General features: G+C 49.8%; 5 protein-coding genes and 1 long non-coding RNA gene across 7 annotated transcripts in view; 4 read left to right on the forward strand and 2 right to left on the reverse strand.

Moving 5' to 3' along the window:
• Positions 1-598, forward strand: part of LOC119095098 (uncharacterized) — a gene marked incomplete at its 5' end in the record, with an annotated part of 9,737 nt that extends 9,139 nt beyond the window's left edge. Inside the window, one exon of the mRNA XM_037217988.1 lies at positions 1-598. This exon is cut by the window's left edge and continues 491 nt beyond it.
• Positions 599-21,013: 20,415 nt separating this feature from the next.
• Positions 21,014-23,689, forward strand: Spt3 (Transcription initiation protein Spt3). The gene is made up of 2 exons (XM_037217989.1): positions 21,014-21,464; positions 22,910-23,689. Exons 1-2 carry the CDS (start codon positions 21,258-21,260, stop codon positions 23,687-23,689), a joined length of 987 nt encoding a protein of 328 aa, XP_037073884.1. The 5' UTR covers positions 21,014-21,257.
• A 4,526-nt stretch (positions 23,690-28,215) lies between these two features.
• On the reverse strand, positions 28,216-39,713 carry LOC119094889 (uncharacterized). Its single transcript, XM_037217796.1, has 6 exons — positions 39,640-39,713; positions 36,900-37,036; positions 34,989-35,112; positions 32,778-32,931; positions 32,210-32,353; positions 28,216-28,387 (listed from the first exon to the last, which is right to left on the reverse strand). The coding sequence occupies exons 1-6, from the start codon at positions 39,664-39,666 to the stop codon at positions 28,227-28,229; spliced, it is 747 nt and encodes a 248-aa protein (XP_037073691.1). The 5' UTR covers positions 39,667-39,713; the 3' UTR covers positions 28,216-28,226.
• A 5,726-nt stretch (positions 39,714-45,439) lies between these two features.
• On the forward strand, positions 45,440-55,047 carry LOC119095100 (uncharacterized). The gene is made up of 6 exons (XM_037217990.1): positions 45,440-45,515; positions 47,816-47,947; positions 48,196-48,333; positions 50,469-50,546; positions 54,814-54,942; positions 55,035-55,047. The coding sequence occupies exons 2-6, from the start codon at positions 47,823-47,825 to the stop codon at positions 55,045-55,047; spliced, it is 483 nt and encodes a 160-aa protein (XP_037073885.1). The 5' UTR covers positions 45,440-45,515; positions 47,816-47,822.
• A 2,691-nt stretch (positions 55,048-57,738) lies between these two features.
• On the reverse strand, positions 57,739-65,704 carry LOC119095936 (mpv17-like protein). Of its 2 annotated transcripts, none has more exons than XM_037218788.1 (7): positions 65,608-65,704; positions 64,773-64,882; positions 60,566-60,682; positions 60,090-60,190; positions 59,521-59,633; positions 58,988-59,058; positions 57,739-58,241 (listed from the first exon to the last, which is right to left on the reverse strand). In XM_037218788.1, the coding sequence occupies exons 3-7, from the start codon at positions 60,680-60,682 to the stop codon at positions 58,086-58,088; spliced, it is 558 nt and encodes a 185-aa protein (XP_037074683.1). In that variant the 5' UTR covers positions 64,773-64,882; positions 65,608-65,704; the 3' UTR covers positions 57,739-58,085. The 2 variants fall into 2 exon arrangements, with proteins under 2 accessions (XP_037074683.1, XP_037074682.1); XM_037218787.1 differs by having other exon boundaries at positions 64,773-64,885.
• Positions 65,705-69,118: 3,414 nt separating this feature from the next.
• The window catches only part of LOC119095504 (uncharacterized), a 2,024-nt gene continuing 1,012 nt past the window's right edge, over positions 69,119-70,130 (forward strand). Inside the window, exons 1-2 of the long non-coding RNA XR_005093914.1 lie at positions 69,119-69,186; positions 69,897-69,977. This is a non-coding gene — a long non-coding RNA (uncharacterized LOC119095504). The remainder of the gene's footprint in view (positions 69,187-69,896; positions 69,978-70,130) is intronic.

The raw sequence follows: 70,130 nt of genomic DNA on the forward strand, positions 1-70,130 counted from the left end.
CTGCAGGGTATTATTTTCACGTGCGGATGTGTGAGTAATTGTGTGAGTAACGACGTGAGACAAGTCGCGCGTGTTGATATTTATTTGCAAATGGTGAGTGTTTGACGATGTAATTGATCTATGTTGCGGCCGTTGGACCCGCCGGGTCCTGAGACGATATCGTGCTCCACATTTAAATGCGTGACAGCAGTCTCTTGTTCAGTGTTGGCGCAGGAGCATAAAAGCGTGCTACGCAGCTCATTAAGGCTAACAAGAGACCGTGTCTGATTATTAATGATTTGCAAAAGTTGCTGGAATGCTCATAAGCACACGTTTGGCGCCGATGCTAGGTAGAAGTCTGTAGCAGGATCCGGATGGATGCGACTAACCTCATGCTGAAGTTGAAGTGCTCATCGCCCACATTAGGCACTAATGGACGTGAATGTGGCATTCTGTGTGAGCTGTTAACGCGAAAGTTGGACTGTGTGGTGTGTGTTCGACTTTGTTAGTGTTTGAGGCATTACAACGGCTGGGACCTCGGTCGGAGCCGGGTTCATCAAACTTAGCCAGAAATGTCGTGGGAAGAGACGCTTTGAAAATAAACGCTCTGGTACGCAAAGCTAGATTGTCTCACAATCGGTGACCTTCGCTCGAAATTTGACATTGACTAACGGTGGTCCATCACATATAAACTCGAATAGCTCCCATGCTTGGCTTGGCGCCCATTGCTAATTGCTTGCTTGCTTGCAATTGCTTGCTTGCTTCCCATTGCTTGCCAAGCAATCTGTCCCCGGCACCCCAAACTCACCCCCCAAGCTGCCCCGCTCTAGCTCGTAGGGATTTTGGCTTAGGAATTTTCGACGCGCAGGAGTGCTCACGTACAGAACTGTCGTGCAATGCCACACAGTGCTGCAAACAGGGCTTTTGTATCCGCACGATGCAGCCGCACGACCGTCACGAACCACTTTGACCTCTGCGAGGAGCGGTCACGTGACCTTTCTCAATCAGTCGATCCCAAGGATGCGCCCGTTCTGCCATTCATACGTACCGCCGCTGGATTATGACTTTATCATCTTTCCACCACGACGTTCTTTGAATGATATGACCCAGGGAGCGATCGAAAACACATTTGATGAAGACAGGCCGCTGTCTCGCTCCCCCAACTTGTCAAATTTTGTTCTCCTACAAACACTCACGACAAACTTCGAGCGTTTGTCAACAAGCATATGTGGAGGAGCAGTCAGTATTTCACGGTCCATACTTCTGCCCGCAGCCTTTGCTGACAGCGCTCCCAGCCGTGCCTCAGCAGTATTCTGTCACAGAGGCGCCCGTGGAATCGCCGTCAGAAAGCCGTTTCCGCCAGCGATTTCGCCCGCCTCATCCCGAGGTTATCCGGGGCGATATTGCAGAGCGCTCAGTCAAACCCCGGGATCCGATTCACTGCCGCTGGCACGCTTCCTCCCCCGGAGATAGGAGCTCAGCACGCCGCAGGGCCGCGCCACGGGGCGACTGATCGCTTCCTGTCGTGTCGGTCACGCATGGGCGCGCTCAGGAAAATGACTGAGGAGGAACCGACCGGCGACTCGCTGGGGAGGGATGAGAGCTGATACCGCCCCGCAGCACGCTGGCGCTTATAAGAAACAGGGAAGAGATTAAATGTTTCGAGCAAAAGGAAGTCCTATTTTCCAAACAACGTAATCTGATACCAGCGCGGAATAATTTGCCTGGTCGTGACCTTTTTGTACAGAAATATACGGAGCATTCCGTTTTCCCTCACTACATGGCCTGCGCGTAACTCCATCTAGTTACGTGAGTTACCTAATTTTCCATTTAATCTCGTGCCCTCCACATGAAGGCAATGATATTGTGCCCAAGGCTGTGCACATCAATCTGCAATGACCCGTAGGCAAACGGAAGAGCCGCACCTGTGAGCAGCAGAAATGTTGGCCGGGTCACCGCGTTGCTTTGCGGTCGCCATTTGTATGGTGCAGATCAATACCCCACCTAATTTCTTGCTGCACGCTTGCAGCGACGGTGCGCTGTTCACTGAAGTAAGGCCTGCGCCACCTGACAACAACGGTCACGGTAGTAGCCCATGATGATAGCAGTATTCGAGGCGGTGTTAGCGAGTGCTGCCAGGCCCTTGAACGAAATTATGGTCGCCTCTTATCCGGTTCTCTTCTTTCCAAAGCAAAGCTCGTGCGGCGCACTTCCACGAAGGAGCCATCTGGAGAGGCTTTCCATCTCGGATGACAAGTTCCCTTGCGATACTGACGTACCAAGGTTGCCCCATGAGGAAATTCTCAGACAATATGTCCCCGCCACGTACATGAACAGCTTGCTGTATGGTTCCGACTTCCCACATGACGAAAGCTTTCTGCATAAGTCGGCTATGGCGCGAGTGATGCTGAAAGCATACTTCCCTAGAGGCAAAACTTTCCGGTGCTAAGTCTCCCTGAAGTCAACGAACACTGAAGCGAGATACACTTCACGGTATTCTTAGAGGACTTGGCAAGGCAACAGTGAAGATAAAGTTGTTCAAGACAATAACAAGTCATGTTCCAGAGAGGAGCACGCGGATGTGTATTCGGTGCAATTGTAGTTTGCGACAGCACAACACTGGAAACGCCTGGGTGTGTTCATTACATTTATCAAGTAACTCACGCTGCCGGGATTTAGTGTAAAATATCCCATGAAACATGGCTGCCGTCATCTCTTACCAACAACGTGTCTGAGCCGCGCGGTAGAATAAATTACAACATGAAGGATTCGTGTGATGTAATTAAAGATAGTGATGAATGTGGGATGTTACCGACACGGGAAATGGACCATACGTATAGCTGGCTAGGATACTAGACAGTCCAAGGCCGACCTGTGTTTTGCAAGGTCTGTCGATTGAGAACAACGTAGCGGAAGTATTCTCGCGGGATCTTTGACTGCGGCTTTGGTGTGATCTTAGCATGGGTTAGCGAGATGCTGAAAGATAGCGTCAAGTACGTATATGGGTTGATCAAAAAGCTCGGAGACCGAAATATACAGTAAACCACCTCCTTTCACAGCGTGCCTCTTTTCCGCAGATGCGACTTTAAAAACCGGAAAAGGCAAACGCCATGAGGCAAAACCAGGCCGTCAGTCAAGAACTGCAGCTCCTCAAAACCACAGCTGCGAAAGGCAGTTGCCATAGCTCAGGCCAAGTGAAGAGGTGCGCTGTCGTGCAGAAGCTGGACACCCTTTGCCAGCTTTCCTCACTTCTTCTTTTTGATGGTCCCCTCAGGTACACCATGAGACATACTTAGTAATACTCCGTCATTGTTCCCTGGTTTGGTGTACAGTCGACCGTGATGATACCATAGAAATCCCAGAAATTGTCGCCATCACTGCGTGCACAGGCCTGGATGCGAAACTTCTCCGGAGTGGGAGACCCTTAGTGCTTCCCCTACATGCTCGTTCGCTTTGACTCGGAGTCCCAGTGGTAAAGCCATCTCTCGTCCCCTGCCACCGGACGTGAAACGAAATGCACAGGTTTAGCTTCGAAGGCAGCGGAAAGCTCTCACTCAGTGCAGCCTTCTGATGTCAATCGCGTCGGTTCAGGTTTTAGAGCACTCATCGGGAAGAGGCCTTGCTCTGGGGTGATCACGGACAATCGTCCAAGCCGTGCCAAATGATTTGCGGAGCTCAGTTGCAATTTCTGTACTCTTGATCAGCCCACCTTTTAAGATCTACTCTTCTACAGCCTCGAGTAGTTCGGGCGTTGCGGCATCACAGCCTCCCCCTAAACGAGGGGGGGGGGTTAGCTACGTTCACGTCCACGTCCACGTCCACCTGCGAAATGGTCGGATCACTCATCCACCGTTGAGAAACGGGGGTTGGTTCCTGTGTACACATCAACCAAAAGCTGGTGACTTCCCTTGGCACGTTGGCTCTTCGTCAAAAGTTTTACGGTCGCTCCTCATTCAAGTATGCATGCATCGTTCATAGCCGCTATACCATTGCCCTTGAGATGCTGCAGTTCAGCGTGCTTTAGCGGCGGAGAAGCGAAATTTTGTACTCTGCAAGTAAAAGCACGTGCTTTCACTTCGTGATGCAAAGCATACGCCACACTGCCAATACATGCTCGGATCTGCGGACTTTTGATCCACTCTCAATGTGGAATTCAGTCCTCGTACAAGGGGTTAAACACACATTAGACAATATCAGGTTTTAGTGAGCAGGGGAAGACTGGAGGGTCGCTTTGATCGCTGGATGGTCTCAGACATTCGGCGCGCTTTTCACCCCAGGCCCGCTGGTACCGCCAACGTCTTTGAGCGCCTACCTGGAGATCAGCTCTAGTGATCACTGGCCATGAAAACAGCCACAAAACACGATCTTTGGGCTGAATGGGGTCATCAAGCGTAAGTGATAAACATCGCGTCCTAAAACACGATCTCTGATCACGTTGAAGGCCGCAGTGCTTCGCAGAGCTGCGCATTTTCAGATGTTCATATCACATGTTCGCGAAGTCATGTTTCAGACAGAGACGCGTGGATGGCCCGCGAAAGTACCACCTCCGCTATTTAAGGCTCTTCCTGCCGGTGCGTAGGTTGATCGCGTCGGGGGCGAGGGGAGGGGAACCCTTGACAATTCAACGCCGTACTCCCGGACGGTCCTCTCCACTCCAGCCTTAAAGCGCACTTGACGCTGGAGAGCAGCAACTCCATACAATCATCGGCTACCAAGGGAGCCCTTTAAGACTCCTCCAAAGAATCTAGCGGGGTCAAGGGTCACTGAACCAGCGAGCCGACAGGGCTCTTCAAGCTCCCCGGTATAGGCGTGCTCGTTTACTGGAGTGGGACGGCGGAAAGTTGGCTCGAAAGGGTGGCGGCTTAACTTGCGATCAATAGCCAGGCTCGTTACGTAAAATTTATTTCACCTCAGATCTAATCAAGTGCGTTTTTAGATCTTTCCCTAGATTTGAAGTGGAAGTTATGTGATTACTTTCGTGAGTAAAATAAGAGATAATATCACGCTACTGGTTATCTGCCATCGACGAAATAACGCACATCACTTATACCAACAAACGCCGAAGACCCATTTGTGCTACGTCACTTTATATATCCTCTTCTCACACCGACTAGTCCCGCGTGTCCAAAACTGATATTGCTCACATCAGACGTCAATAAGCATTAGGAACACCAGCGCGGATATCTTTCATGACAGCTTTAGTATTTCTAGAGTTCGAGCCGTCAAATATGTATGTTTTAACTCGATAACATCTTTACGCAGCCTTGGGACGTGTCATGCACTTTTTATGTTCGTGCCTCTGTGTATTGTGTATCTATTGCATTTCATTCGCACGACTTCGCCTCTTAGGAAAGCGCTGCTCCGTTGGCGATTAAAAACAAATAAAGAACTTATAGCTAAGCATTGACAATATATGTTCTTCACGTTGTCTTTCAACAGCAAAGGCACTATGGCTCCAATTTTAGCTCGGAAAAGACAAAGTTGATGCATTTTACCCCCTATTCGTGTCGATTGCTCTCCTGAATCCAAATGAAAACCAGTGTTGCTGAGTCCGACCGTGATAAGTGCATTCCCCACGAGTAAACGCTTGGTGTATTTCGGCCTGACCCACACTCTCCACAGCTCCGGTATTTAGACACAATATCCCCTGAACGTCCGGCACCGAACCCCCGCGAGAGAGGCACCTGACACTGTTGACACTTGTGACTCGAAAATTAACTCGCTCCTCCTATGCGCTTCCGACCATGCCAGGCTGGCTTGGTGCTCGCAGACACCGCCGCTCGCGCCTCGCCCACTCACCGGCCGCCCAGTCCGCGCTGTCGGTGTCGACGGTCAGCGCTGTCGGTGTCGATGATGCGCGCAGTCGGTTGTCGACGGTCCCCACGTCGGCCTGCCCGCCGTGCCGCCGGCCGACCATCGACTGCCGCGTCGGCCGCACTTCGACGCGTGACGTCACAGCGTCGGTCAGGCGCGTCGCGAGCCCCCCCCCCCCCCCCCCTGAGAGGTCCCGCTGGTCCAGAACGCACGACGAGTGTGGCAACGAATGGACCACGCGGAGGCCGTACATTCTTTGAAGGCGTAGGATAACGCCATCGCCTTAAAAAATTGCGGATATACTGCGGCCGCGCCAACACCAGCTCCATTTCTGCATAGCGATCTTCCGTCTTAGGAGTGCTGGCGGCGCCGAAGGGGTGGACGTGTCGGACAACGGGGGAGTAGTGTATCGACAGTGACGGACAGCCACGTGCGTCCCCGGGCGGTGCGTCACCAGAGGGAACCGCGGTCGGGGACCGGGGGCCACACGTCTAGAAAGGGGATACACGTTCAGAGCATCATGCGAGTTCGAAATATGCTGTAATGACAGTCTGACATCCTTATGGTCGGCTGTCTGGAAATGTTACACACTCTCATCGCGGGAAGGAGTCAGCTGTACCGTTATTTGATGACGTAGTTAAGCTTGATGCTCGTTAAGGATGGTCCCGACCGTCGCTGAAAGATAGTGCCAAATGACGGGCATAGACAGATCTGTAATGCCCAGGAGCTGAACAAGTTCAAATAAATTTCTGAAGAAACTAAGTTAAAATGGACATTGCTCCCAACATCCGACAAGTGCCCTCTTTTACACATCTTATTTCTATATCAGTTTTTTCGTTTTCACCTGGCCCCCTCCCTCGCCTCACCCCCACTCAGTCCCAGCTGCCTGCCAAGCATCCACCACCTGGGATGCCCTCGACCGAAACTAACATCAAGAGCGGGCATGCGAAATGTTTTCACCGACGGGCTCCGGATAACAAAGGGGGATCCCAACGGCCGGCAATCGTCCCGCCTTTAGTTCCAGTTCCGAAGTGATGTCTGTCTAGTTGGCGGCGACAACTAGGCTGAAGGTGACGCGCGCCAGGTGCGGCCGATCCAAACTAGCCGGCACTGCCACACTCTGTTCTGAGACGCGCGATGTAAAACCGCCCAGCTAGCACGTTCTCACAATTCTACTGGTACACACCAGCAGCGCATCCAGAGCCTTGGTAAGGGGGGGGGGGGGCACAGGGTTGACAAAGGCCCCCGACAGTCAAAGGGCCTCCCCAAAAAATCCGTCGGATATATATATATATATATATATATATATATATATATATATATATATATATATATATATATATTGCACATTTTCGCCCTCAATAACTGGAATACGGGCCAGACGCTACGACGAGACCAATTTTGCCTGAACTTTGTAGTAAATAAACTGTCAGAATCACGTGTTTAATGACAGCATGAAATAAATTGCCGGCGCTTTTCATTTTACAATGGTTTATTGGACTCTTTTTAAACTGATAAACCTCAGAAACTTTCTCAGAATTTTCATCTGGGTTGCATAAAAATAACAAAGATTCCGCGAACGTAGATTGAAGATCAAAGGGATCAACAATTTATATTAACGTGGCAAGGCCATGTTTGTCTCGAATCTTCCACGTTCAGTCAAAATTGACTAGTGGCGCAAATTATGTAGGGTATTTTTAAGCATGCGCGCTCGTGTTTCTTAGAAAAAGCTCGACACCAGGTGTTGCAGTCTCGGGCCGAGCAGCCCCGCGGCTTACACTAGGCCGTGGCCAACCGGTGAAAGAAATAAGTGATACGCCTGAAAGAAGAGCCTTTGAGCGCTTCCGGACACCAGATCGTAAATCTAGAGATACCCCTGGCGTATAAATCACCTGTGCATGTTTTAGATTGATGATCAAACGTGTCGGTCAACAGCATCGAGAAATGGTGCTGGAATCTGGTTGTGCAACTGGAAGAGAGAAGGCAAAATTTATATTTGTCATGTTGCTCTCACTGCTAATATGTTCAAAGAACATCCCCAAGTTGTGCAAAAAAGATTCACCTAGCATAATCATTAGATCTTACGAATAAATTTTGAAAGACAAGCAGAAACATCATTTTACTTAGATGGTCACTGTGCGTTCGGCGCCCGCCCCCTGGCGTTTTTTTTTTGCGGAGACCAACGCCGTTCGGTTAAACGAAAACTGCGAAAACTGCGAAAACTCGGTTAAAAAAACCAAGTCATCGCTATCCTTACTCCCCGAGATAACGGCCGTGTCATTGGGACTTTATGACGCAGTCAGCTGCAGGGCCTATGTAGCTCCACCAACCTCTCACTCTCGCGAGAAGGGCGGGAACCGCGGGGAATCGAGCTCCACACCTTGTGGTTTCTCAGAGTGCGGTAGTTAACGCAGGTGGGTGAACCACTGCGCTATCAGCACTCGGCGCGCAGGCTCAAACCTTTTGATGGTATTTGTTTCGCTACTCCATTCTACAACACTAGGAACGTTCTCAGGGAAACATGGGGTGGCCCTGTGCGTTTTGAACTCATTTCGACCCACGCCATTTAGCGCTAATGAGACCCTTATTTCTTTGCGGTACAGGAACCCCTGAGTGCAACACCACGGGGCACATTGTTGTCCCCAGTCAAGAGCTGAAGGGCAAATTCCGTCGCACCACAGTGTGCTCTCCAGCCGCCATTCTAGCGACACGGGGCGGCATCCCCTGGCCGATGTGGGGGCCCTCAGAGGGAGACATCATATCACATTGGTCCGCTCTCTGACACGGAGGCCTTCTGACCCGCGCAGTTGACGCGGGATCGACGCATGAACCATCACTGACGCAACAACATCCCTGCTCACCACAGGTGGTTAAAGGGCGGAAGGCCCACTGTGGCACAAAACACACGGCACTGCGGGCCCTGACCGGCACGGGACTCTTTTATTACCTCAATGTGAGCACTCATCATTAGTTATTGTTCCTTCAATTGTCCGAGAGCCCGAACAATGCAAGAGACCCTCTGCTATTCGGGCTCCCGTCCACGGCCCTGTTGATAAATCTTCCCCCGACTGATTCGAGGCCCCTTGTTGACACAGAATGCCCTGTTAAGCACTGTGAGATGGGCCCCCAGAGCTCAGACCAGTACGAAGCTGACTGCTCGTTGTTCGTGATCCCTGGCCGAAATAGAAGAACACTGTCCTAGGGTCCCTATCGGTGCAAGAGATCATCTTACTGACATTCAAGATCACGGCCATATGGACGGGGGTCCTTAATGTGATCTACGGCCGGCCCTTCAGACCCTTCAGCCAAACCATCTGGCCCTTGACCTTTGGTCTCAAGAGACTCTTCGGCCCCTCTCCGGGTCCCTTCAAACACCGCTCCGACTCGGGGCCACTTGCCGCCACAGGGCCCTTGTTCGGCACAGTGGTCCCTAATCAATACAGGAGTCTCTCATTGTGTCAGGGGCCCAAAAATGGAAAATCGCGGAGCCCGGCCTCGTTTCTGCTTGAGAAATGGGTCTCAGGGCTCAGACGGACATGGAGCCGACTGTTCGGTGTTCGTGACCTCTGATCTAGCTAGACATGCTCATTGTCTCAGGGGTTCCTAAAACGTTGCAAGAGGACATCTCAATGATACTGCAGGTCACGACCCTACGGGCTGCAATTCTCGATTTGACCTACGGCCAGTCCTTCGGGCCCGTATACCCTCCAACCGGGCCTTTGATAATTATGTCTGGTAGGCCGCCTGGGCCTGTCTTCGGGCCTCATCAAACACTTCCCTTGGTCGGTTCGGGGCCCCTGCGAGCACAGGGCCCTCTGTTAGGCGCTGTGGGCCCTTGACAGATACAGGGCTCCCGACCACATGGCGCTGTGGCCCCTGACAGATACAAGACCTCTGGCCCCGGTTTTATAGCTGATTGAGAAGTGGGTCCTCAGGCCGATACCGACACCAAGCCGACTATGTGGTACGGTGGTACCTGACCGACATATAGGCCCGTATCAACTCAGGCGGTCCCGATCAGCGCGGAGTCCTCTGGCCGTTATTTGAGGGTGTGTCTTCGCAGGTCCCCTGAATAACATTCCGATCAGCTTGCCCTTAAACCCTCTAATTGGGCCGTTGATTGTCGGACCGAGTGGGTCCTCTAGGCTCTTTGGCCTTCCTCGAATACTGCCTCCGGCTGATTCGGGGGTCCTTGACAACACAGGGTCCCTGTTAGAGGCTTTGGAGCCCCAAGCAATGTAAATCTCTGACTCCGGCCTTATCCCTGCTTGGGAAAACGGGCCCTCAGGCCAAAGCCGCCACGGAGCCGACTGCGCGTGTCCCTGATCAGCGCGCAGGGCCCTCTGGCTTTGGTATTTGTGTGCTCGGCCCTGCGGGCCGGGACCCCTGAATGATGCTTCTGGCTGGCTTTTCGGGACCTTCGGGCCGTCAAATGGGCCCTGGATAGCAGGTTCCAAAGGGCCCGAGGGGGCCCTTGGAACCTACTAATGGGGACATATGCCCCCTGTGCCCCCCTTGCCTGCGCTACTGGAGCATACTCTGAGTGCAGGGCATTGGTGGTCTCTGACCGACGTAGAGGCCTTCGTTGTCCGAGTGGCCTCTGATCGGCGCATGAATCCCTCTGACTGACATTGTGGGCTTCCGCCGCCCACAGGGCCTGGCCCTTTAATGCGACCTCCAACCGGTCCCTCGCACTCGTCGGGCTTTCCAATCTGCCGTTGATCATCCGTCCCAAGCGACCAGAAGGACCCCTTGCGACCTGAGGACTCTATGCCACTGATGGTAATGGAGGGGATAAAAACCCATTTTGGGAAAACTGCGGAGACAAGCCCCGTGGTTATACCCAGGTGCGTCATTTTAGGATCCTTTCGGAGGGAGGGGCAGAGCACCCCTTCGCTGAATTGAGCACCCCGTTCTCTTCTGAGCCCTTTGACGTCTAGAAGCAAGAAGAAAATACTGAGTCGAGGAATTGTAGTCAAATTCTCTCAACGATTGGTACACTAGGTACCTGAACGCATAAATACTATAATTATATCCACTCTATATCAAAAAGCATCCGTCGAGTGAAACAGTGGAAGTCGAGTGGAAGACCGCAGCGCGGCAGTCTTAAGCGAACCAACCCACTGGAGCCCGTTCCGCGTGCGGCGCCGCCCCGTCCCGCTGGAGCCACTCTTCGTCCCGATCGATCCCGCGGAGTGGCATCAAGGCCGCCGAGAAGGGTATCGGAATGGTTGCGGTCTATTGCCGTGGGTAGCGACGTAGCGCTCTGAGGTGGTCCTGATGAGATAGTCACCCTCATCTCATCACCCTCATAGATGATGATGAGGTAGTCACCCTCATGATGATGATGAGGGTGACTGCTATCTCATCACCCTCATAGATGATGATGAGATAGTCACCCTCATCCTGAAAGAGGCATCTTACGTAGAGTCATGATTTGACGAACGTGAGATCACTGATGGCTGTCATCGCTCTTACCCCGGCTTGCCATTGCATGGTCATTCGAACAGTCTTGTCAGCGCTCTTGACTGCGCAGTCTTGACAGCGCAGTCTCGACAGCGCAGGTCAGCGCAGTCTTGACAGCGCAGGTCAGCGCAGTCTTGACTTTGCGATGGACAAAGTCAACACACAACAACACTAAACAGTGACACTTATCACTGTTTAGTGAGGCGTGAGTTTAACTATTGCCTGGGCTCCGCTGTATAAACGGTGACTTCACATAGACACAGTGAGTTTATTTCATCTCTCTACGACTTTGCGAGCCTGATGTGATGTTAAAACCGTGAACTTGCGACGCAATCGGAGCATTTCATCCACTACTCCATGCTCTCGCAGAAGAGCAGGGATACCTCGGCACGTCTACGTTTACACGACTGGGAATAAGAAGAAATTCCCTTTGCTCTCTCATTTGTAATGTAATGATTGCTTTCCTAGCGCCATGAGTGAAACTACAACGTGGTGAGATCGGGAGAGCCGTTAGTTTCAAAGGTTTAGTTCAAACCTGTTTATTGAGTGGATTTCTGGTACGGGCGCCCGCGCTGAGCAGTGCTTGTCTGGAAAGCCCTAACCCGATTTTATAAATCCGGGTCGGCGGCAGACCTTTACGGAAAAAGCTTAAAGCCCAGTTCCCACCTTTTCCGGTCCGGAAAACTGGGAGGCATTGCCCGGTATACCGGCCTGGAATGTCTGGCGGTGTGAGCCGGGCGGAAGCTGACGGCCGCCAGCCGGTCGGCTGGCGTCCCCCCCCCCTACCCCTCCCCCCCTCCCGGCCGGCAGGGATCCGACCTGGCCGGCCGGGGAAGTGGGCTTCAAGGCCGGTTCCCACCAATTTTTCCGGCACGGAAAACCGGCTGACCGATCGGGCGGAAAAAGTTGAAATTGTTGCCAGATGTGCAGAACGTATCTAAATCTCGTGAACCGGGATCTCTTTATAGCAGCACTTGTCCCGGCAAATCACAATAACACATGACGATACTTCCGAACTTACCTTACAGAAAAACATTCGAAAAACGATACTTTCATTTGTAGTTATTTTTTTGCATAAAGATTGCGGAGGACGACATTCAAATAGACAATGGATGCATCCATATGCTGACTAAGTCCATGTTGACATCCACAAGCTGACATATGTCTTGCTAAGCAATGTTTAAGGTGGTGCGCAGTTCTCCGCGCCAACATGCGAAGAGTTCCTTTTTGCATATGGAAGCGTACTGATAACCGTGTAAATAACGTGCATCATGCCTTTTTATATCTGCATCCTAGCAAACAACTTGGTCCTAAGCTAAGGTATGTGTGATAACCTAAAGCAAGCTAAGGTAAGCTAAGGTATATATATATATATATATATATATATATATATATATATATATATATGATCTTAAAATAACAAGACATGCCGCATTGCAGCATAAATGACAGGCAAATGTCGTACGATTGCACATGTGTAAGTTAAGGACATGCGCTCCATGTTCTTCTTTCATCTCTTGTATCTGTAGTGGAGGAAAACCAAGCATTCTACGTGACCAACGGTCACTTAAATACTGTGTAAGTCTGCACGATTCGATGCATACCTGTCTCATCAATGCCTGGATAGTTCTTATCGTCTATTCGCTTAGTCACACTTCCAAGCGAAACGCGCGCTTCAGAATGTATGCCCGGTCCATTGCGGGCCTTTCGCTGGCGCCCGGCTCGGTCAAAGTTGAACTGAAGTCCATTTGCCCGGCCAGCCCGGTCGGACCCCTGCCGGCCAGTGGGTGGATGCCGACCGGCCGGCCGGCGGTTAGTCCCCCCTCCCCTCCCCCCGGTTTACAACGCTGGAGGCATTTCGGCCCAGTGCGCCAGCGATGCTTCTCGGTATTCCCGACCGGAAGAATTGGGGTGCGGCGGGCTTCAGCCTAACTTTGACCGGGACCGACGCCGGCGAAAGCCCCGGAATGGGCCGGGCATTCATTATGAAGCGCACGTTTCGCCTGGAAGTAAGATCAAGGGAACAGGCGATAATGCAAATCATGCTGGCATTTGTGAGACAGGTATGCACTGAAGTGTGCTGACCTACAAATGATTTAAGCGGCCGTTGGTCGCGTAAAACGCTTGATCTGCTTTTACTGCATGTACAAAGATGAAAGAAGCACTTGGAGGAGATATCCTTAACTTACGCCTGTATAATAGTACAACATTTGTCTCTTATTTATGCTGCTGCGTGACATTTCTGCTATTTCAAAATCATATACGATAGTTGTCTCAGATCAGGAACACGTGATTGGCAAGGATGTAGATATAAAAAGACGTGATGCACATTATCTACATGGATAAGGCAGTAGTATTAGTCTTGTTCCTCGGAAAAACCGGGAGCATAGACATATAGTTCGGTTAGAGACATTAGGTTACCATATCCTTCACCTAGAGATATACGTAAAGTCTCCCGGTTTTTCCGAGGAATGCTACCGTCTTATCTATGTGACTAATGTTCCTCGCTCATGCATTGAACAATTTACGTAATTATTTACACGGTTATCAGTGCATATTCCCATGCAACAGGGAATTCTTCGCATGGTGGTGTGGAAAGCTGCACACCATCTCGAACATTGGCTGGGAAAATACACCTCAACATATATATGCACCTATCACCTATTCTAAGCGACATCCTCCGAAGCATTTCTACTAAAAATACTACACCTGAAAGTACCATTTTTCGAGAAAAAAATTCTATCGAAAGATAACCTCAAAGATGTCGTTACGTATTATTGTGAATTTATGTGCAGTTGCTGCCAGGCTCCATCAAAGGATTCAGGTTTACCAGATCTAGATGAATTCTGCACACCTGGCAACAATTTCAACTTTTTCTGTTCCGGTCGATCCACCCGGCACTGTTTTCGGGCCGGAAAAGTTGGTGGGAACCGGTTCGACATGGCATCTTCCACCTGCTCCTGCTACAAAATAGAGGGTCGAAATGTGGAATCAATGCATTTTTGTTGCGATGTGTTCCGGAGTAAAAGCAATATCGGGATGGCTTCAATCGACGTATCCGAAGAAATCTCACCATAGGCACAGTTTGCGCGCGCTTAGGTTCTTCAATATGGTCATATTTGTATTACATCCTTCAACCAATACCTCCTTGTATCATGAGGGTCGATTATTTTCAGCACGGGAACTCAGAAGTCATCAAATCATCAAGTTTGACAACACTAATAACCTTATTCCTTGTAGAATAACAAAGAGAATGGATGGATGATAACGCCATGAATGCTTCTTAGGTCATTTTCCACACATCAGCAGCAGCATAACGTCAAAATTTCAAATTATAAAGCGGTCCGGAGCCACCAAAACGTATATAAAGTGACGCCTGTATCGAGCATTTCCGGGGAGCAGCTGCCTGATCGGTTTCCGGTGTAAAAGGTGCGCAGAAACACTGTCACCGTCACTTGCGATGATAAGCACAGCTTGAAACGACGAGCATTAACAATATCGTTGTCCGTCCCGGTGGCTCAGATGGTTAGAGCGCCTGCCTTCCGATCCACGCACCCAAGGCAGGGTGGGCTCGAGTCGCTTTAAGGTGCTCGCTATTTGCCTTTGACAGGTATGGCCTGCGGCCGGTGGCAGCGGTCGCGCTAAAGGTCCGTTGACGTCAGAGGGCAGGACGGACCGTGCTGAGCATTGCGGCACGTTAAGCTTTCGCCACTAAATTCTGTCGTTGCCTGGAATTGCGCGATCGAATGGTGGGGCTCAGGGCTCATACAATAGGCACTGCTTAGCGTGAGCGCCGAGCCCAGAAATCCATCCATTCAAAGGGTTCGGATCAAATTTTTCAAAAGTTTCCTCCATAATAACGAATGACGAATTATTTGAATATAACGACGAACGGTGAAATCCTGCAACCAGGTTTTCCCCCAAAATACATCCGTTCGCCGTACATGATAGGATGAGATGCTGCTATTGACCGCATGAAGGAAAAACTTTCAGTGCGGTTTGAGGGGAATGGCTGGTGAACTAGTTAAATCGGCATGCATGTTAAAAAAGGTATAAAGGTAAGCAAAATATAAATGAAATCTGAAGAAGGGGGCGGGGGGAGTTAACATTGTTGGCACCCATCTTGAAGAGGGGGAACTTGTGTTCCCTGTATCAAGTTCAACTGATGTTTGTGCACGCTACGCCTCCAAATGCTACCACTGATGAGACGCCTCGCTTATTTCGCGGGCTTCGCAGCAGTGAGAAGTTTATCAGAATGACAATTATCACCCGGTATTTTCAGAATCTTCAACTGAAGCGCAGCGCAGCTTGAGATTGATGACTTCCACATGCTCCGTCCAAAATGCCGTGAGTGTTGGTGGTGCTCATTACACAGACAAGCGCAAAAACGCGCAATCGAGGGCGCGCAGCAAAACGCGCCGTTAGGGCGCGTGGTGTGCTTGATGAATGTGATATTGTTCAGTGATTACTGAATGCTTGATGTGTATATAGTTGACGAGGCACAAAAAATGTGTTTCGAAAAAGACTATCCAACTTCAAATATGTAAACGCAGGCATGAAAGTACAGCCAGCACGATGCGCCGCCTCGGATTCTCGAGAATGGGGACTCACAGCACTGCTTACCTTCAATAAGTATTCATTCTGATTTGATCTATGCAATCATCTTACGTCGGTCTAAAAGCATACTAAGTTTGCGTGAAATGACACCGAAAATGAAAGCAAGTTTTCATCACAAAGTATCGTCTTTAAGTGTTAATGGTTTCCTTCACATTTTTCTTGCCCGACAGGAAATATCGCTAAATTACGTCGGCGGACGAATGACGCACTCGCGGTTAGTCCCGTGCCTCAAAGCATGTCACGCGTTTCTGAGAAAAGAACGACTGCTTCTTGCCATGCCAAACGACTTTGCGCACACGCACACACCTGAGGTGCAGTTGCTCGTGCGCCTATTACACAGCTCAGATCCATGACCTCTTTATCAACATATTGGTCCTTGTGCCACCTTAGAACTATAATTCTTCAAAACTTTTCAAAATCACTACAACAGGTAAATCGCAACCCAGTTCCGTCAATGGGCATCGTTTCCGCTCTTTATGTTGGAATTCTTGACCTCCCCCCCCCCCCCTCACTTCCCGCCGCCCCAACATCAGGGCATCAGGCAATGCCAATCAGACTCGACCAGCGGCGACCCTCGTTCTTACGAAAGCGCACACCGGACCAAAGCCGCGAACCAATCGCCTCATCCGATCCAGCGCTGCTAGCTCAAGCCTGATGCGTTCCACATCCGCGGAAGTCATCATCTAGCATATCGCGTGTTCATCACTCGGAGGTCGGAGCCAGCCACGGCAGCGTGAGCCGCGGATCGCACCCTGGTTCCCGGGCACTACTCACGCGGATGTCACTCGACAAGCACCAGCCCCACTGCTGCAGCAGCGGATTAGGGACGCCCGGTTCAGAGCACTTCGGATTACGGAATGGCCTAAGTAGGCTTAAGTCAGTCGAGTAGTGATTTAGCTTATTTCAAAGGAATTGCATAGAGTCCCCTATTCTATGGGAAAACGATCAGAGCCGTAATGGATCCTGTAAAATTTCCATATCCTACAGAAAATATATGATTTGCATGGGATCCTATAGGATTCTCATTTCCCATGAAAATTGAATGGGTTTCCGAAGGAATCTTATGTCCTGTAGGCTTCCTATGGCATCCTATAGTAAATCTTATAAAGATATTTTGCTAGGAGGGACTGGGAGATCCTCTAGGGATCCTCTCTTTTAAAAAGAGGTCTGCAAGGAAAAACGCCGCCAGCAACTGCGGGGGCACCGACCTGGTCCCACACAGCTGCCTTGCCAGTGTGCTTCTGTGAAAAGCACACCTTAGATTGGAGGGCTCTGAAGTCAGGCTCACGCTGCGCTGACCTGGCCCGGGAGACGTACAAATAAAAATCCAAATAATTATAATAATAATAAACCAAAGGTCCAAATAATTTCAAGCAAGAGCACTGATGCGACTTAAAGATGAATTCTCCTTCGCTGCACCTGATGGACGTCTTTGTTGGTTATCTTGCATTTTTGCTCACCGTGTAAATGCATACATGTTTAATTTCGCTTAGTCACAAAGTTTTGCCGCAGAAATTTTGCGCTCCTGCTCAGGATGCAGCGTGAGCTAGTTTAAGTCTCTGCATGCGTGGTTGGGTGGATGGGATGGTGGAAGGGGGCGAAGAAGTCAGCTGTTTCCCCACGTTTAGAAAAACAACACTAACCCAATGGTGCTGGACGGAAAAGAGCCAATTCTGCCTCATCCCCAAGCGAGGTTCCGTTTACATTAGTGTTTATTGCTTTTGCTATGGATGCCGGAGGCTCGAAAAGAAGGGATAGCCACCTACCATGTCTCCAGAAACAACACAGTTTTAAGTCTTAAAAAGGGCATGGCTGTGAGCATGCATTTGTTCCGGCACGCACAAAAATGCCACGCCTAATAAAAATATGTCGCAAAGCTGCCAGATTAGGAAAGGTTTCTTACCTGCGCGAAATATCTTTCACGTATCAGAACACTGGTACACATCAATAAAGGCCGCCGTGTACGCAGGGCCCGCGTGGTGCCCCCTTTCCAGCTCCCATGCATTGGTCAAAAGGTCGCAGCGATGGTGAGCACAGTGAACAGATTTTGTGAAGTCGCGCTGTAAGTCTGATGAAATGTGGGTTTCTGGCTTGGGTCCCATCAGTCCTAATTTGGGACCAGGCTGTGACTCAGTACTGCACTGACACAAATCTGAGCTTGAATCATGAATCATGCTAGCGAGGTAAGCATATGCATGAGGATTTTCCTGAAAGTGTTGAGTGAGACAGGGGCGTAAACAAATGTTTGTCAGCAATTGCCCTTCGTCCTGATAAGGGGGAGGTGAATGTTACCCCCTAAGGTTTCTCGAGGATATCTCTCCGGGCTGCCCTGCAATCGCATCCGAATTTTCGCAGCCTATAGAGCATCTGTTGCGCATGTTTTGACATCAAGAACGCGCGCCCCTGGCGTTTGTGGTTTCGTAGCAGGGTTGGTTTTTGAAGAACACTGCATGACGGTTTACCTACTGGCCGGCTGGGAAAGGGGGGGGGGGGGGGGGGAGAGCGCAAACGGCGATGCCGCGCAACGCACGCGCCGGAACGGCATTGTTACATTGACAAAGCCATACATAATAGACTAAGACATACATAAAAGGTTACATGTTTGATTCAAGGTCAGTAGCCTTGTGTGATCTTTCGAAGGTCATGGTGACCAGGGTAATAGAAGACTGCTTTGAGTTTTGCAGTTGAGTACATAACAAAAATTAAACCAGCCCATATGTTCATAAAAACGAAGCATTGACCTATGTCATTTAAGGTCAGTGACCTATTTTGACCGATGATGAGTCTATGGAAGATGTCTTATGCGGTTTATGTTATCAATGAATTCGAAATGAGTACCAAAAACTAACCCAAGCAGCAGGCCTTGAAGTGATAAAAAGTTCGTTTTGACCTTGATCTAGCCTTTATACCTGAACTTAGGTCGATGGAATTTGGTCATTCGATTGCTGTGCCGCCTAAGAAAGTATCTCAGAGATGCACAGCTTCGTCTGACACTTCGATGTTCCATCAGACTGAATGATTCCCTGGAAATTGTCTTCGCTGAGTCCATAGCCTGACTTTGACCTACCTTCGGCCAGCAGCCTTACAAGGTGCATCCAAGTTTTTGGTATCACACGATTTGCTATTCAATTGCCTACAGCTATGCCAAATTTGGCGTGGCTTCGCCACGCCGTTCAGCAACCACTTCGAAAAAAACCCTCGGGGGAGTTTGACCCCTACCCGAGCGCGTGTTAAATGCCTCTCTGCGAAATCTTGTTTTTTGAACAAATTCCTTTCCTTTGCCCCCTTTTCTGCGCTCTTCTGCGCTGTGCATTTCCAACCAAGGAGAGCCGACATAACTTGCCCCTTTCGTGATGTGTACTGCCGCCATGTTAAACGGTGCCCGGATTCGGCAGGGGTCGCTACACTCTGCCTTCCTCGAGGCCGCCACCCCTGGCCGCGTTACGCCAAGCTCCAGCCCTAGCCCCAGCCCAATCCTCAGCCTCAGTGCCCCATTCCCAGCCGCAGGCCCAGTCCCAGTCCTACGCTAAGTCCCAGTGCCATTGTCAGTGCCAATTCCAGTGCCAGTTCAAGTCCCAGTTCCACTCGCAGCCCCGGTCCCAGCCCCAGTCCCACTCCTAGTCTCAGCGCCAGTGCCAGTGCCAGTGCCAGTGTCAGTGCCAGTGGCAGTGCCAGTGGCAGTGCCAGTGGCAGTCCCAGCATTAATGCCAGCTCCAGTCCTAATAGCAGGCCCAGTCCCAGCCCCAGTCCCAACCTCAGTGCCAGCTCTAGTCCCAATAGCAGGCCCAGTCCCAGTTCCAGCCCTAGTCCCAGGCCCAGCCATACTCCCAGTCCCATGCCCAGCCGCAGTCCCAGGCCCAAGCCCAGTCGCAGATGCAGCCACGGCCCGGTCTAGCCCTGTGGTGCACTACCTAGCGCCTCACTGATCATGTTACGCATGCAATCGACGGCGATGGAGCCAAGGGGGATTTGGGTTGCGGGAGCGCCTAATCTATGTTCAGGGTGGGTTGGAGGCTCCAAAATGTCAAAATGGGATGTCAAAATGCCTTAGATTAGATAGTAGGCCCCTGCAGACCGTGATGGGCCGTCTACATGTAAGAATCAATTACAATTATTGATAGTAAATAATGGACCTTCTGCAGGCCATAATGGGCCTGCAAGTCATGATGGGTCATCTCCAGAATGGGTCTACATGTCAAATGGATCATCTTAAGGTCAGAAGTGCCCTCTAGAGATCAGAATGGATCCGCCACAGTTAATAATGGGCGTCTACAGATTAGAATGGGCTTTCAAATGTCAGAAAGCATCTCTCCAGGCCTCGTACTGCTCCATTTTGGTCACGAGGTACCCTAAGTACCCCGGAATGAGCCCTCACCGGGCCAAAATAGACTTTTGCATGCACTCTGTCCCCTCAAAGCAGTTTTTAACTTGAGGAGAAGAGCTGCCCTCACTGCCCTCCCCCCCCCGCCCCCGGTTGCTTGGGTGCCATCCCCTGCCACTGGAGGTGGCATATGCCCCGAGAGCCAAAGGCGTTGTTCAAAATCAATTCTCGTTGTTTATCTTACAAAGTCCTGACTCGTTCCGGTTCCACTGCGTTTTGATTATGTGTCAACAGGACCCACGTGTGCCACCCAGGTTACTTCCCTGTTCGACACACGCATATGTTATGTGTACCAATCCAGCGTACGCCAATCCTGCGCACACATACAGCAGAAGGTTCTGGACCGCAGGTACAAAACTTAGGCATTTTGGTAACTTTGCTGCACATTTTTGCCTGCATTAGAATCTTTATATGTGCTGGAAAAAATGCGCGTTGTGAACAATCTTGAATGACAATTCAATATGCGACCTCTCAGTTACACGACCACACAAATGTGAAACGCTCCTCGTGTCCATATTCAGAGTCGAATGAAACGGAGCGCCTAGAGGTCACTTCCCTTCTGCGGCTTCCAGTGGATTCACTGGATCTAAGTTGCCCATAGACAGCTCATGCCTATGTGATATTAGATATCCAAGGAAATATCTTTGTGAGATAGTTAAGTACTTATTCGGTTGTCCATCTCTATTAGAAGTCCTACGTTCGCGGCGTAGCTGTTTCATAATGTAGAATGTAAATATGCTGTTGGAACGCATGCGATACAAAGCTCCGCCCCAGAGTCTGCTTGTGGGGGCGCATGGAAATATTATGTATCCGAAGTATACTGAACAACATCTTAAGGAGGATGGATTTCGAGTCAGGGCAAGCTATAGGGCATAGTGATGATATGTAGCAGGGGGATGTGATATTTGATACTCAAGGTGCATAGTTGCATCCTAAGTCTTATCCTGAATCGATCTTGTCCTTAGTCTTGGCGCCTGAATCAACAACTAGTTGAAGGACAATGCATCAGCCCAAGAAAGCACGAAGTGGGAAGACAAGAAAGGGATGCCCTGCAGAGGTGCTCCATCCACAAGGCCAAGAAACAAGCACCCAGATTTGGAAACGAGAAAGCAATGTAAAGCTGGAGAATAATGCTTTCCATGATGTTACAAAAGTTAAAGCTGAGAATATAGCAGACTTTGAGGAGGTCTTTCTTGAGGATTGTGAGGTGGGTAAATCTGATTTACAAGAATTGAATGTTGATGTATGACAATGTTTGCATACCCTATTATTGAAACTGGGTAGGTGTTTGATGTTACATCAATGTTGCTGTTTGGTTCAGCTGAATTTGATTGCATGGATAAAGACATGATGAAATAGTGTTGCATTGTTTAAGCTGCTGTTTCATGATAACTGACATGGAGGGAGCTTCTGGAATTCCCTGTTTTTTAAACATAAGGTTAGATAAAGCTGACCTCGATGGGTTTGGGGAAGAGTCGGTGTATACCATCGGTGAATGTATATCAGAAGTAGGTGGCAAATTTTGCCTGAATCTGTTCTGATGAATTCAAGTTTTACTGCTACATGTCATGGTGAGAACTTGTGGTTCATCCCAAGTAATGCATTTCAATGAGTTAGCTGTGACTTCAGCTCAGAGAGATTGGGTTTTGTTGTGCAAACAATGTTGAGTGCCTTGTGTTGTGTGTGTTGTGTTGCTGCACAACAATGAATTTAGGGGGATAAATTGCTGGTGACATCTTCTTTTGTATTGACCAGTTTCCAGCCAGCATGCTTAGCTCATCTGTAGTGACATGTATTTTTGAAGGTCCATTTTACCTTGATAAGCTCAAAATGGGTCTCCCTATGCATTCAGATCCATCCCCAGACAAGCCAGCAACTACTGTTCAGCTGTAATACTGTAAACAACTGTTCAAGTATGCTGGATTGTGTGTGGTTTGGGAGATACTAGCATAAACATGAATGCACAAATGAAGGTTAACAATTACTTTGGCTATGCATACTGCAATACTCCTAGCTGGCACCTGGGACCTCTTGATGGTTGAGGGACAGAAGAAACCAGTGCATCCTGATGGGAGACACAGATGAGTCTTAAAGATGTACATAGGTGCACATGTATCTTTAAGACTCATCTGTGTCTCCCATCAGGATGTGCTGGCTTCTTCTTTCCCTCCACCATCAAAGGATGCTGAGGAATTATGTTGTGTATTTTCAATCACTGAACTATATATCTTGTTTATGTAATTGTTAAAATGTGCCATGCCACCAGTATTATAAGTATGTATGTCACAATTTCATGGCATTTGACAGAATGTGTTTAGGCATTTGAGAAGTTTTGGGTTATCATTCAACATGAGGTTTATATGGGTGCTTGCATGTTCATCCCTTAACACATTTAAAAAGTGATTTCATTTTTGTTTTACTACTCACATGAGGCATTAAAAACTTGTCATTGTGCTTCAGTTGTGGTCAAGATGGTTTAAAAAAATAATATCAGAACCCATGCATGTACAGCAGTACATCCATCACTCCAATATGTCTGAACACAATTATTTTCCTAGTATGACATTGTACCCCATGCACTACCACGCCTTTAGAGCTTGTCAGTGCACCCCCTATCTCTCCTTCACAGAGCATCACTGTCTTTCCCCACAGGACATCGCTGATGATGCTCGCCTGGCCTCCTCCGGCGAGCCAGGCTCCCTCCTGCCAGTGCTCTGTGAGCTAATGTTGGGCATGGGCGACTGGCCAGCGCCGCTGACTGCGTCGGCTGAGCTGATGGAGCCCATCATCGCGCGCGAGCTGTCCGCGCTCGTAGCGCGCGCACTGCGCGCTCCCTGGCGGCCGAGTGCGGCGCTCGAGCCGGAGCGTCTGCTGCTGGCGCTGCGACGGGACGCCCTGATGACCAGCCGCATGCTGGGTTACCTCGAGTTCCGCCACGTGCGCTTGTCCGTCGCCTCTAGCGTGCAGCAGACCGTGGTGAAGGGCGCGTGGCACGTGCTGGTGCGCTGCCGCGCCCTCGTCGAGGAACTCGGTGTTTCGCCACCGCCGGCCGCCGACCAGGAGGCACGGGCGCGCCGCGAGCGCCTCGACCGCCTCACTAGCGCCATGACACGTGACGAGTATAAGGCGTTCTCGCGTGTGCGCCGCTTTTGCCCGAGCCACTGGCGCGCGTGCGAGGGCTGGCTGCGCCGACTGTGGCCGGCCGGCGCGCCGCCGCCAACCGCCGCCACGCGCGGGGCGCTGCTGTTTCTGCTGCGCGAGCTGTTGACGCTACTGGTGGATGCGGCGCTGCTCGTGCGTGAGGAGAGCAGCGCGCGCCAGCCGGTTGGTGGCTTGCCGGCGCGCTCGCTGGCGCCAGACCACGTGCGCGAGGCGGTGCGCCGCTTGCAGATGGCGGCACCACCGCGCGCTGACACCCTGCTCGTCACGTGACGCGTCACGTGACGCGCTGCGGGAGGAGGTCCCTGGGACGGCCGGGCTCCGCGACGTTATGTGTCGGAAGTAGAGGGGGACGCTGTCGTATGAGACAGGCTAGGCTGTGGGTACGTGTGTGGGTGCCCACAGCGGCTGGGTGGGTGTGGGTGCCCGCAGCGGCGGAGAGACAGTCCGCTGCGTGACATCGGAGAGCTCAGGCTGTTGTTGGGAGAACTGGATCCGTCGCAAGTTCACTCCGTTCGTTCATTGCCCGGAGTGCCCCATCTCATCACACGTTGACTTGGCTCAGCACGTGCAACGCTCGGCTGTTTGTGTTGCGCTCCGGCTGTGACAGCTTCTGCCGCGTTTCGGGTCTGTGTCGCTCGCGCCGGACTAGGGCGGCCGGCGTGACGGGCCGTGCCTGATGGCTTTGTACTTGGATGACCTGCCCTGCACGTGCGCGAGTGTTGCTCCAATGCTGCGTACTGCTGTGTGAAGACTACTCATGGATAGTTATTGTGAAGTTTAGAACAAACGTGACGAGCCCGGCATTAAAAGATACGCGCCTCAATGGTGAGCAGCTTTGCACCGTTTTTGTCGGTCCAGCGCAGAGCACAACTTTGTGATGTGATTTAGTGACAAAGCAAAACTTAGTGGTACCAGGCAAGGTGGTGAGTGATGAAATTGAAAACAAGCTCTGAAAGTTGACGAGCACTTGTTCCCGAGGCGTAGGATAATAACACGCCCACCTAGAGCAAACATTAACACATCACTATCAATGTCACCATTATCGTGTATCGCCATTATTACAATCACACGTGCCTCAAATGGCACGCCATGCCTGAACATAACATAAGCAATTTTGAAACCGTTCAAGCATATGATTTGATTTCAATCAGACACCAGTAACGAGAAGCAGTGGCTTAAATCCGGGTAAATTTAGAAGAAGAAAAATATTCATGAATAACGGGTCATAACCGGAGAATGAACATTTAAAAGCAGACTGGGACAAATGTCTCTCGAGTTAGCCCGCATGGTCATGCGCATGCCGTGCTCGGGAACGCATTCGCACAGTAACGTGTAAGGTGAGCCTGCTGCCCAGCAACGCAGCAATGCTTGAAACCCTAGCCCCCCTAACAGTTGGAAAGCTATCATGATTGAGGGAGCGTAGGGGTGCTATGTATCATAGTAATACATATTGCGCAATAGAATGTACATAGGTAGGGCACCTTTATATATATATATATATATATATATATATATATATATATATATATATATATATAATTGTGTGTGTGTGTGTGTGTGTGTGTGTGTGTGTGTGTGTGCGTGTGTGTGTGTGTGTGTGTGTGTGTGTATGTGTGTGTGTACTACAGATAGTATACTTTCTCAGTAGCTAAGTTATGGACATGTTTACTTATCCGTCGATTTCCGGCACTTTTCCAAGTTGAGATTACCAAGTTATCCTAGAAATGCCTGAGGGGTGGGCTGTCCCGCTCCCACCCCCGTCAAGTGGTAACCTTAAACGAGCCTCGTCAAGCCTCGTTTGCATCAGTTCATGTCTTGCGATCGACTTGATAAGTGCTTGAGTAGCTCATGGGATGAAAGTGAGGCGTGAAGGAAAGCAAGTTCGCTGTCACCTCAATGGCATGCAGCCGCGCCCTTCGAGTGAGCATGAGAACATAACAAATGTTCGCTGTGAACAAAAGAACGCTAAGGAAGTCCATGAACGAATAGTGAGTTGCTTGGTTACATTTTTATAAATTCGATTCAAACCCCTTGAATGGATGGATTTCTGGGATCAGCGCTCACGCTAAGCAGTGTTTGTTGTGTGAGCCCTGACCCCCACCTGTATGCCCTCCAAGAGCTTACATTTTTGCGTTTCCTCTGTCAGAGCGTAATCGGCGTGGGTGAACAGCAGGTGATACACCGCACCTTTTCTTCGTGGGTAGGGAGTTGTTTGTTGGTGTGGCGGTATGCATTCAGTTAAGCTCTCTGTTACTTCATTTAGGCGTCCGCGACCGACACAGCTATTACATGGCCTTGGACACAGCATGTAAATGTTGATCAGACTCATAACATGAGGTGATGTTTGGCTCACAGCAAGCTCGTGCTCGGTTCTTTTACACTCCCCGGCTTAGGGGGGCTCATTTGTCCGGCCAGCATTGCAGCGTGTTCGGCACTCGGCGAATGAGCATCTGACAGCCTGAGGTGTTCTTTGATGAGCTGGCACGCCAGTGTGGAGCAATGATCTGTGCCAGGACGAGTGCTCCAAAGAAAACAGACCATCGCCGCAGATGGCACTAAAGCGGACAAGCAAAATGAAGGACGGATGCATGGTTTTGACGCCAGGTAAACTATTCCGGAGCGGCACTGGGGAGAGCGGCACTCGAGGAGAAACCCTCGAGGTTAACCCCACTGCAAATGGTCTTTATCGCTACAACACGTGCTGTACATATGTGATAAACATATGGAACCGCCTGCCTTCTAAGGCTACGTCTCCCAGCGCAGCGGCATTCAAAACCGTTCGGACAAACACTGGACACACAGTCTACCTGACCGAGCCCAGATGGTCACACCGCGAGTTCTTACAATCATGTCTGCTGGAAGTGCCAAGGGAACCATTAGTAGAGCGTCTCCAGCGCCGACACTGTTCGAGATCAGTCGGATCTTCCCACGACCCCTCCTTTCCAAACGTAATATATCATAATTTATTCTGTTCTGTTTTATTTTATTCTTTTCTTTCAGATCAACAGTTGTCACTGAACACGCAGAGCAATAAACCTGGAGATCTAGGAACCTCGGGAGCTATTTGGGATTGGGGTGAATCTGCATAAGTGAATGCAAGGAAACTGCGCTGCAATGGTATCACTCGCCGACATGCGCCGATCAAAGCAACTATGTGTATGTGTGTGTGTGTGTGTGTGTGTGTGTGTGTGTGTGTGTGTGTGTGTGTGTGTGTGTGTGTGTGTGTGTGTGTGTGTGTGTGTGTGTGTGTGCGTGTGTGTGTGTGTGTGTGTGTGCGTGCGTGCGTGCGTGCGTGCGTGCGTGCGTGTGTGTGTGTTTGCAACCGTAAGTGCAAGCGCACTCTAATTGTGAGAAATGAGAAATGTAATCAATAAAACAGTCATTACAAGTCAATACAAAATGCGCGAGTCAAGGTGTCTTTTTTGGCTGCAAGGGATTTTAAAACGGTATAACTTGCCGTGTGAAAACAGCTTTCACAATGAAACGTTGAGTCTTTCCATGCACAAAAAAGTCACATGGCCAAATCGGAGCTAACAGTAAAAGGCAATCTCAAAAAAACTTTCACTGCTTCATTAAATGACTCCTATTGCAATAGGACCATCAAGCTATATTGACATCCGATCAGCTATCACCTTGTCTGTCAACCCCGCCCAGCCACGTCAGCCAGAGCAGCCAGCCCGTCCTCGCCCTACCACACCATACCACACGTGCCAAGAATGACTCGCTTGGTCAGCTATGGCAGTGGCATCATCCAGCGGTCCATGGTGTCGTCCCTCTGCATCAAATAAGTGTCCACCCATAATCATTATCACTTGCAGTCATCGCTAAACGGCAAACACGTGCTAGGAAAAGCATAGGACAACCAACAGCGAAAGTAAAGCAAACAAGTCAATCGATCGGAAAGGAAGAAAGCAGGCCAGCAAAGAATGAACACAGGAACCTTACTGAATTCCTTTGGAAGGAAAGAAGCTGGCCGGGAGAACGCATATCCAGGGCAAAACCACGGCAAAATGGAAAGCTGTCGACAATATACAGGTGTGACCACACTCAGACCCTTGTGAGCGTTCAGCCCTTGTGGGGCGACGAAACTACCCTAGCACGCAACGGAGTAGATGTATTCTTTCGGTGCGGATGGACCCTTTCGGGGTGGATAGATTGTTTCCGAGCAGATGGATTCTTTCGGAGTGGATGCGCCAGGTGAGTGCCGCTCGTGACGTGCTGTGATATCATCGGATCAGAGGTTGTCTCGAACTGAACAATGGAATCTGTGTTCTACACAGATTCCATACATGTTGATATGATATGTCCAACATATGACATGTTGACCCTAAGGCCGAACGGACTCTGATGAGAGACTTTGCCGAGGTCATCGCCGAACGGAACGGCCTGAATCCAGCGCTACACCGAGCCGCGACCAGATGCCACGAACACAGCCACTCGAGCTCGCACTGGTGATATATTGAACGAAAGCTTGATGCGAAAGGATGAAACATGCGATGAACAGATACGCATCATGATGATGTCAGCACATGTACGAAAAGCAGCTGAAAAGCGAGCATTGTCGCGGAGCAAGTAAAACACAGCAGCACATAAAACACATCAAAACACTATGGGCTGCCAGAGCGGGACCACACAAAAGTCTGAGCTAATGGCTGTTCCGCGCCTGCGCAGTCACCACGCGGCATCACACACCACTGCGTCAGCCTCGTCCCCGGCATCGCAGGCGGCAGAACCGCGCCAGGTTCGCCGCCGCATCAGGTGTCACCCAGCCAGGCGCGCTCCAGTGGCACCCTCGACGGTCTCCAAGTTACCACGTGAACGGCTCAGGTTTCGGAGGGGGTTCGAAGGGGCCGTACGGAGTCGCTGCGTCGTCTTCTTCGGCCGCGCTGCTGACCGAGTCCCGCCACAGGGCTTCCTCCTCTTCCTGGAGTTCTCTTAGCTGCGCGAACTGACGCGCCTCGATAAAATCTGAGGAGGTGATCAGGGACGGATCCAGGATTTCGTCAAGACAGTGGCCACGCTTCACTGCGGTGTTCCCTGGGGGTTGGGAATCCCTTCAAAAAAGTCACGCTTCACTGCGTGAAACGTGGCTTCACAGGCCGGCGTTCCCTGGGGCTTCGGGATCCCTTCAAAAAGGTCTTCACCTCTCAGCCACTTTGTTTTCAGATTCTTACTTCGTAATTCGTAAATCATATTCATCAGCACATCGTGGAGGATTAGACATAGTAGGTACATGTGCACATGACATGCGTTTTTCCAGGAGCTGACGGACTCTTCCTTTCTGAGCCAAGGATTTTGGAGAGATATGGCGAAACGGAAACAAATCGGCGTCCAAATGGCATCAAAGACTCAAATAATGACTGAAATAACATCGCATGACGCGAATGTTAAAATGTGTGTCGTTGTCGTCGAAAACGGCAAAGCCAGTAAAGTTCCTGAACTTTTGACACGATATGCTTTCTGGTACTGGAACATGGGCTAGATCCCTGGAACACGTACGCTGTGCTGTGTTTTGAATTCACGTTTTGAGCATCACAAAGGAGTGGGAAAATTGCCACGAAATCGAGTTGAGGATCGTGACTCCAGCGATGCATAAGTGATATATGGGTTGAAAACATTCAACACTCGGGGATATCAGATCGGCTGTGATGCCGGCACTTAGATGATTTTGCATTCTGACGTATGCACGGAATACGTAGCTGCTATCATCTGTCGCGTAACGGCTAAAAAATCGTCTTTTCGAACTTAATAGATGTTATTATCATACAGCACCCGTACTTTTGTTTAGTAGTACCACCCGACTCAATAATTTCAAGGCATGTGTCGCTATGTTGTTATTGAGGTCCAATCTTAGTTTTATTTCCTCGTGTATTTGTTACGCACAACAATTCGCGTGGGTAATAAATTGTGATTTAAATAACGTATCACCAACTACGTATATACGTAGGTTACCTGTACATTTTCGTATCCGTTAACCATTCAAGCCTGAACAGATTTAACACTTTGATCAGCAACTTTTTTCGTGATGCCGAGGCGGAACAACTTATCGGTACAAAGCGCTTTTCACTGTAGAGATCGTCCAATGCAAGCTTGTCTTGAATTGCAGCTTTCTGTCGAGAGTCCATCTATGGTTAAAAATTAAATAGGACCCGGGGCGCTAACGGACCTCCTCCCACTAGCTGAACTGACCTGGACTGATGTCCGGGGTTTTGTTAAGGGGATGTCCAGACACTGTGGCCAGGGCGCTGTCAAAGCCACGGAAGAGAAAGCCACTGCGGTTGATAACGGGCCTCTGCTGGTGGAAAGACCGCAGGGAATCCGATCCCAAATCGCCCCCAAATTAATCCGCCTGACCCAGCTCTCTGTATTTCACAACATTCAGTTTACAGTTTACACTCGTTGTGCTAACTTTTTTGACTGAACGAAAAGGTATAAGCTACGAGAAGATACTATTCGGCAGGCATTTATAAGTGAAAAAATGACATCAACCAATAATTCTTAATATGCAAGTATGAAAATTAACCGCGGTAGATAGTCACTTCACCGCGTCTTATTTGTCTGTTATTATAGCACAGTACAAGGGAGAGGTGTTGCCATATTTTCCAGAAGTTTTACAAAGGTATTGCCAGGCCTATGGATTGAACATCAGCGACGATCGAGACAGGGCAAAAAAACTTGCGTTGATATGGCTCACCCGTGCTGGCCTGGGGAAGCTTATTCTGTTCACATCCTTCAGCAGATCCATCAGCGAAAATAATGCGAAATAGTCTTAAGCATGAACGTCGCATTGAAGGAGAAAGAGCGCCGATGCCTGACGGCGAAGTGTCCATCAGCAGTGCGACTACGGCCTCGCGGGTTCTTCTTGTCTGTCACTGGGCGGGGGAACGCGGCCACGTATGGGATGGTAATACTTTTGAACGTATTATGAAAGCAATGGACGTAGGCATAGAAGGTATTCAGGGACGTAGTTTTACCCGCGCGATACTCAAATCGATGCTCTTGAACGCATTAGCACGCACACCATTGCGAATTTGTGACTAACTGGCGTAACCTCTATCGTCCGCTTTGTTGTAAGTACTAATCCGTTCAGAGAGTCAACCTCGAAAAAGCACAGGTTAGGGTTCCTGGTCGAGAGCTGAAGGACCCTTCCGTCTCAGACCCGAGTGCCGCGCGGCCATCATTCTGGAGACACGAGGTTGCGGCCACCCGGTCGACCCTGAGGCCCTCAGAGGGCTAAATCATTCACTGCGCCGGTCTCCTTCCTGATGTAGCGGCTTTCTAGCCCGGGAGTCGTGACACCGGATCGATGCAGGGTCCTCGCTCACGCAAAACAGCCCCTTGCCGGTGCAGGGAGTCTAATAATTGGCCCCCAGACAACAATTTAGCTTATTGGCCCCAGTTTGAAACGGTCATTCGATACTGTTGCATCTGACTAGCAAAGGGTCTCTCCCATGGTCTCGTTGTGAATGAGAGTCCTTACAAAGTCATTTCGCAAATTCACTGTCGTTGTCAAGGGAGCCCCACCAACGCAAGAGGCCATTTGACATTCGTGGTCACGTACCTGCCTCTGTTCAGTGAATGGGCCTCTAGTCGACTCGGGGCCCATTACCGACGCAGGGTCCCATGATAGGTACTGTGGGCCCTGGCCACACATGAGGCCCTTCACTGTTTCAAAGGCCTAAATAATGCAAGAGCCCTTCCGATTGACATCTGTAGGCCCGGCCTTGACGCTGCTAGGAAGAGGCGTCCAGGGCGCAGTTGGCACGGAGCCAACTGTCCGGCTTTGGTGGTCCTTGTCAGCCGACTGACGTGGAGGTCACCAGTGTCCCAGGGCACCGGGTCAGTGCAACAGACCCTCTGACTGACATTTTAGGGTCCGGCCTTTAGGCTGGGGTCCCTTCACATGACTCCCGGCCTGCCCTTCATACTCTACAGTCGGGCCCTTGATTCTCATGGGGTCAAGGGGACCCTCTCGGTTCCTTAGGAGCCTATGGACTTAAGGACCTACGGAGTCACGCGCCCGGTGTCCCCCCCCCCTCTACATGGTGCTGGCGCCCTTCAGATTTGGTTCCTGGTGCAAATCGTGATTTTGGAGCCATTTTTGTGCTCGTGGAACTTGCCACCTAAAAATGAAGGTTTTGGGACCCCACGAAGTGCCCCCTGGAATTCGGTGTCCCTTAAAATAAAAGTTATGATGCCCGGAAGCAAGGTTTTCGGTGCCCTTTCTCCGAAGGAGGTGGATTCACAACACGGAGAAATTGCGGTGCCGCCGGATTTCGGTGTCGCTTGAAAATAAAGGTGTCAAGGCTCCTTGAATGGACCCCTGGATTTGGTACCTCTAGGTAATCAATGGAATGGTGCCCAAAAATGAAGGTATTGGTGGCCCTCGCCGACTGGGCCGATCCAGAGTTTTGCCAACGGGAGGACGGGCAATGCGAAGATCCCCGGAATCCGGGGGGGGGGGGTTCTCACAAATTAAGGTTGTGAACCGCAGACCTGCATACAGAACGCAGGGCTTTCACGAGAAGCGCGTGGACAGCAGACGGTAGCGCGGTCCCGGCAGGCGCCGGTGGCACGCTGCGAGTAGCATCCTCTTGCTAGGCTGTTGAACGCAGGAGAAATGACTTTGAGGCCACAAGTGAAAAGCGTTTGGAGGTTGGCTTGTTTGAAGGCATGCATGCTCGGTAGTCCTTGAGTGAAGCAATCCCCAAATGCAAGACATAAAACATCAGAAAGACAAGAAGCGAGCTGCGGCATGGGAGGGCCCGAGCAGTGCCGTCAGACACTCACCAGACTGTATTCTGAGTAACTCCGTCGCCAGCGTATTCAACAGCTTCGGCTCCAGCTTGGCGAGCTCCGAATGCGTCTGCAGAACTACCTTCATGTGGCAGACCAGGAACTCAATCACCCCTCTGTTGTTGATCATGTCAGAGCCTGAGGAAAAGGAAGTCGGTGCCACTATTTCCTGACTTTGTTATGTTTCTGTCAACAATGCGAAGATGCTTATCATGCTAATAAACCAGTGGGGATCCATGGTTACACTCTCCTCACCAACTTGAGCTTAGCGTAAGCTGATTGAGACAGCACTACAAATTGCAGGGGTCTCCAAACAGACAAGATGATGCTCGAGTGCGAGTATTTGCGAAGAAGATTGTTGGATAGCTTGACCTGCATCGAAACATGAGGAAAGATGACTGAAACTCAAGGGTGTGTGCAAAAAGTGAAAAATACAGCTAAACGCATTCACGTACACCTAATGCATGTAAACAACGCTTATAACGACTTTCCAACGGACACAATTCAAACTGCTATTCTTGTGATTTGATTTGCACGATTGACTCGCTTTAGCCTGGCTGACCGATTTTGTCGATGATGTCGAGGGCAGGCTCTTGCCTCCAACGGCGCTCGCACAGCTGCTCCAGCCGCTCCAGCAGAAGCCGCTCCTCCTCACCGGCCGGCTTGTGCCCCGCCAATACGTTCCTGACGATCGTCACTTCGGCGTCCAGCATGGCCTGCGGCAGGTTCGGACATCAGTGGCGGTGCGCGCATGCGCCTTTGCCTGTTGTGGCTTATTGTGGCATTCAGAGCCAAAGACGATTTCAGTACCTTGAGAATATGGGGGCTGAGTGTCAGATGTGAGGCAGAAGACGAAACCTGGACAGACAGACGGACTCGGGGGAAGGGGGGGGGGGGGGGGGGTCATATGTCCACAGTTCATAATATCTACAGTTCTTAAAGGAAGTGTTCTACATTTATGCGCGTGTTGATTCGGGGGGGAGTATTCAAGGGTCATCCAAGCCTTCATGGCGTCATAATAACGCCCTTCAAATCTTGCCATTCCATAAGCGAAGCAGCGATCAAGGCTAATAAAAATATAATGGTCGAGTCGTTCATATCTGGCGCTCGTGAGCACGACTTCCAGATATCACGGCTGTCAATTGGCTCTCCACCAATCTTGTGCAATGTACGATGACGTTATCAAACAATGACGGATAGAGGGGCATTATTAAACCGAGAATTGTGTTGTTTGGAGCAATCTCTTCTTCTTAAAAATTTACAAAATAGTTGTAAGTGAGCTTGTTCTATCACATCTGATGCTTGCTTCAATATATTCAAATGTGAAACACTCCCTTTAACCTGCTGACTTCGCGACGTCTTTATCCGGGAACGCAAGAGATGGAATACCATTACCGAGACATGAGGGGCACTGACGAGCTTTGTGTCAATTAAATCATGCAGGAGCGCCAAGCATAGCTGATTGTATCTCAGACCGAAGCAGTGCCTAGTCCGCAGATTTCCAAGTAAAAAGATGGTTAAGTGGTCACAAACGAGGCTGCAGACAGTCCCAATGTGTTTTTCCATACATCCTAATCCCTTCTGCTCTCTACATTAGTTTGATTTCTTGGATTAGAGCCCTTTCGGCCAGAAATGATCATTTCAGTGCTATGGAATGGAGGAAATGGTTAACGATGGGGCAGACGTGCATGCACCTGGGGGGCCAACCGCCGAGCTTTACCCCGTGTATGCGCGGTTACCCGGTCTGGGTCCCCTTCCCACGGGGCTCTCGGCCCACTCGTGGCTGACGCACGCAGCCTGCCCCGGACAAGCGGGGTGTCACGAAGATGCAGGATGAAGCAAGAAAGAGGATAAGAGGGACAGATGTGATGTCGCTCTCGACATCAACTCCGCACTTCTCTCCAATCCTGTCCAGCCCCTGCTCACACACCCCAGGCCCGCTCCGCAATGCACCTCAACCCCGCTCTGGCGTGCGTCCAAGCCACCCTCTGCTGTCCATATCAACCACGTTCTTCCGTCCATCTCAGTCCCGCTCGCTGTCGATCGTTACCATTTGAGGTGTCGTGCTCAGATAACAACCTTCAGTATACCAGGTGCTGCTGGCTAAACGACATTATAGTGGATAAACGTTAGCTACATCGACTGTACTCAACGTTAAAGCTGTGCTAACGGTTACGAGTGCTTTTGATGATCTCATAATCACGAGGTTTATGATCACGGGTGCTCATAAACAGTGCTTGTGATCATCAGAGATCCAATATGCTTGAAATGTTTCATGCTGTCAATAAAACTAATGCTTGCTCTATCACGTGTCATTGTATATATATATATATATATATATATATATATATATATATATATATATGTGCGTGTGCGTGTGCGTGTGCGTGTGCGTGTGCGTGTGCGTGTGCGTGTGCGTGTGCGTGTGCGTGTGCGTGTGTGTGTGTGTGTGTGTGTGTGTGTGTGTGTGTGTGTGTGTGTGTGTGTGTGTGTGTGTGTGTGTGTGTGTGTGTGTGTGTGTGTGTGTGTGTCTATATAACGCCAGTGCCTCCTGCCATATTGAAAATCAACGATTCAGCATAAGCACTCTGAACTCATAACGCCATAGAAAGGAGGAGCTGAAAGCCCTTCTTGCTTACATCAAGTTATTGTCTATTCCCGTGCCGTTCCACCGTGCGTCTCACCCCCACTATGCCGCCCACCCCCCTCCCCCCTTAACCCATACAGTCGCATTCTTCCCCTTTCCAGCTGACGTGCCGGGCCCGCCGCCTACCTGGACGTATTGCTCGAAGTCCGGACACTCCTGGTAGATCCCCTCCGTGACGTCACGGCAGGCTCGGACCAGGCGGTCCTCTCGCCGCCGCGTCGGGTCAGAGCTCGCAGGAGGAGAGACGTCCCTGCGCACGACACGTGTTTGTGGCCGCTCGTGGTGATGTGGTGCGTCACCACAGCCATGCTCGTTTGAAACGCAGTGGTAATGTAATGAAGCCAGTAACAGGGAACGAGTTTGGCAGAGAACAGTGCTTCTATAAACAGCGGAATGAACATCGCGGCTTCAAAACCATGGCCACCGCCCGCATTTTGTATTGTGCTGGGCCAAAACGCGTTTTCCATGCAATATTTCATACATAGACATATGCTATGCACACCACCACTTCTGTAATGCATGCACGTGAAACTTATCGGATGCAAAGTGGTGTAGTTCGAGGATCCAGAGCTTTGTACCCGTGAAAATCTACTGTCACAAGGAATAAAAAAAACAGCAACATACGATGCATCTGCTGATCGAAACCTTGCCCCAACGATTCGTCGCTTTGGACAAAACGACTGCCTTTTTCGCCCTCGCAGCTCTATTACCGTGACGTTTACTTCGAGCCATGATATACAACCTTGAAATAAGAATCTCAAAAACGAATATTTCGCAACCGATCCATATGCGTGGCAACGGGGCCGTCCATAAATAGCGTTACACGGTTTGACCGATCATTCAGCCATACCTGTCGTGGTTACCCACCGGTTACGCTGGGCACCACTTCCACTATCCCTGGTCACACTGTGTTAAGCGTAACGCTCCAAAAAGTGACTTCCGCATGGATTATAACGGAGCTGGGGATGCGAAACAAATTGCGGAAGTGTTCCTTGTGGCAAAAGGAAGCCGACGCTCTTGGGCCTTAGGGTGTTAAACGGTTCGAAAACTAAAAAATTTGCAGCCACGCCTCAGCGCAGCGTCACGCGGCATCACGCGTCATTCAGGGGATTAAACAAAGGGCGATTGCCAGCCATTATCACGATACGTGCCTTTCTAAGAATCAAAATGGGCGAACATACGTGTGCGTGCAAAGGAATTCAACCAAAAAGGCACCACGCATCACGCTTCATAAAAGGCGCGGTGCGTGATGCCCATTTGCTCATTGTTGCTTTTTATGCTTGCTGAAATTTAGGACATGCCTTATAAAAGTCGGCGACCAAGTATGAACATACAGGGCTCATCATGACCGACCATGCGAACGTGATATGTGCCTTTATGTGTGATGCGTGCAGGGTTAAAATCGTTTACATGTGTATGTGATGCCTGACGCGTGATTTGCGATGCCTGTTCAACTGAAATCGTTTGTATGTATAACTGATGCGCGATGTGTGATTCTTGTTTAATTCTCACTTGCATGTTTGAATGTAGCGTGATGTGTGATGTCTATTTGCTTGGATTCGTTTGCATGTACGCGTATGTTCGCGTATTCTTATTCTTAGCAAGGCACATATCGTGTGACTGGTAATCGCTCTCTGTTTGATCCCCTGAATGTTGGTGTCCTGTAAAAACCGCGGCTTGTTTGAAAAAAACTGAAAAATAGAGTAGGATCATCGGCAGGCAATTTTAAATTCCCTTTTGCTATTGTTTCGAGAAAATATCAACCCAACTATATCTCCACTCTCCTGCTTTTTCCCCAAGGAATATGGCCCAATACTTCTGTCTTATCTATGTGAATAATGTTCCTCACTAATGCACTGAACAATTTAGAAATAAAGCTGCGAACATTCCATGATCTCCAGAGTCACCTTGCCTCCTGAACTGACCTTGCACATATGTCTCAAGAGCTCGTCCGCATTCGCCACTACACCCGCGCTGTGGGGTAATGGGCTACGCTGAGCCCCCTCCCCCACCCCCCGCCGACCCGACTCTCCTCACCGGAAGCGGCCCTCCTCCTTGGGCACGAGGTAGCTGAAGTGGCCGATCTTCAGCGGACAGTCCAGGAGAGCCAGCGTGCCCTCATCGTCCACCAGGCTGATCAAGGGCACCACGGGAAACAAGCTCGCCTTCGTGTCCTATGGGCAGCGACACCGGCCAGGGGAGGTTCTGGGTGACAGCGGCGCGTGATGATGCAATGCAAGGCCACCGGACAGGCTCCTCGTCCGTCATCCGATTTGGATAGAAATATGTTGCACTGGAATTGCCGTAGATGCACCATGACTACGCTACTATTATATTTTCTTAAAATGTTTAAGTCCAGCCGAATGCAGTAGGATGATTTTGGCGAATTATAGAAAAAAAACACGGTTCCACCATCAATACCACAGCAAAAATTATTACTGGAAAATCTGCTACGACTTTACTCCCACTGCCAATATCTATATCCGACATTGAGATGCGTGAGAAAACATGATCTTGCAAAACGGGAACCCTTCATAGCTTTTATTGCAAAAACTTGTAGTCTTAACGTAAACGCGACATTACTTTTCCTGATGATAGGTAGCATTGGAATCCAAAACGCGTGAGCACCAAATAGGGATGCAGTAACAATTTGCAAGTTAGACGGAAACTCCCCTAGACAGTATTGAATTTCTATGAAGTTAATTAATAGAACTTGAACGCAGTATCATTAAAGTATCATTGTTATTAATAACTTGAATACAGTATTAAAGTTATCAGTTGGTTGCTATTAAAAGTTCGTGGTACCGACTCGAAACCAAAATTATCATCAGGTTACGCTACAGCGTCAATCTGTCGTGCTTGGCGCGTAAGTGAGCTTCGGTAGCAAGATTTCAATGACTGGTGGAACTTTTTGAAGCATTAGTTCCTCCGCGTTAGCACTAGTCTTATATAAGTCATTGCAGTAAATGTCGCGTTTTAGTGAACACCAGACTAAGGGCGTGGCATCATATTCAACCAGGAACCCCACCCACCTCCCATCTGTCAAAGGAAGTTGTGTGTCACATTTGGGACAAACCGCGAGATTCTTGTATTTGGGGGCAGGTTTGGTCGATTTTCCTTGCTCAGCCTCACATTTCGGTTGCGACACGACAAAACGTTTTGTTTTCAGTAAAAGAAATGTCACGTAGAGCTACTGCTGTCGTGATCCTGTCAACCGCAATGTTCGCAGCAGTACTAACGCGCATCGATATCATGGGGCGCAGGCCTCTAGTCCGATTTCACCCGTCCAAGTACTCCCATGTGTCTGACCGTTCCGTTATTTGCGGGGCTTAACCCGTGAGTGGAAGTAATGAGGGTATGATTTGTGAAATGTGGCCTGTATCATGTAGCATAAACATCGCAAAAGGTTGAGAGCAAAATAAATGTTGTTTGCAATCGGATATTTCTATTTCTACAGTATACAGAATGGTGGGCGTAAGTTTTTAAAGCGTAAGTTTATGAAGGATACAATCCTAAAGCATGAACTTTAAGCACACTATTTCCGAGCGCAAGTTTTGGAGTATAAGTTTGTTTAGCATACGTTTTCTCGTTTAACACCAAATTAACACCTGTACCGCATATAACTTTGCATTAGAAGAAATATCGCGTGTGGTTAAAATTTGTACAAGCTTTTGGAGAGATATGTCGCGTAGCAATAGTATCGAAACAATCATGTCGATAGGAATTTGTGCCGTTGCACTTATGTCCTGACACCAATAAATTCAAGGCGATCAAGGCGTAATACTTTGAAGTATGAGTTTTTGAAGCAATAGTTTTATTGTGTACCACTCATATCACTTGCAACTGTGCAGTAGCAGTAATATCGTGTATAAGTGAAGTTTGTAGGGGGTTTTGCAGTAGAAGTGATAGCGCGTAGAAATGCTGTCGATTGCACTATTGAAGTGACACCAACAATTCAGGGCAATAATTTTACTGGGCCGAATCATCGGAGCAAACAACCCGATACTGGGTAAAATTGGGCGCAACGGAACACTTCGCCTGGAATAGTCAGGAAAAACAGAAGAAAAGGTAATGCCTCTGCCTAGAATGCTAGCTAGTAAAAAGAATGCTAGCTGTAAAAAGACAGTTTATTTAACAAAGCTGGCTCTCGCAAACCTGGTTGATATCGTTGGCTTTTCACATGCCTTGCTTGCCTTGTTGCGTCAGCGAAGATCCGAGAACCAGGCTTCGAATTACCCTGAGTTTGTGATACACCTGTTTTATAAACTGTTCGTGCCTTAACACAGGCCTAACATCGAGCCGATGATTTCGCCATCGTATGCCAGCACTTTTCAGTGAAATACATCTCACCATTGATGCCAATCTTCCGCTGCGCTATTGCACTGCCGCGTCTCCTGCATCAAATGTCGGCCTGTCCGTCGACGAATGGCTGTTACATTACATCACATAAAAGTTCCATTACAACGTTTCTAAAGTGGCTTACTCAGCAGTGTTATTAAGAAGCGGGTTGTAGTGAGGAAGCCAATAGTGTTTCCTGCGTCCCAATATCTCCATGAGCACGTACACCTCACTCGGATCCCAATGGCCTTATCGATTCTCGTGCCCTGCTCGGTGGGAGGAGCTTAGTTAAAACGCTAAAGCGACCTGCACCAGCCAACTCAGCTTGCCCATGGTAACCGAACCTCAGTATCAGAAGTCAACCCCAAAACAGGTAAAATAAACGCAACTGGGGTTAAACGACAACAAACAGGCCCTGACAGATACAAAGTACTCATACCTCGAACGGCACCCAGAGTAGTTGCATGCAGTAGTGTAACGGGTCTTCCACAGACGGAGCGTGAGCTCCCACTTTCTCCAGCTGCTTGTCCAGGCTGGCGCACAGCCTGCCGGCTTCGAGCAACGGCGCGGCGCCGTCAGCGGCGACCGGCGAGAGGGGCCTCGAGCCCCCACTCGGTGAGAGGGGCCGCGAGCCCCCGCTCGACGAGAGGGGCCGCGAGCCTCCGCTCGGCGAGAGGGGCCGCGAGCCCCCGCTCGACGAGAGGGGCCGCGAGCCTCCGCTCGGCGAGAGGGGCCTCGAGCCCCCGCTCAGCGAGCAGGGCTGCTGCCGCTCTCTCGGTGAGGACGGCTGTGAAGTTTCGTCCGTCCCGAGAGCTTGTGAGGGGAGCTGGGCACCAATCGTCAGCTGGTGGTGATTCTGCCGAGAGGTGCGGGGCAGTTATGGTAGGACGATACTGGAGGGCTAGGTGTGTGGGGGGGGGGGAGGAGGTGGTGACACGGGGAGTTGCGGTTTAGGCGAAGGTCAACGTCCTCGGGCTATCGTCTGCATTGCGTGGTAGATAGAGGTACGAGATGTCGATGGCAACAATGTCAAAATATCCGGTCAAGCGAACCACGCGTTGATACGCTCCCGAGATGAAGGAAACACCAACTAAGTGAGATGCACCACTTGGAAGCAGCGTAAGGCTCTCGTTCGCAAACTAAGCACTGTTGGTTCGATAGTTATGGCCCATGCTATCCCCTCCCAGCGTGTCTGAACTGTGAACGCTACTGTTTGACCTGACCTTTGACCATGTACTGAGTGGTTCCGTCGTCCACCAACACATCAAACTGTAAGGTGTTCGGTGCTATATCAGGTAAAGGGCGTGTCCTACATGTGCATAGGAGTGTAAACTACGAAAGCCATCTATAAGACCATTCGGTGCGTTTCACAGCCCTGCCCTTCTAAAGACCTAAACCTTTCTAGTTTATTAGCTACATACCCGGAAAGATGTGCAGAATATTTGGGTGAGTCTATTGTAAGACCACCCAAGCATACATGACACCATAATAACGTCATTCGAACCCTGCTGCTGCACTGGCCATGCGGCGATCAAGGTCAATAAAAATATGATTGTAGAGTCGTTGATATCTGGCGTTCGTGCGCACGATTTCAAAACATAACGGCTGTCAGCTGGCGCCCAACCAATGTTGTGCAAGGAACGATGACGAAATCAAATAATGACGTAATGAGGAACATGTTAACTAGATAGGGAAATTGTGATGTCTAGAACAGTCTTATCCACTTCAAGGTATACTACTAGCTATAAGTAAGCTCATTTCTTCATATCTGGTGTTTGTTTTAATAGCTTCAAACGTAGAACATTTCCCTGATCACAGGCATATTCATGTCTATCTGAAAAATATGAGTCATGTAGGGGTTATCATACCGAGAACACTGGCCAGTGGCCACAGGGTGCAAGGTAACATTTATCATTTCCTCAGCGTCATCACGCATTATCATCACCGTTTTCATCATTGTCTTCATCATCATCATTCAGCATTCCAACTTGGCGGACCGTGTGACGGCGCGCTTTAATTGCACAATAGGCTCACCCGTTTTGCAACTTTGCTTGAACGGCTTTGATCACCCATTACTTTTTGGTGACATTTTCAGCGCTAATTGCGAATACGCCTTTAAGGGTCATGAGCATGTCCGTTCTCACGCGAGCTGTTTGGAGACTTTCGATGTTCGTCTTTTTTACACATTTTAAGGTTAAGTTTGTAAATGGCAGCCGAACACCACCCGGTCGCCTGTCGGTCGGTCTGATTCGCGTTGATGTTGCCGGCAGTCGTCGGCACGTCCCGTGCTGGTGCAGAGAGACAACGCCAGACGGCTGAAGTCATTGTTCGAAGGATAATAACATCGCAGTTACTAACCTCCCCCTCCTCCAACTTACCATCCACTCAGTGACATCGGCTGTCTCAAACGTGGCTCAGTACGTAATGCGAGCTGTATTTCATAGACCGCCTTACGTGCAGCAGTTATAGAGCGTTCTCACCTTTCGGAAGGGAACGTTTGCGTTAACCCGTTTAACAGGAAGCAGAATTCGCCCCATCAAGGGCCGCGACCAGTCGCCAAAAGGTCTATTGTTGGCCACTGTTCACCTCTACTCCTTGTATATTAGTCAGTGACATCTATGCGCAGAATGCAGAAAGCAGATCCCAAGGACTTGAACCGCACGGATCTGCTTTATTGGGATATCCCGGCCGAACCAGATCCGTCTCGGCCAGATCCATCGAGCCTGCCCAAAGCCGGACACTTCAAATATACAAGATCCTTCACAGCCTGGGCCCAGACTCCGATCCATTCGGTGGACTTCTGAACCACCAGGAGCGTCCTTAGGAGCCATTCGAAGGGCTGGATTTCCAAGAGATCCATCCAGGAGAGAGCCATGATATTCCGCGCATTTGCTATCTTAGCCAACAGACATTGCGAGCAGTGTGATCACCAAACAGGTTCTGAATGTCCTCATGACTCTCATCGGAGTCGGAGTAACGCCAGTCGGCACAGGAAAGCTGACAGCTGGGTAACATGAGCCTTCCATAGCATATATTATCATTAAGAACTGGACCGTAGACACGATATTTTCTTAAGATCATACTTTGCCATTAAGTGTTCGTTTTAATGCCGTCGTCGTTCGAAAGTTTGTCAATCTACACTACGTGAATAGTGCGACCATCATCAGTCCCTCACAAAAACTCAATTAGAAACTTCATCATAAATGTTGCCAATCCAATCTAGCATCCGCATAAATCAAATGGATATCGCATAACTGGTATCAGAGTTCTGCGGTGACGAATCCATGGCCTAAAAAGCATTCTTTGGGGCTTGCCTTCCGCATTCTGTGCATAGCTTGTCAACGAGCTGCAGGTCCCAGAAACGGACAGTCGCCAACAATAGACCTTTCGGTGACATCACCGAGGTACAAGTCCCAGAGCGGGTCGATTGCCAACGCAAGACCTTTCGGTGACATGGCGCGGTTCTGGTCGCTTTATGCTTCATATAAACGGGTAGCGCAAACCATCCCTTCAGAAAGATATAAACGCCTTACAATCACTGTGTACGTAGTACAGACAGCCGATGCCATTGGGTGTGGGGAAGAAGGCCCATAACCCCATCGCTACTATCTTTCAAACAATGACCTCAACTGTCTGGAGCCATCTCTCTGGACTGGCCCAGGAGGGGGCCGGCAACTGCAGCGGCATCGACACGGGCCGGACCAGCCTACACGGGGTGGGTGGTGCCAGTGGCCGGACCGGCCTACAGGGGGCTAGGTGGTGCCTGGGGCCGGACCGGCCTACAGGTGGTTGGGTGGTGCCTGGGGCCCGAACGGTCTACAGGGGGCTGGGTGGTGCCTGGGATCGGATCGCCCTACAGGGGGCTGGGTGGTGCCTGGGGCCGGACCGGTCTACAGGGGCTGGCTGATGCCCGGGGCCGGACCGGCCTACAGGGGGCTGGTGGTGCCCGGGGCCGGACCGGCCTACAGGGGGCTGGCTGGTGCCCGGGCCGGACCGGCCTACAGGGGGCTGGCTGGTGCCCGGGGCCGGATCGGCCTACAGGGGGCTGGGTGGCGCCCGGGGCCGGACCGGCCTACAGGGGCTGGCTGATGTCCGGGGCCGGACCGGCATGCAGGGGGCTGGTGGTGCCCGGAGCCGGATCGGCTTACAGGGGTCTGGTGGTGCCCGGGGCCGGACCGGCTAGGTGCGAGTTATTTAATGATAATGTAATCAGCGCTTTCCGAGTGATTGCTTCCACACCAATGCGTCGGAAAGCGTTGAGAGCCGTCAGTAACTTCTAGCCGGAACCCATTCCGTCTCGTGTTCTCATCTGCTTCGCTTACTGGGATCTGACAAAGCCTTTGAAAGAACGCCCCCTGCGGGTGGGTCCAAGGCTTACGCAGGGGGACATCACGACAGGCTGCACACGCCGGCCCACGACATCATCAGTGAGGAAGATGGCTCCCTCCTTCATCAGGAGCTATTCTCGTATATTTATTGCATTCAGTGTGGCTGCCGAGCCAGATCATTGGGGTGGCGACACGGTTTCAATCCGTGCCCTTGAGCTTTTTCAATGCGAAAATTTTTACTTGTCCTCCGCTTTAATCGAACGGGGAGATAACCCAGAAACGTGGTGATCCTGCAGTCCCGCTGGACAAACATGGTGATACTGCAATCCTGCTGGACAAACGTGGTGATACTGCAATCCTGCTGGACAAACGTGATGATACTGCAATCCTGCTGGACAAACGTGGGGATACTGCAATCCCTCTGGACAAACGTGGTGATGCTGCAATCCTGCTGGACGAAAGTGGTGATACTGCAATACCGCTGGACAAACGTGGCCGATCAAGTAGCCTGCACCAAAATGCCTGACTGAGGATGAGACGCAGCTTTTGAATAGTCGTGCTCCTTTTCGCTGCAAGCTGCATGATCAGAGTTCTGTCAGCAGCTGCAGTAATCTTGGCTTCCAGAAAGCGTAACGTCTGGACAGGGTCGCTCAAGTCTAGTCAGTCTAGTCTAGCATGGTTCACATGGTAGCACAGTCTAGCATGGTTCAAGTAAAACTCATTCGCCCACGCAACTCCTTTCGTATTCCCTAACCCAGCATTCAACAAAATACAGATGCAGACAGAGGTATTGATAGTAACACGGTATCAACGATGTTCTTATGTTACTGAATCTCTTTATTTTAACACATCAGTAGACAAACATGTCAGCCTCCGAGTCATTTCAACCATCTACCTCAAGTAAGACAATTCCTGTGATGCATCTGATATCGGAATCGCCACATGAGCTCCACCTTACCTGTGTGGTATCGGGAACATTTTGTGTCGGTGCTTCACATTTGTTCTCCAATATCATGGCAGCAGACCAGTCAGTGGCGTCCCCACTCGATTTAAGTATCTCAAGTTTACCGTTAAAACGGCACGAATGACCCCCGAGCCAGCTGCCTCTTTACCAAGCTGTAGTCAGCTGACTGCCCTGCCTGGGGCAGTGACCGGCCGCCTCGGGGTCAGTGACCTTGGGTTCCGTCAGTCGGGTCAGGCGGGGCAGAGGCCGCCGGGTGTGGAGCGTCTCAAAGACAGTGGAGCTCAATTTAAAGCTGGTAAGGTTGGCAGCACGCTCTATAAGCTCTCATGTCCGTGTGCATGTTTCCGACGCGGTTTTATTGTTACAAGACGTCTTGCTATCCTGCCACGGTAAAGTTGTAGGGCTGATATTAGGAAGAAAATTTATCGAGTCATTCAGCTCGTGGTTTTTGGCAGTGTTAGATGACGAAACTGGTGCTTCAATTAAGATACATTAAGGGATGGATATCGTCAGAATTTGAGCTCCCCATCCCAAAACAGGTTGCAAGCGTCCATGACCAAAATCAATCAATGCGGCAAATTGTCAGGGTCTATTGTGGTAACTAGTCGGTTTCATATCTAGGAGTTGGTCATGGTACGGGCAGAAAACTTTGCCAACCTTCTTCGATGTACCGCCTTCTTCGGATTACGATGCCACGGCAATATGTCGCTGTTGTTCAAGGAAATTAGATAGCTTCTCGAATACCGTGCTTTCTCCAGCCGCGGCTGCCTGTCTTCGGCGTATGTGCGTGTTTTGTAACACTTAGAGCTTATCACTTGCTCTGGAGCTGCTCAGGGCTCGCCCACTGCCGCACAGTCGGTGTTCTTGGTCAGGACTCGGGCCAATACACAAATTGCAAAGTGGAGCCCTAAAAAAAGCGTTCAATTTTCAGATCAGCTGCGGAATTCATGTTTGGAAGCTTTTCAAGCCTTATTCACTGTTTTACAAACGCTGCACGGGTTTCATCAAGCTTCTGAAAAGACGGTGAGTGAAAGCAAGGAGTAGCACGTGCGTCCTCACAATGTTCGTCCACTTCAATAGGTCTCCTGGCATTATATAAACGCTGTACAATATTGCCTCTTATGGTACAAAAGTCATCTCTTATATTATATGAACTCCGCATTATCAACGATTCAATCTACATGTTAAATGTGAATGTGGCGTGAAGTTAGCTATTAAGAAGCTAATAACCTTTTAATACACATATGGTTGACACATTGACTTGAGATACGAACATTTTCAAGCATAGTCCGAAGTGTCCATACTAATGAAACAGAGTGATTCTGAATAGGCGGCCCATTTATATTTATTTGAATGCGATGCAGCTGACTCATGATCCCGCATTCTTTATAACTGCTTCTTAGCCTACAGGTGCCGAGCTTAATATTTATCTATTTGATTTATCAATAAACGTAAACGTGATTGAGCTTATATTCTTTCTCTCAACATTCATCTAATCAAATAATTCGCGATCAGCAAATGTGGGGCAAAACGAAGTGCACTTCTTGTCGGATCAATAACTAGCGGGCACAATTCACGGAATTATAAGTTCCGTTCCGCTATTTGCCGCACACCACCATATGATGGCTGTTGCTCGACAGATTCAGAGATTCTGGGCGAGATTATGCAGGAAGTAAGACCACAACACCCAAGTAGAAGCGCCACGCATAGAAGCTCTTGGGAGGGTGAGAGAGTTGTCTCAAATGAAATGAGTTTCTCACTTCACAATAAAACAAAATAACATTCAGCTATTAAAATGGAATTAAAATGGGGTTTTGATGGGGTTGGGGTAAACTGGGGTAAAATGGGGTGGGAGTTGAAAGGGGTTTTTGCCTCAGCATACAGGTGGGCAGAGGCACACTTTTCCCACACTTGGACCTGACAAAATTACAATGAATCACGGGAGATGAAATGCAATAGCGTTGTGCGGATAAAGACCACACAATTTTCAGGATGAAATATTTCTATTTGGTGAGGTTTTTAGTTCGCGTATGTGGACTGATTCACAAATTTTGCAGGGAAAGGATAGACTTCGGTTTTTTGTTGTTGCAAAATGTTGACAGCCAAGGGGCTCTCGTTATGCCAAATCTCATGGTCTTGGTGAAATGGTGAAATGGTCAAATCTCAATAAAAAGAAAAGAAAGTGACCGTCAGTGGATGTCCAGGAGTTTGTTTTTGTTTTTTGCGTCTAGGACGTGCTTGTTAAACCGTAGCCGAATGGGCCGTTTGATTTGCCAACATACCATATACTTTCACCCCTGCCCCTACATATTGAGGATGTTATACAGCACACAATACTAGACGGCAAACATTCACCTTTTAAGCCAGACATAACGCGCACTACAAATTCGGTTGCCGGATAGACAAACATATGGCGAAAAGCTGATCGAACTGGATTGTGTTTTAAGGTATTTTGTTTTTGCCATGCTATGCCAACTTTAAGATGAGATTTTTGACAAATTATTTTATCTTTGCACAAAAGGCTTCATCCACGTATGGCCAGGTATGACGCATGGTATGGTATGGTATGTACATTCAGCTCTGCTTCAACAGAAATTAGACATGTACATTAAGATAGTTTAAGATAGTTTAACAATACATGTACGTTATGGTATGACATGGTACCTTCAGCTCTGTTTAAGCAAAAATTTCTGCTCACCCTCTGGTCAAAGGCATCAACAAATGTGCCCACAAACCATGCATTTCGAACTCAGCCTTAGCTGACACATTTGAGCTGGAATTGATCCCCAGCGCCGTTTTTCCTACTTGGTGCCTTTTTCTTTCTCTCTTTTTTTCTTTCTTTCTCCTCTTCATTCTCTCTGGCCATCTTAGCCCATCGTCACTTAGCAGTCACTTTCCGCAAAAGTCGCAGATATCCTCGGTGGTTTTCCTTTGCGTCTGTGCACAAAACACGCTCCGATTTCCCACAAACTATGAACTGTAGGCACTGCTCTGCTCTGTGATAAGGCATGTGGCGGATGAAGCCTGGTGTCGTCCAGCGCATTTTCAGTTCTGTTCCTGATTATGAGAACCGGTATTTTTGCTATTTTTGGCGGGTCGCATTTTGCGGATCGGTTATAGCGAGTTGGTTCGCAGCACCTCAACCCTGTGATTGTGTGTGTGGGGGGGGGGGGGGGGTTGAGAATCCCTACGGCTCGCACTTTACTGGTTCCGCCTGCGGTATCCAGCGCGAAAGGCTGCAACAGTGACCATCACTGTGCTTTTTGGCGTAAGAAATGACATACCAGTGACGGACTGTCAGATTTTTCGTGTTTCCTGATCAGGACCAGTATGAGTTACCGGCGCGGCAGTCCGTCACTCGTCCATCGTCACCATGACAACATGCCGTCCCGGTCCAACTGCCACGTGACTGTCATCGCCAATCCGAGCTGCCCGCTCAATTCGGGGTCAGGAAGGTGAGTCTTTTGGAGAGTAGCTGAGTCCTGCGGTGATCTGGAACAGCGGACTCGTGGCAGCGCTGGGTCTATAAGATACAACGACAAAAGAAAACACGGGGGCCCTCTTTACCCTGTTGAGCTACTCCATGCGAGCAGCTTCATTTGCATGCTTTTTCTTTGCTTTTCTCCATCGACTGCGATCTGGACTGCCGCCTGTATTCGCCGGTGCTTTCGTGGCGCCGCCGTTCGTCTTGCTGCTCCCGCAGTGGTCGGGAGGAGGCGGCCGGTCCAAACGCATCATCCATGTCGTCATCACGGTCCGACCCCAGCCTGGCGCAGGCACCACCGGGCTACGAGCCTGACCTGACCCGGGCGCCTCCAGGCTTCGAGAACCGAGCTCTGGCGTGAGTACGGTCACCGGCGCAGAGGCGTGGTGCCGGGAGCGGGCTAATGCACTTCGATGGCATGGTGGCGGCAAACTGTGTCATGATGGCTCCGTGGGATATCCGATGTATTCCAAAGATGTATTGGACACATGCAACATAGTATGATGCTGATCAAGCAGCTCGCTTGCAAAAAGGGTCACGATTCCGCGATATCGTCCCCGAACTTGAATACTTCATTCATCGACTTTCCAGCGTGCAGTCCATCCAGCCTATCAATCACAGTGATATATGCAGGGCTGTCCTCCCCGCCCACCATAATCCATTTTCGTACAAATGTTCAGGGTTGAGAAAGTCAAAGGATTCCTAGAATTTGTGTCAAAAGGCCAGACTAATGCATGGCATTTCGCCCAATTCACAAGATCACAATTGTGGGAATATTTCATTTTTGTTTTGGAATTGACAGTTTTCAGTCAAATTCGATGTATTTGCCCAGGTTAATTTATCTAGAGAATTCATGGTTAGCTCATGGAAGAAATACAACAGAGGCTCATTTCCGTCCAATTCGGAAAATAATTTCATCATCCAAGGAAAGATGCGATTTTTCAAAAGCTCTAGCCCACCTCAATCCAAAAATTTTACGGGCCCAGCTTGCCATAACGCAATTCGTCACCCACGCCCTGGTGCGATGTTCCAGATAACACTCAAAGTCACTCACTTATGGACAAGGTTAGTTTTGATTAAATAGCTACCAAATACTTAGTATACAAAATAAACGCTTCATTCCTTAGTGCTGCTCTTTTTATTCACATTTTCGAAGATGTAGCATGACGTGCTGGCGAATAAACGGCCGCCGTTTGTCTGTTCGCTCCCTGCTTCGTACAAACTGAACACTGGTACATCGGCATACCAACATTACGTCGCGGCAGGGCTCGAGCCGTCCGAATGTAACGAATAATGATGCAATGATGTAATAATAATTATCATAATGATGATAATAATGACAGGGTACAATATTTCATTTATTTCCATTTCCCCTATCTGGATACAGAGAGGAGCATCAAGACACTCGATCAACGGCAGATAACGCGCCTCAACATTACATTACCGTAGCAATTGGTGTGGGCCAAGAAACTTTCTTCATCTACAAAGACATCAACCGCTCAAATCAGCCGAGGCCACACAGCAGTTGAACTATGTGGATGATGGCTGGCTTTTTGCCATTATTCATGCCAAATGATGGCGGGCGCTTAATCTGAATCTCAGGTGCGTTTGAGCCTGAATTTGCGTCCAACAGGCACATTGAAATACCGTTTCATTCAAATGTTTGCACACCATTTTGGTATGTGAACGAATTTGGTCGACGTGACCTAATCAATCCAAGGAAAGTGGCATCGGGCGTAAAATTGTGTTTGGAATGCTTCATATGATCCTCCAGCTGTCATTTAATGGCTTACCCACACAAATTTTTGATCTGTGGTTATTCAAACGTAAAGCTTTAACTGTTAGTTGGGTCATTGATCTGACCCGGTAGGTGACACGTTGGTGTAAAACCTTACGCCTGGATTGCGTCGGCCTCTGCTCACGGAAGAAGCTCGCCGTTTTTTTCGCAGCTCTAGCTTAATTAAGGACTTAACACCAGTGGAGGCGTGAGATCGGCCTTGTCTTAGTTTACCCGCCTCCTTTTCTTTTTTCTCTTTCTGTGCTGTCTGTAACAAGCACGTCAAAGTAGTCCACGTGATCAGACGCGGCGCATAAATCAGCGTTCGGAAGCACGGGTTAGACCGATTCGGCTGCTCCGTTGAGTTATCGGCTCTTTTGAAGGCCTCTGGCCCACCGTATCCTGTTCGTACCAAAAATGGCCGTTTCTTCGGTATTCATGCGCCTGCGCGTTGGCATAAAGGCAATGCTTGTGTGTTCAAAAGTGACAGCCAGAGCGTTGCATCACATCACTGTAGCCAGCTAGCCAGCATGTTTTGACCCCAATTTGTACCTATGAGGCAAACATTAAAATAAACTCGATCGGAAGCATTGAGACGTGCGCTAACTTGCTAGCGGACGTCTGTGACTGGTTGACAGTGATTTGTGATCGGCGCACGTGCCGAGGGTGGCTTGTGATTGGCTCAGTCCAGCTGATAGTGTCTTACGATTGGCAGACCCAACGCAAACCGAAACCAGCTCTACCTAGTGCCCAGGCTCCTATGTTGTGGCACCACAAACTGCCTGCATAGCATGTGAGTGATCCGATGGAATCATGGCCTGGCTTCACGACACGAAACAACATGTTCATTGCAGGGACGCTGCCAGAGCTTTGGCAAGGGAAGGCACAGGATTTACAAAGGGCCCCCACAAAATCGTCGGACATGGCCCATTTGTTTTAAGAACGTATTTTTCTTATATGATATATATATACACACACACACATGTATATATATATATATATATATATATATATATATATATATATATATATATATATATATATATATATCACACATTTTTATCTTCTTTAACTAGAATATAGACCGGACGCTGCCGCGAGATCAATTCTGCCTTAAGTTCACAGTAAGTACACTAGCAAAATCATGCATGAAATGACTGCATGTAATAAATCACCGGCTCTCTTCATTTTACAATAGTGCAGTGAAATCTTTCGAACCGATAGAACTCAGAAATTCTGTGAAAATGTTTACACTATAGCTGAAAATGTTTACGCGGACTGTACGGAGATAGCAAGGATTCCGCGAATGTAGATTGAAGATGAAAATGGCTCAACAGTTTGTGGTCACATGGCCGAGCCATGTTTGTCTGGATATGTTAAGCACTCGGTGAGAACTAATGAGTGGCATAAATTATGTAACGTAGTTTTGAGCATGCACGCTATAATATCTTAGTAACAAAACTCGACGCCAGGCGTCGCAGTCTTCTTAGGCCGCTCAGCGTCGGCCCATGTTTAGTACTAGGTTGTGGCTAATAGGTGGACGATAATGGTGACGCATCTGAAAGGAATGCCTTTTGAATACTTTTGGTCATCAAAACGTACATTTAGAGATATTTCGGGCGTATCTTTTACCTGCGCGGTTTTTAGATTCATGACAATAACGCATTGGTCTTCACAGCACCCCGAAGTGGTGCAGGAATCTAGTGGTAGAGCTGAAAGAGTAACGTAAAATCTCTATCTTCCGCGTTGCTGTTCCTGTTAAACTGTCCAGAAGATTCTCTCAAACTTGTAAAAAAGATGCGCTCATGGCAATCTTTGAACTGCGCGCGTTAATTTTCAAAGACATTTAGAAACATTACTTTACGATGGTCATTGTTGCGCGCTCGGCGCCCGGCCTCGCCGTTACTTGCAGTGGCCAACGGCCTTCGGTTTTGTAAAAACTGCAACCCAAGCTACTGCTACTCTTGCTCCCCAAGATTACGGACGTGTCATTGGGTTTTATGACGCACTCAAGTGCTGGATCTAAATGGCACCGCCAGCCCCTCACCCTGGCGGGAAGGGCGGGCGGCGTCGTGGGAATCGAACCCCGTACCTGTGGTTTCCCAGACGCGCAGTGGTTGGCGCGTGCGCGTTTACCACAACACTGTTGGCACCCGGCGCAAAGGCTCAAAATTTGTGTGGTATTTGTTTCACTAGCAGATTTTGCAAAATAAGAAACGTTCTCAAGGAAACATGGGATGACCTTGTGCGTTTCCAGCTCAATCTGAGTCACTCCATTCAGCACCAATGAGACCCCTTATTTCTGGTCAAGGGCCTCCCTGAGTGCAACACTAGGAGGCACATTGTTGTTCCCAGTCAAGGGCTGAAGGGTCATTCTGTCCCACCGCGGTGTGTTTTCTGGCCGTCATTCTGGCGACACGGGACAGCATCCCCTGGCCGATTCGGAGGACCTTAGATGGATACATCTGACCTTATTGGTCCGCTCCCGGACGTGGGAGGCCTTCTGGCCCGCGCAGTTGACCCAGGACCGACGCATGAACCATCTTCGACGCAACAACATCCCTGCTCATCGCAGGTGGTCAAATAACTGACACATAGACTCCAGTTGGGCTTAACGGTGAATGCTGGAATAGGGTTGGAGGACCCACCGTTCGGTACTGGGGGCTCTGACTGGCACAGGTATCTTTTATCACCTCAATGTTATCACTCATCACAAATTCCCATGCTTCCTTCCATTGTCAGAGGAACCCGACCAACGCAATGGACCCTCTGCCATTCGGGCTCCTGTCCTCGCCCCTGTTGAGCGAATCTTCCCCTGACTGAATTGAGGTCCCTTGTTGACACAGAATGCCCTGTTAGGCACTGTGGGCCTCTGAATGATACAGGAGCCCGACCAATGTAAATCGCGGGCCAAACGTTGTTCTTGCTTGGAAAATGGACACCAGAGCTCAGACCCACACGGAACCGACCGTTCGTTTTCCGTGATCTCTGGTCAAAATAGTGGAACGTTCTGTCTCGGAAGGTTCTTGTCGGTGCAAGAGATCATCTTGCTGATATTTGAGATCACGGCCCTATCGGTGTCGGTTCTTAATGTGATCTCCAGCCAGCCCCTCGGACCTTTCAGCCATCCCATCGGGCCCTTGATCTTTGGTTTCGAGAGACCGTTCGGTCCCTCTTCGGCTCCCTCAAACACCGTTCTAACTCGGGGCCAGTTCCCGCCACAGGACCCCTGTTCTGCACTGTGACCCCTAACCCGACACAGGAACCCCTCATTGTGTCAAGAACTCAGAGCCCTGCAAATCGCGGACCCCGGGCCTCGTTTCTGCTTGGGTAATGGGTCTCGAGCGTTCAGACGGACATGGAGCCGACTGTTCGGCGTTTGTAGTCCCTGACGTACTTGGACAACCGCATTGTCTCAGGGGCTCCTCAAACGGTGTAAAAGGACCTCCGACTGATATAGTAGGTCACGATCTTACGAGCCACGATTATCTTTGTGACCCACAGTCAGTCCTTTGGGTCCTTTTGCCCTTTAATCGGGCCGTTGATAGTCGGCTCCGGTGGGCCGCCCGGGCCCCTTTTCGGGTCTCATCGAACACTTCCGTTGGTCGTCTCGGGGCCCTTGCGAGCAGAGGGCCCTCTATTAGGCGCTGTGGACCCCTGATAGATACAATGCCCCGACCAGTGTAAATCACTGGCTCCGCGATTATAGTTGATTAGTAAATTGATCCTCGGGCTAACATAGCCGGCTGGGGGACACGGAACCGACTATGTGGCACGGTGGTACCTGGCCGACATAAGCCATATCTACTCAGGGGGTTGCGATCAGCGCGAAGGGCACTCTGATCGTTATTTGAGGGTCCTGCTTCGCGGATCGGGGCCCCTGAATAAGACTCCGACCAGTCCTTTATACCCTTAGATCCTCTAATCGGACCCTTGATCATCGGATCCGTGGGCCCCCTAGGCCCTCTCTTCGGACCTCCTCGAACACTGCCTCTGGTCGACTCCGGGCCCCTTGACAACACAGGCCCCCTGTTCGGCGCCGTGGTGCCACGAGCAGTGTGAATGGCTGGCTCCAGCTTTGTCCCTGCTTGGGAAATGGGCCCTTAGGCCCATGTCGCCACGGAGCCGAATATGCGTTACTGGTTGTGGTGTCTGACTGAATATCGGCCCTCATCGACTCGGTGGGCCCCTGATCAGCACGCACGGCCGATTGACTGGCATGGAGTGCTCGACCCTGCGGCTGGTGCCCCTGAATGAAACCTCCGGCTGGCCCTTCGGGCCCTTCAGGCACTCAAATTGGGCTCTTCATCGCAGGTTCCGAGGGGCCCTTCGGGCTCCTAGAAACCCAAGTGGAAGGGGGGGGGGGGGCACGTGCCTCCTGTGCCCCTGCCTGCGCTACTGTTGCATCTCATCGTAGGAGGCTATGCACGTGATATGAACGAAATGTTTGCTCAACGATCCAACTCATGACTCAATACGCTAATTCCAACATTTGGCCAGGTGCCATCTAAGGTGCTGAAATGACAGATAAAAGCGGGCTAAAAAGGGATGGGGTGCCTTGGTAGCACCTGCGCTTGGGACCACAATCGTTCTTCAAAATTCAGACCGTACCAATACAGCCGTGTACCAGCCACGCCTCTGGCTACGACATACCTCCGCAACCCACGTGGCAGCACCACGTTGCAGCGTGATGTTAACGGACCATGCTACAGCTTGGCGTAACAGCATGTTTTGCATCCTCAGATTGCGTCAGTACAGCGTTGCGCTAGTGCTTTCCGGCAGGCTGTCTGAACCCCCTACCGTCACGTGGTACGACAGGTCACGACAGCACCCACCCAGCATGTGTCCTAGGCCTCCACTGGCCGCACACCGCTGTCCCCTTCGTCACTGGCTTCTTTGTCGTCGTGAACGAGGTCTAACAAGCCCCAAGTGTTGTTTGCAACGTCATGTTTTTTGTATATCATTCTCACGTTGTCGTTTAAGGGAGGGCATTCTTCCATTCTTTCTGTCAATTTTCGCGCTCCTGGTTGGTTCTCACCAGCTCTCGCCCCGCCTTCCAGCCTGTTCTGCTACTACGGCATCCAGCCGTTCCTAGACAACGCACAGGTGCAACTGGGCGAGGCCGCGCCCCGCCAGGCTGGCCCGAGCGGGGGCCGCGCGCGCAGTCAGGGCCGCAGAAGGAGCACCCGGTCAGCGATGCAGGGAGCCGCCCGGACCCACGCCCGCAGCGGCACGGGGCGGGCTCTCCGCTCTCGACGGGCGCCCGCGGCGACGGCGACAGCGACGGCTCCTGAGCGTGCCCTGCTGCCAATGCAAGCACCAGCACCAGCACCAGCGCCAGCACCAGCGCCAGCTCGCGATGCAACGTTCGTGCCAGCTAAGTCTCTAGCGCTAGCTCCAACTCCAGCTCCGCCCCCGGCCCCAACTGCGGTCCCAGCGCTAGACCGAGCGCCAGTTTCAGCGCCAACTCTGGCGCTGACCCGAGCGCCAGCTCCAGCTCCAGCGCCGACGCGAACGGAGCAGCCGCCGACCCCGGATGAGCACCTGTGCGCGCTCCTGGGCAACTTGGAGGTGGCCCCGCTGCCGCCGCCACTGTCGGCGCTTCCGGCTTTCGTGCGCGTGCCGCCCCCGACAGCGCCCCCCTTCCAGGGCTCGCGGTCGCACGGCTCTCTGGAGGCAGCGTTCCGCCAGTTCATGTTTCCACCGCCGGCCGCACCCCGGCGCCACCGGTCCGCCTCGCCACCGGTGGAGGAGGGGACACAGCGCTCGCCAGACAAGCTGGACGAGGCTGTCGGTGACGTCCCCTGTGCAGCGCCAGGGTGCTGTGAGGGACGGCACGTGGACAGCTATGACCCGAGCCTAGACATGACACCGGCGGGAGAGGAGAGGGGGCGGGAGCAGGCACACGCGGAGCACCTTCTCAAGCGGTTCGACATGTTCAGGTGAGCGAGCCAAGCGTGAGCAGTCGTGTACCGCCGTGTAAGTCTGCGGGTCTCAGCTGCTGCGTTAGTACTCAAAACTATTGGATACCACTGTGGTATGTAATCAACGGCGAGGAGTTCTCTTTAAAACGGACTTCGTGTGCCATGTGTAGATGAAATTTTGAAAATAGCGACCGTTTGATCGCGACTTGTTAGCTTTGCGATTAGTTACTGAGTTTGGATCACGTCAAGTGTAATGGCTAGTCGGGCCTTGTTAGTCTTGCAGTTGCCTTGTTAGTTTCGTTACACACATGCCTCTCAAGTTCCTCTTTTCAGTAAGTCAGCTGCAACCAAACTAAGCTTATTTAGCCGTCGTAGTCGAGTTAGACTGCCTTGCTTTCGTTCGCAGGGACTGGAACTACGTGCCGTTCAAGTCAGAGCCGCAACTTCGACCGCAGCGTCGCCGAGCGGACAGTGTCGAAAGCTCTGGTAGCGAGGGCGAGGACCAGGTGACAGTGACGATCTGCCACCGTGTGGGCGGGGTCTTCCATTACATACCGGCCCAGCGCGTCCTGAAGACGAACGGTGGGTGTGACGTCACGTCGACGAGGGAAGGCTTCGACTGAAGGAAGGCGCCACTGCAGTGCACGAATTTTACATCTGGGGCATCCCGGTTTCCGAAGTCAGTGTCCACACTTCATCTATACCACATCAGAATACCCTATCGTAGCTGTTTTAGCTCCAACCAGATAGATCGTGAGGGTATGTTTGAAGTTTTTTCGCTCCATGCGACGTGCCCCTTGCTGGGGTGCCACCGCAGGGAGGACTGTCACGCTGTCATTTAAACCATAACGAAAGCATCCATGCAGAGATAGCGACGGTCCGCAAAAATGGGGCTGAATGGAGGACGACTAGTTGTGAATTTGCGACTCTGTAACAGCGCTCATGCGCAAACCAAGCTGTGATATTTTGGCCGCAAGTTCGTATCGCCGTGTGAGTTTTTCGACTGCGTTGCTGTGCGTTGCGTGACAGGACTGGTTTCACAGCGTTTTGACTACTAGTTTTACGCCGCACCACTTCCAGTGAACATTCGTTTGATCAGCAGTGAGTGAGTCACCTGCGAGCAATCTTAAGCTGCATCCGTTGTGTCCAAAAGGAAGCCTATAGTTTGATTGTTGACTACCGAATAAACGCGGCAACCTTTGGCTTGCACAGCGATATACGCACTTTTCCATGTGAACTCGTCTGATTTTGCGAAAGGAGACGTCGGTGGTAGAAGTTGTGTGTACTGCTAAAGGGAATATGAAGTGGCTTTTTGGCATGAACTGTAGTATCTCCCTGGTGTAAATAGTATCTAGTAGTTCATTTTTACGTCCGATAGAGTCCGAGCTGGAGTTGGTTATGTTTCTTAATCAAAGCATACAGGTAAAACTCATGGGATCGCTACAGGCAGTGACCTGTAGCGATCCATTCCTTGTGTGAACATCGATCACGCCCTATCTCTGGCCCATTTCATTGATGTGTTCACTTAAGTCTGCTGTAATGATACACTTTGGTGGGCCACACACCGGCTTAGAACGATGTTCTCTTCTTCAGACACTTAGTCACAACCACAAGGAGATCCACATTTGCTGTCTCACTCAAACACAATCCGACGGAGATGGTTTGTTACCTAGCCACCAAAGGCGCTCAGATCGCCCTGGTTACGCAGGCGGGCGGATCATAATTTCAGTCACGCCCAGCAGGGTACCCAGGACTTCGCTAGCAAGGAAGCAAAGTGGGTCACAGGGACCACCTTGTTAGTCCCTAAAGCTTCTCCGATGCTTTTGTGTTGTTTTTTTTTAGTTGGGAGGGTTTTTGAGCCCTCTGGTCCTTTTTTTACACCTACGGAACCCTTCATATTTGGGAAGTCCGCAGGACATTTTACGCTGTCAAAAAGTGCTGCGATCTTTGGCCGAGGAGTCTCCGCCAATTCCACGGCACGCAATGGCCCCAGAGCCTTCCCTCTTGGCCACGCCACAACCCGCAGCTTTCATTCCTGTAAGGGAAGGGAAAAGTGCGTATATGTATTTGTATTCGTAACACATGAAGGCACCAATACGAATCCATGGACCATGTACACGGGATATCGAATACCCTTCTAAAATACCCTATCGCATAAGACGCACACGTATCAATGCAAACCCACACCGCGAAAGCACTGTGTGTAGACGTTTCGCATGAATTACACAGATTGCACTGATCCCTCTAGATAGCCTCGACGCGGGCGCCCAGTTGCCCCTGATGGGCTCGCTTTGGTGCAGCATAGCAATCCCATATGGTTGGCCACCAAATCACATATGGTTCGCCACAGCGATTCCAAACGGTGCGCCACTCGCCCGCAGCGACTACCAGCCGCTCGCGAGCTGTCGTCAGTCCTGCTTCGCCCCCTCCACCGGGCTGCGCTTGATCCAGCAGAGCAGGTTCAGCCAGAGGAATGAGCAAGCACCCACGTACAGCACCCGGAAGCGGTTGGGCAAGAGGAAAAAGTTGGCGGCCTGGGCCGGCAGCCAGAAGTACACTTGTTTCTGAAAAGCAGACGGCGCCGACGGGGTAACGTCAGAGGACGCCGGGGTGACGTCAGAGGGCGCTCTTCAAAATCGGAACACATGAACGCTCTATGACATATTCGAGATAATAGCGTGCTAACAACTGGCGCTCGCTTGCCGAATAGTCCATCTGCGGACACTTAAATGGGATGAAAATAGTTTAGCTCGGTACATTTGCGTGGTCACGTGACCAGGATTTCACCCGGAGAAGGCCTGCTCGGGTCATGGGGATCCTTCAGTCAGGGGACCCCTTCGCAGCTTTGGGTCTTGCGTTTCGAACTTGGTTTTATTTTAGGCTCGGGATCTTATCTTGATGCCACGGGTATCGTTTCTATGAACTCTATGACCCGATTGCGGCCTTAACTACCAAAAAGTAGTGGCACCCCACCACCTGAAGAGGGGAGGGGGATGGGTCAAAGAGCCCCTCTTGGCTGCGCCGCCGTATGTGCACGTTATTACTAATCTTTTGCACGAACAACGGGGCATACATTTCAGCGAGACATCGATGCAACTGTTTTAGGCAAAATTGTCGTCATTGGGGTGGGGGGAGGGGGAGCGGGGAGAGCTTTGGCCCCCGAGGAATACGCGGCGCCTTGGCGGCAGCAGCGGTTCTTTTGTCTCAGCGGTTTGACCCCGAGGCCGCCCATTTGCCCCTCCCCAGGTCATCGTTTCCCCAGTTGTCAACCCCTGGTGACACCTTGGACTGAAGGGAAGCAGACGCTTACCAGGCATGTTCCTATGTATTTGTCTTTGTGCTCAGCAAATATATCCTCCCTCCTCTCCATCAGGGCCATGGCTGCAAGGCAAGAGCAAGTTATTCAAACAACAACTGAACAAGTGTGCTGGCGAGAAAGCGGAGTGCGTCACACTGCACGCATTTCACAACGATATCGTAACGGTTTATCATTTCATCACTGCAAGCGTATGAAACAGAACGAAGATACAAAATACACAACCCTCGGGGAATGCGATGTGGAAGTCTACGGATCTTACGGCACCAATCGCCGTGCTAGAGCCCTCCGAGCACTTCATGGGCAGTAAAAAACATGGTGTCTCCCTGACCCTTAGCTTTACGGCTTGCGTGTACAAACACGAGACAATTTTGTGCAACCGTCGACAAAGCAAAATTGATTGGCGCTAGATACAGCCGCAAGCCAGTTTACCGGCACGAAGAACCTCCGTTGAATTGCATTTTTCTGTTGTGTGGTTTCAAACTGGGTCACAGGCATTCTGCGGGCTCTGATGTTTCACTTCGTACCGGTGAAAAATACGAAGATGTTGATGGGTCCTATGACTCCCAGGTCCAATACCAGCTTCTTGCCAACGACAGCCATGGAGGTGCCGACGAACCGTTTGTCCAGCCACTTATACCTGTCGAAAACCAGCAGAAAGGCTGGAGATCACTTACTGGAGGCCTCACGCATGTGTCATGGATGCGGGTGTGTCTTGTGCGAGCGGCTCAGTGTAACGTGAGACGCACGCACGTCACATCGCGTCACCCTGCGTCACTCTGCGTCACTCTGCGCTACTCTGCTGCAGTGAAGATCGTGTGGCCTTTACCGGGTTACAACTTAAGATTACATTGGCTCTGTGATACGATTCGCGTTACTGCACAGGGACAAAAGCAGACAAATATCACGACTGACATTTAGCTGAAAATTGCATCAATATCTTTGAATGGCCGGTGTATAAGCCACGCAATGTCTTCCCCAGTAGAAAAGACGAGCAAGCGAAAGCGTTCGTCGTGTTTCGTTTTTCTTTTAGGCTCGTGGGCTCGTGATGAAGAGAGACACCGTCCGGTTGCAGCTGTCAGGGGTGATGCCTTACCAGAAGTACAGGATGGTGGGGTTGATCGTGTAGCCAAGCAGAGCATATCTGCCCAGTGTGGCCGTGTCGTAGGGAGCCGGCGGCTGAGTCTTGTCTTCCCTCTGAAATGGAGAGGGGTGCACTGAGCTGAGTAATGGCGTCTTCCCATCGCACAGACGTGCTCAAGATGCACTGGCCTTGGTGCATCTTGAGCACGCCCGCCGTTGCCACCAGCCGCGCAGTTTTTGACAGCAATTGATCCCTGACCAAGGATTAAGATACCTGTGTTGTGTATGTAGCGAAACTGCAGTAGCCAAATCAGCGCAGCGAGCTTTATTTACTTTATGCGTTCGCCCTTTGCGAGACATCAGTTGGTGACTTGAACGCGTGCGATCCCGACAGAAGCGTATCACTCTGCCTTGCTAACCGTTGATGGACGGATCCCGCGCACCGTATCTTGTTGAAACTGATGCGTCAAATGACATCACAATACCTACTAGCACTCGACGCAGGATAGTTTGCTGGGTGAGCTCTGCGCCCACGAAGAGCGTGCCGTAAGCGAGAGCGTTGCCAAGCAACGGCCGCTGCTGGAAAACTCTTCGGATGAAGGCCATCTGTGACGCCAGAGACGCGTGAAGTTAATTTTATACATAGATTCAACGCCCCGCGCGCTCTCATCACACGGGCGTTCTCGTCACACCAAACGTTCTCGTCACACCGGGCGCTCTCACCACACCGGCGGACACGGTTGTACCACGATCGTCAACTGCTGTATCCCTACTTCTTTTGATACGGCCCGGACAACAGAATGGGCGAGTTTCTTGTCATGTCTCCTGGGTCTGTTATGTTGCGGTTTTTTAAGAATTTATTTAGAGGAAGGTAAGAATACTCTTGTGCTCATAATAAGATGAACTAGTAAAACAGCAGTGGCAAGCGAGCTGGGATGCGTGTGCTGCTAATAGACTGAAAGAGATAGAGCCCCGGTTGGGGCCATGGGCGTCCAGCTGTCGTAAGGCGAGGCGGGATGAAGTGACGCTATGCCGCCTGAGAATAGGATACACATACGCAACTCACCGATGCCTGTTAGTGGGGAAGACCACCCGCGATGTCCTCGCTGCAGGTATCATTACACCGCACGACATGTCCTGATAGATTGTGCCCACCTCGCATCGGAACGATGTGCCATTTTGGATCGGGGTCCGTGCGCCAAACGCTCCATGCTATGTTGGGAGACGACTCTAGTTAAGTAAATGACGGCCACATTTTTAGTTATCTTGGAGACATACAATTCCATGCCATATATCGGACGTAGCCCTATCTCCTCGCTTTTTCACGCATCTGTTAGATAAAAAGTAGGTTATGGGCGCCATATAACCAACTTAGTCGGTGCACCCCAAAGCCTAAATCATAATCATCCATGAGTAAAACAAAACCGCCCAAATATGTTTCAGACGTACGCGTTCCTCAAAGCATACACACGAAACAAACATTCAACTGCAATCACAAACGCCAATCAGTAGAACATAAGAAAATATCGCACTCCGTTTTCGGGCTGCAGTATGTCGAGCAGCTCTTTTAGAAATAAATTGCATTTACAGACAGCGTCATATGGGACAGGCCTCGGCAGGCTCCCAGAGAAAGTCATGGTGCTCAGTGTGGGCTTAAGGTCTCGTATTTGAATTTATTCACTCTTTTTTGGCAATTCGGATGTGCCCGTTAAAAACTTCTGGACGCTACATTTTATCTGGTCAGTGTACGTGTTTGAGGGAGTTTTGCATAGTTGCCAGGTGATGAGACACACGACCCTTTTGGTTGTTGCAGAAATTGCATGGCCTTTTCCCAGCTGGGCATGGTGGTGAGTCGAGTGCTGAGGTGATCCGGTACGCAGCTAATGTTTTACCTTTCTGCCAGGAAACGCGTAGTGGTAACCTTGACACTGTAATTGCTGACGACGAAAGAAGAAAGATGTATGCGGCGCCCATTGTTTGTGTTGTGGGCGCGCCGATGTCAGCGCAGGTCGTCTGGAGTATATTTTGAGCAAACATTTGCTGTGTCGAATTATTTTATGTGGCTATGCCCTTGCTTTGAATGCGTGTTCTATTTTGGTAAGTCCCCGTATCGCAGCTGCTCCGCCGGAGGCAGGCGCTGTGCCCTACATAGCTGTGACGTCACCGGTCGTCTTGCCGTTCACATCAGCCCTACCCCTATGAAAACCAAAAGGGCAGCTCCTCACGCACAGCTGTTGAGGGCGCAGCGCCTGCCTCCGACGCAGCAGCTGAAGATCCAGGGATTGACCAAAATGGGCTATCTATTGCAATCAAATGGATATCCACGTAGGATGATTCAACTGAGTAGATATCTAATCAAAACACACTCCGGAGGACTTCCGCAGACATCGACACATTCACGGAACAAAACCATGAACGCGACTCTTTTATCGGTTTTCCGTTCGCAGGTGATTCGCTGTCGAAGAAGGTGTCCTCAGTAAGTACAGCGTCAGGGTTACCACTCCGCACTGCCTGAAGAGCGGTAAAACATTAGCTGCCCACATGACCTCCTCGGCACTTGACCCACCACCCTTCTTAGTAGGGAAAAGGTCATGCAGTTCCTTATAGCAGCGTTGGTAGGAAGGTGCCATACAAAAAACCTACATGGGCGGGGCAAAACGTAGCGTTGGGAAACAATCAAGCGCGCAAATCCGAACTGTAACAACAAAAGCAAAACACTGCATTTGGCGACCGCTTCACTAACTCACACCATACGAAAGTCGACGACCCAAACTCATTTAAAATATCCGTCCTGCAGACAAGTTAAGATCTAGCTGAGTTACAAACCACCGAACCAAGTCAGCTAAGACACGTCAAGCCAACGCTGAACACCATGACTTCCTCTTGGAGACCTTTGAAGCCTGTCTCAAGTGACGCCTTCTAGTAGTGCAATTTACCTCCATAAGAGTCGCTCGTTATGATACGGCCCGAGAGCACTGTGTGATACTTGTTGAAATGTTCTTCTGCCTTACATTTATGATTTGAATTGAATTTTTGCGTTATATACGTGTGCTGAATGAAGTCCATGGCTGAAGTATATGATGTTTTCTGGACTCATTCATTCTATCATGAGTATAGCGTATTATATATGAATGCATTTTTTCCTTTACATATACCATCATGCTGTTCGTCCAGTTAGCATAGCCTGCTATTAATTGCTTGGCATTTGTCGAATACTGGCAATATACTACCACAAACGAATGAGCTAATGGTAGCATCAGTAAAAAGAAAGCTTCATTTGTTACATGTACATGTAAGACAGTACTGCCCGTTCTATCGCATGCCATTAAGACAGCGTTGCCCGTCCTACTGTGTGCTGTTAAGGCAGTGTTGCTCGTCCTATCGCATGCTAATGAGCGATCAATACCATGTTGCTCCGGTGCGCACAGCTCTCCCAAATTACGCTGCTATTGAATTATCCTGTTTATCAAGCCCGTTGTCCGTTGCTAACCAAACGACCTTTGTGTATCGGATGCACGGAAAATGTGATTGCTTCTTTAAGATAGTTGCATTTTCGCAGGCTACCTTACAGCGCAGAAGATTTGAGTGATAGGGGTGAGCTGTAGTGATGGAGGGAGGGTCATGGCCGAATATGGTCATAGTCCATCCCTTGCACAACCTTTACAACTCAGCTAAATCTTAATGCTTTGACCTTCCTGGGATTGCCCTGGTACCTTATAGAACTACGACATTTGGTTTAGCACACGACTGGCACTTGTCAATATGACGGCCTCGCATTAAAAGCGACCGGCAACCCTAAACTTTAGCAATAGGAGCAGTCCAGTATCTCCAAATATTAACATGAAAGGATACCACAAGTGAAAACGAGCAGACATAAACATTGTGTCGTGTCAGTAGCAATATGCTATATTTCAAGTATGGACCATCCTCAGCTACCGTAACTCGTGTGGCTTCTCCACGCAACTGAAAACACGTCCAAAAAAAGTTTGCTCAAGTCTGCTTTGGTCACATCAAAATCAGCGAAAAACGAAAAAGCTAGCGGGAAATATATAACAAATAACATATTCAGGCATTTCGCTTCGTGATTGTTTTTTTTCTGCATTCCGAGCTACTTTTATTGATACCCGACAATGCGTGAACAACACGTCGCATTAGAGACGCATAAAGCGTGGCGCAAATTTAACGATTCTCTGGCTTGAGCCGTGGAAAATTACAACGGGGTCCAACAGCTGGCTAGTGGCAGACCCTTGGCACCTGTTATGGCCGGTACGTTTTCGTCACTGCAGTCCGTTCACAGTGCCATGCAATAATAACACACTTTTAATCGAGTGTCGTCGATCTAGAATGCAGCATGAAACGATACATTGTGGGCAATGGATCTTACCTGAGCATGATGTAGCATCGGTAGAGCAGACACGTATTTAGCTATGGCATTAAGTGATATAAGCTACGCGAAAATGCATGCCGTAGAAGTGTTACGCGCGCAGAAAATGCAGAGCTCCTCCTTTCAAAAGTGTCTTAAAACAACTTATTAGTGTGTTGTTTTTTTGTCACAAGAGCGTGCAATATTGATGGCCAGGCCCCTTACGACAAGATATGACAACCATGTTATGGAGGTGGTACGTGCCAACAGCCATAGCCTGTAATATGTAACCCTTGTGAATTTCACAAACAACCAAAGACTAGCTTAACTTACCAATGCGACGCGCACACAGAGCACTAGCTTGCGCCGGCACAAAGCGTAACGCAGGGAAGCGCAGGACAGCACCTGCCTCTGTTTTTCCAGCAGCACTCGGGCGCCTGCGCCTGCTGGCGACAAACAGCGGTAATCAACGGTCCAACTATCGCGGTAATCTGGCCCAGTCAAGGCCAAAGGTCACATTGACGCCGGGAACGACGGAGTCGGGTGTAACGCATATAGTTTCGGGGAGGATGGTGGGTTTTTCGTACATGGGCGCACGAACTGCCGCTGTGGGCCGACCCCATTTGAGCATGCCTCACTTCCCCAGCCATTCTGCGGGGAAGACAGGACTGTCTAGAGCCGCCTTTGGCAAGGTCTGCAATTAATCAACGTTTGAGCACCGTTATCTGCTGGGCGTGTTATAAAGCCACATGTTGATAGCGATCGCTGGTCGTCATGAGCAAGACTGCAGTGCAGGATGCTATCAGATAGGTCACAAAAAGGATAAAGGTTTGCTAGTGAGTCATCACATTGGTTTGCTGCACACATCATTGATAACTAGTGCAAACCTATTGCGCTTTAAATGGTATCCCAATGCCTACAATAACAACGGCTGCGAGGGTCTGCTCTTTGCGAAACACGCTCTCTGAGCACATCGTCTATTCTCTAGTAACAGGTAGTTACTAAAGCCATTTTGGCGTACCTACGACCCAAGCAAACAGTGTGCATGCCTGACCGGACTTTGGGCTACGATGTCGCGACACCCGCTGGTGTCTCCGGTTTCCTCCCCGTGTTTAGATCACCGAGGGGTCACGCAAAACCAAACCTTCGCATTCGTGTATTGGCTTACCTGTTTGGTCAGGGCGCTTGAGCAGCTGCCCTCAGGATGACCTGCAGGTCCGCCGACTGTCCCTTATTGCCGCGTATGTCCGCTACGAGACCAGGCTGTAGCTCCGTCCAAGGTCGCAGCGATCCAGGCCCAGTCCGCCAGAGAACAGCCACGCATCGTAAACAGCCCGCAGAGAAGAAGCAGAGCTCGCTGTCGGAACGCCAGCGGCTCGAACCGGGTCTGAACACGAACCGTGGGCGGCCGCCTGGTGGGCTCTCGCATACACGGGCCCATGCGCCGCACAGCCTCTCATGCACGTTAAAAGCGCGATGGCCGGTATGTGACGGGTGCCGCGGTGACGTCAGTGTCTGGCTCTTGAGGAGCAGCCGGAGCGTTTAGAAGGCGTGCAAGCTGGAACCGAGCGGCCGGTTTGGTTTCAGTGTCCTGATGTTCAGTGTCCCGGGGCAGTCACCACTGTGGCGGCCGGCTCAGCAGTATGCAAGCATGTTACATGTTGCATTTTTAATACGTTGCCAATGCAGACATATGCTTTCAGCCGGGAATAAGCTTCAGTACTTGCAGAACATATTTTACCGCTGTGCGGTAATAACTATGGAAGGCTTTGAGCACACCGCTTAATGTTCCCTACATTTGAAGCTACGGAGATAAACGTAAAACCTTATGCATCCCCCCCTGTTCTTTCTTCCACTTACCGTAATTTTCTTGTTTAAAAATAGCATAAGCCTGTAAATTCTTAACAGGCCCCACTCTCTCTAAAGCCCGAAAGCATGTACCATACCAGTTCCTAATTGGATTGAGGACATTAGGCGCTTTTTATCTACTTCTTTAAAATCTCTCGAAAGCCCGAAAACGTGAACCATACCAGTCCCTAATTGGGTTGAGGACATTAGGTGCTTTTTGTCTACTTCTTCAAAAGTTTCAGTAAACACCGAAATCTTCTAGAATATTTAACTGATGCCCCCAGCATTCCAATATTCCAGAGTTAAATGACCAGGCGGAAACAGTCGTATGCAAGTATGCAGCAGTTCAAGCCATCATTGGGTGGATACGAGAGCCATTAGGGGTCTGTTGTTGCTTGACATTATGCTGGGTCAGGCCAGGCACACCCCAATGGAAACTCTTCATCGGAATTCAGCGCCCACGAATCGACGCACGCCTGAGAAAGATCCGAGGAGCGGCACAGGCAAGAAAAGCGTGAGCGGAGGGGGGGGGGGGGGGGGAAGGGTGCTCTACGTTTCCTCCCCTCCAATGGAAAATGACATTATTCCTCTAACACAACTGCGCTCCCATCTCCTACTAAACGCAATCGATGCTTCCTTTGCACGCGCTGACTCGCCCCTCCCCCACATCCTGTGACTGCTCCTGGAAGCGATGGGCTGGGGTCGTGCGAGGGTCAGCCGTGACCACTCCGTCGAATAAACAAACACCAGTTGATACTGACGGGGACCGCCGTTCCAGAGTTCTTGGTGGGCGAGGCGGTACGCCCCGTTCCGAGCCGAAGGTATTATGGTTACCACTTGGAACGGTGGAGCGGAGGAATAAGCGCCCTCTATTTCCCCCTCCCCCAAATTCTCCAAATTTCCCCGCAACCTGAGTGATCCTCAATCTTCGAGACGTGATGAGTGTCCAGTCGGGGTCTGGCCGTTCTTGTCAACGCGTCGTCGCATGCATCTCAGCTGATCTGTTGTCGGGAGATAAACATGCGCTACGTGTCTTATTCGATGAATCCGAATTGTGGTATTAAGAGAGGGCAAGTGTTTCGCTGGCGAAATAATTGCATGCAAAAAATGACGACGGTAATTGGTGCATAGCGCTCTTTTCCGTAAATATTTGCCTGGCCCCGCGTCCAGAAACCATCAAAAGATTATTATTATTATCTTATTTTATTTATTTTATTTTGTAGTTATTTTAGCGAGACATTTTGTGCGAAGTGAAATTTAGGAGTTAATAACAACGGAATTCTCAGGGTTGGTTTCATTTTTAGCTTGGTTGGGGGGGGGGGTAGCCTCACCATCTTGAATTGCAGCCCCTTCCCCAAGTTGAAAAGGAAGTGACCGAATCCGTGGAAAGATTCGTTTGTTGGTGAATTTTGGAAGCCAATTGCGCAAGATTTTCATTGTTCAGCTCAACATCCCTACCCAGCTGACTTTGAAAAGCTATTTACACACATGGTGAGCATTATCAATTGTCATTACGGCAATCATCCAATTTCCATGACGTCACTATCACAAAGCTTACTCTGATGGAGGCAAATACATTTGGGAATACCCATGAATGGTTTTGATTATTGTCTTGGGAAGTCTACCTGTCATGAGAGTTTAGTGGACAGCGATTCCGCGTCACAGGCTTCGTGTACTCATTCACAAAACGCATATGGCTTGGTAATTGTCTGGTCAGTGCTATGCCCAGGCCGAGTAATTTCAGCTGACGAAGCCGATGAATTTATACTGATATTGCTTCTAGCGTCCATGAATCAAACACATTGAACACTCTCTTTTGCCGTGCGAAGTCACAGAGCCAATACCGGCCAAGGGAAGCACAAATGGGTACATGAGTCACCAGGACGGTCAACAGTGTTTCCCTCTGCATGGTATGTTTTCGGTGAGCTTTGTGTGGCGCTCGGCGGCTGGTCTCTGCAGTTTTGTTGCCGACGTCTTTTATCGCGCACGCTCCGGGATTCCCGCGCTTCTGATTCAGCCCATGTCTGGACTTCATTGGTGGATCGCGGATATCATTAGGCCATTCGACGACCGAAATAAGATTACCCTGCGATCCCTAGGACTTTTTCATATCTTTGCTTATGTTTATATTTCAACACCATGCCATAAAGTAAAGTCGAGGAAAAGTGAAATTACGCACCACATGACGACAGTCATTTGTCTGTCATAGGCGGAGGGATATTTCAGAGATTGGGGCACCAAAACAATTTTTTAGTCGATTCTTTCCATGCGCCACCATACAGCTAATGCTCAGCAGTCTCGGAAAGTGGGTGCGTCGTGACGCCCTTGGACTCCCCCCCCCCCGTTCTTACGTCTATGGGTTCTTCTACAGAACTGCTGAGCATCATTAGGGCCAAACATGCATTCCGCACCTACTGTTCATGTGCCACATCTTTATTGGCGGAAATGCAGCCTAGGACCTCTGTTCTACGGCCTTGAGTGCAGCGCGCGGCTCTGCAAACCGTTCGCCTTGGGTCGAGGCGTACGTCTTGCAGAACAGGTAATTTTCAGTTATATGTTTTCCCAAAATAAACATAACTTACCATGTATCTTTAGAACACACATAGCTAGAGTGCCGCGCGGATGCAGATGTTAGTTTTGTAACCAACTTATCTCAGATATATAAGCTTACCCCCGAGTTCAGATTGCTTCCTTTGATATGATGCAAGAATTCCCTCCAAATTCTTTTATACGGCCGGATGTGGATTCAATATGGTAGTGGCCCCTTTGCCGCGCTACTCAGACGTTTCTGGCTTGCGGTGTTTTGGGAATGTTTCCTTTACATTTTATATCCGTTGTTGAACGTGACGCTTAGTTGGTAGTTAAACAATTGCAGATAACCGCGGAGTCCTACACTTAGGTGCGTACACAGGTACATAGCAATGGAATCAGCGGTCATTTCGACAGGAATTGATTTTGGAATTACTTAAGTGTGAGGCAGTGGCGTGGCTCTTAAAGACGTTGCGTTCCACAAGTTCGGTACAATTGTAACAACTATTTGTTTGATAAGTGGCTCTCGTATGCTAACAATTGAAATGAAAGTGTAAGTGTGGCACAAAATAAGTTTGGCATTTGTGCAATATTATGCTTATTATTGTGTAGCAAATTTCTGCTGGAAATAATCTTGATTCTAAGTTGAGTGATGCTGATGTTACTTGTAGTTGTATCACTTCAGTTCAGCATCATCAACAGTGACAAGACATTTGGAAAACAAAATGTTTCGAAATTTTCTGCTAAAATGACATGTAGCTAGCAAGAAGCTAGCAAGTAGCTAGCAATACACTCATGTAGCTAGCAAGTTGAGGAGGTAGTGAGGTTATGGTTCAGAGACATTACCTGTGATCAATGCAGTCTGTTGAGTCTTAATGCGGGTAGTGTTTGACGTATGTTCCAGAACATATATATATATATATATATATATATATATATATATTCATGTACATTTATCATGAATATTCATCATGGTTAACTATTTACCATTGTTTGACCATGCTGGCAAGACTGCCCATAAGTCCTTACCACTCACTCATCACCCACTGATTTGTTTAACTTACAAATGCTGTGTTCTAGGTGCCTCAATCATGAATGATATACATCTGGCAGGATGTGTGTTGATTATGTCAGCCATCTGCAGCTCAGCTGTCAGAGTTGGTAAGTTCATTCTAAGTTTTGTGCTATAATTTGGTGTGAGAAACATGACTGATGATGCAAGCAATTTTACTCATGCTGCTCTATAGTGTGCCAACATAATGCATCCCTTTATCTGATCTAAGCACCACATAACCATTGACAATCAATGCATTT

This window comes from Pollicipes pollicipes, unplaced genomic scaffold (genome assembly GCF_011947565.3).
Source record: "Pollicipes pollicipes isolate AB1234 unplaced genomic scaffold, Ppol_2.1 Scaffold_4219;HRSCAF=4965_pilon_pilon_pilon, whole genome shotgun sequence".
Classification (NCBI taxonomy): Eukaryota; Metazoa; Arthropoda; class Thecostraca; order Pollicipedomorpha; family Pollicipedidae; genus Pollicipes; species Pollicipes pollicipes.

Coding starts and splice junctions, on each gene's coding strand:
- Spt3 (XM_037217989.1), top strand. CDS start 21,258: ATGCATCAGCCCAAGAAAGCACGAAGTGGGAAGACAAGAAAGGGATGC. Junction 21,465..22,909: donor TCTTTCTTGAGGATTGTGAG/GTGGGTAAATCT, acceptor CTTTCCCCACAG/GACATCGCTGATGATGCTCG.
- LOC119094889 (XM_037217796.1), bottom strand. CDS start 39,666: ATGCAACTACTCTGGGTGCCGTTCGAG. Junction 37,037..39,639: donor TACTCTGGGTGCCGTTCGAG/GTATGAGTACTT, acceptor CGCTGCCCATAG/GACACGAAGGCGAGCTTGTT. Junction 32,354..32,777: donor CGACATCATCGACAAAATCG/GTCAGCCAGGCT, acceptor CCTTTTCCTCAG/GCTCTGACATGATCAACAAC.
- LOC119095100 (XM_037217990.1), top strand. CDS start 47,823: ATGAGTTACCGGCGCGGCAGTCCGTCACTCGTCCATCGTCACCATGAC. Junction 48,334..50,468: donor TTCGAGAACCGAGCTCTGGC/GTGAGTACGGTC, acceptor TACGATTGGCAG/ACCCAACGCAAACCGAAACC. Junction 50,547..54,813: donor ACAAACTGCCTGCATAGCAT/GTGAGTGATCCG, acceptor CCCGCCTTCCAG/CCTGTTCTGCTACTACGGCA.
- LOC119095936 (XM_037218788.1), bottom strand. CDS start 60,682: ATGGCCTTCATCCGAAGAGTTTTCCAGCAGCGGCCGTTGCTTGGCAAC. Junction 59,634..60,089: donor CCCACCATCCTGTACTTCTG/GTAAGGCATCAC, acceptor GGTTTTCGACAG/GTATAAGTGGCTGGACAAAC. Junction 58,242..58,987: donor AATACATAGGAACATGCCTG/GTAAGCGTCTGC, acceptor TCTGCTTTTCAG/AAACAAGTGTACTTCTGGCT.